The sequence below is a fragment of the Cupressus sempervirens genome, chromosome 3, assembly GCF_028749045.1.
Source record: "Cupressus sempervirens isolate cs-2001-9-10 chromosome 3, ASM2874904v1, whole genome shotgun sequence".
NCBI lineage: Eukaryota > Viridiplantae > Streptophyta > Pinopsida > Cupressales > Cupressaceae > Cupressus > Cupressus sempervirens.
Genome location: NC_143120.1, coordinates 571,137,528 through 571,209,616, shown reverse-complemented (window position 1 = coordinate 571,209,616; position 72,089 = coordinate 571,137,528). Strand labels below are relative to the sequence as shown.

The following is a 72,089-nucleotide window of genomic DNA, read 5'->3' as shown; positions in this document are numbered from 1 at the left end:
ATTAATAGGGACTCATGAGACACTTGTCCATGGAGTCCTCCCTAAAGCTAGAGTCATCTTAAGAAGTTTTGATGAGATGTCTACCAAGTGTCTTCCCTCCCCCTATCTTTTCTCTCACATCTCAACTAAACCCTTGATTTCCTCCATTCCTCTAACCAACTCAATCTCATCTGCCCATCTATCCTAAATTATCTCTCCACCATTAGGTGTTTCCACTTAGGCTAGGGTCTTCTTAGAGTCTATAGAAGGAACCTCTATCTCTCACATCAACACCTATAATTGGAGTTAACATCTATAATTATGTTTTTGAACTTAGAATTTTCAAGAGTCATTAGAATTGACAAGTAATTCGCCATCAACTTCATAGTTTGTTCATCCAACATCCATTAGAATCTTAATTCGTTCACCTATCTCCCATCATTTACATTTAACATCTTAGTATCACTGGATAGATCTTGTATTAAAGTTCACAATCTCTAAAGCCTTGAAGCATCTTGAAGAAGGGAGATGATTACAATATGAGGGCTTGTGAAATCAACAAAATCAAGACTAGGAGGACAATAGAGGCATGCTACAACTAGTAAGGAAATGTAAAATTCCATTTTAATTTGTAATCCTTCATTGCGTATGCATTTAATAACTTAGAATGATTGTTTAGGCATTGCCAATAATTTATGCATACATTTTTAGCACCCACCGTGGGGCCCAAACCCCAAAATTTGATGTTTCTTTAAAGTTTTTATGTGTGTAGGTGATGCACATGTCATTTCAGTGCATTCATCCTTTAGATTTGTGCATTCTTCCATTCCCACTATGCTTCCATCTATATCTATGCATCCATTCAATATTTTTGCACTTTGTTACTTTCTAGTATGCATCTATTTCTCCTGTGCATCTATTCACTAGAAGCTCACATATGATCACAAGTAACTAACATTCATCCTTTTTGTGCTTCCATTTAATATTGCTGCACTTTAATTTCTTTCTATTTCACATGTTTCCTTTATGCACTTTTGTTTACTATTACTGTGCATCTGTAATGTAGAACTACACATTCATTTCACTAGTTAGAAATTAATTTTTTCTAGTTGGACTTTAGATATATAACATTTTAATGAGTTGTTATTCATTCTGGTAGTTTTCTATTTTATTTTTTGCAGGACATTGTGTCGAAGGCCCCTCAAAAATATATTTGATTGTCCCTTTGTTTGTAGGTTTCTATAAGGGGTTGTTAAATAAAAATAATAACCTTCATGTGGGCTTAAAATATAACATACTTTTCATTTTCATGTGTCTTCTTTCAATTAGATCATCATGTCAATTATGTCTTGTTGAATAGCCACATTCTATGTTTTCCCCAATTTTGGTATGAATAAGTATCCTCTCCCCTTACTATTAATCGATCTTGGGTGTAAGAGAAAATTTGTACCAATATTTAGAGGGCTTGCCTCTCGAGATTTTCTTTAGCAAATCCAGTGAGAGAGAACAACCCAAGTGGTAATGGGCTAATGCCAAGCTCTTCCAATCCACTATAAATAAAAATCAATTGGGACAAAAGTTTCATGGAGTGGTTGTAATATTGTTATTTCGGGATGAAAAAAGTGGTCAAAATCATAATGTTCCAAATGGATGCACTTACTAAATACTTTGTTGTAGATTACAAAAAACCTTCTATTTGCTGGTGCTAACGGTCCCTAAACACATCCCACACCTCTCGCTGATTTTTTGTGGGGTAATGGTTCCTTGAGATTTCATTACCCTTATAATTTGTAGCTTGGTGTGCTTGAGAAGTGAGTGCACTACAAGGGGGAGCTTGTGCCTCCAAGCTATCATTTTATCCACACTAAGTTAGCATAGCTGCACCTTGTCCAAGTGGGAATTCAATGGATATTGTCCTAGCCAACCTAGGATTATGGTGTGTTAGTGCATTGCATTTTAGAAACACTTATAGGGGATCATTCATACTATTTTATGTGTGTGCATTTTTTCTCTCCAAAAATCAAAGAAAACAACAAAAAAACTAGAAAACCTTCAAAATTAGAACAAAATTCTTCAAATTCCATTAGAGTTTCACTTTTGTCCTATACTTGCACAATTATCATTTATTATTGCGCTCACATTTTGTATATCTACACTTTTGACTGTGGTGTTGTGCTTCTATTTATCATTTTTGCACATTCGTTCACTATATCTACAAATTTTTAATTCTCAGCAACCCACATCTATCATTGTTATTTGTACATTTGTTCAATATGTCTACACATCTATTACTGCACATCTGTTACTACACATCTATGACAGAGAGCTTCAAAAACCATTTTGAAGGAAAACTAATTTTTTTTTGGGTACCCATTTGATTTTTCCTTCCAATTCTTTCAATAATTAAAACTTTTAGATAGAGAGAATACTAGTTTGAACATCATTGTATTTTATGTCCTTCTAGTCTACCATATCAAAATCCTAAAAAAACATCCATCATCCAACTTCTAGTGTTGAACAATACTATCTTAGTGAGTTTTCTTCTTAGGATTTATCATCCTTCATCTAGAAGCTTACTTAGATTGACATTTTGAATCCTCTTTGTCAACATGATAGTGAGTATCTATCTCCTATATACTTGGAGTTCCATTGTCTACATCCAAATTGTCAACACTTGAGCAAATCCTTCAATCAACATCAACACTTTGACATTTTATGGTAGTTGAAACTAGAGCTCAAAATATGAAATCCATATAGAACCAACATGGAATAAACAAACACATATGAGAATTCTTGTCCCAAAGAAACTGTTAGGTCCTTTGGATACTCAATGGATGATGAACCAACTAGAGCTTAGATTAAGGAAGCCATGAAATATCCTAGGTTTCAAAAGACAATGGAAAAGATATTAGACCTAGATAAATAATGATACTTCATGGTGCTTGCGAGACAAGCTACCAAATTTCCTAGTGATTTTGATCTCAATCAACTTAGGACCACCTTTAGTAATCAAGGACCTCCTAGAAAAAGGTTAACCCCACAAGATATTTTTCAACAAGGTTCAACCTCAATAGGTCCTTTACCATCAAGTGATCCTTTACAACAATATGATGTACCTTTACAAGGACCTATTAATCAATAAAGTCCATCTCCTCAAGGTCTTTTATTAGGTTCAACAGCCCAAGGGTTAATCCAATAAGATACTACTCAAAAATATTTACCCTTACAAGGACTTCGTCGACAAGGTTATACCCAACAAATGTCTCCTCAACAAGATGCAACCCAAAAAGGTCCTAGTCCACCAATGGTAACCTTACAAGGACCTCCTCAATAATTTTATATCCAAAAAATATCTCCTCAACAATGTGTAACCCAACAAGATCCTAGTCCACCAATGGTAAGCTTACAAGGACCTCCTCAACAAGGTTATACCCAACAAATGCCTTCTTAACAAGTGTAACCCAACAAGGTCTTAGTCCACCGATTGTAACCTTAGAAGGACCTCCTTAAGAAGGTTATACCCAACAAACATCTCCCCAATAAAGTATAACCCAAGAGGGTCCTAGTCCACCAATGATAACATTACAAGGACCTCCTCAATAAGGTGTAACCCAACAAGGTCCTAGTTCACAACACATAACCTTACAAGGTCCTTCCCAACAAAAAATCTCAACATATCAAGGATCTTATCAACCAAGGATGATCCCATAGGGTATTACACAACAAGGTCATCCCCAATGTGGTTCTTCTCAACGTTATGTTCAAAAAATACTTGCACAATATGTTTAATCTGGTCCTTTTCAACAATAAAATCCAACATTCCAAGAACCTCATCAAAAAGGTTACAATCTTCCTAGTATGAACACCTATAGTCCAAATCATCAAGGAATCATTACTTAAGGAAATACCCTATATGGACATACATTATCTTTAGACCATTTGGTACAACAGATTCAAATGCTTCAACATTAAATCCAAGAAATTCAAACCGGATCTTTGACCAAGAGATATACCTTAGAAGATATATGTCCATACCCTTTTGATAAAATTTTGACCATGATTTCATTTACTTCTCATTTTGAGGTTACTAATTTGACAAATAAAAAGGGAATACAAGTCCACAAGACCATGTTAGAGAATTATGTGTTGCCTACATTGAAGTAGCTCATGATGAGACTATTTACATGAAGTTTGGGAGGCCAAGCTATGCAATAGTTCTATAAGTTACTACATGGTATCAAGTATTTTAATGATCTAGTTGATATGTTTGTAATGCATTATTCCTACAACATTAGACATGAAGTGACAATGGTAGACCTTTGCAATACAAAACCAAAGAATGGGGAATCATTCCTTACCTTCTTGCAAAGATGACATCATCTTTTGTCAAAATATCCAAGAATCATTCCTGAGCATGAAAAGATGGATATCCTCATACAAAATCTTACACCAAACATGAGCTATAGAGTACAGTTACAATGTCCATCAAACTTCAAAAAGCTCATTGAAAATGGTGTAAAAATTGAAGACAATATGGTCCAAAAAGGAGAATTAAAACTTTACACAAAAGACAATGCTAGCTCTTCTAACCTCAACAACAAAAATTCCAATACCAACAATGAAAAATCTAAGTATTGGAATAAAAAAAATACATTGTGAGTGATGGAGTAGTTGACAATTGAAATATCAAGACATCACAATCTGTACTAAATATGGGAAACAAATATACTACTCCTCAAACAAATAAAAATACTCAAGATGTCCCAAAAAATCAACGAAATAATCAATCTTTCATGAGAACATCTTTCATACCCAAGAAAAGAAAGGTTAATCTTATAAGTGAATCTCTTGAATCAACTTAGAGGAAGTTAATCACTCAAAAACTTATAAAACTTCCTAAAGTAAAAGATTCTGAACCTAAAGTAAAACCATCATGGTGGAATGATGATGGCTATTATGAATTCCATACAAGCAAGGGACATAAAATTAATGACTATCAAAGGTTAAAGAATGTGATACAAGATTTAGTTGAAAGTGGCAAAGTAAATGTTGATGGACATACCTCAAATGAGAGACATATTGCATTCAAACACCCACTCCAAGATCATGATAAAGGAAATGCCTCCAATAATAAAAATGATAGTCAAGCCAGTCAAAATACAACATCCTACATGTACATTAATAATATATATGAATTCGATCCTTCTTAGTATTATGCGAAGGTCATTACCTTTCACGAGAAGGATGACTCAAAACAAACTAATGCTACCACTAGAAATCATGTTAAGGTCACACTACAAGGTATCTCATCCAAAACATCCATGTCTCAAATAAAAGTTGTCTATGTACTAAATTCTACACCCGAGATGTCAAAAAAAATAACCTTTTGGAGTAATTGAATAAAAACCAGCCTAGATATCCATATTAGAACTTTTGCAGTAGTCAACATAACACATAGAAATTCTTGAAAAAACTCTATTAGAGACCATAGTATCTACAAATCTAGATAAAAATCAATTCCAAGATATGGTGGGACATTTGAATACTCCACATTTCATATCCTTTACTGAAAATGATGATATTTCTATTCACCAACCTCATAATTCCCCACTCCACATTGAAGTCCTTGTACAAAATCATAAAAACAAAAGAGTCCTTATAGATGGAGGAGCTGGCTTGAATATTTGTACTCTAAAACTAGTCCTTGTACTGGGATTTCCTAAAAATGCAGTAGACCCTAGAAAGAAAATCACAATTAAAGCTTATGATGAATAGGAAATAGAATCTAAAGGATAATTTGTGTTACTTATCAGAGTTGGTCATGTGGTCAAAGATGTACCTTGTCAAGTCTTGGATATGAAACTAGCCTACAATATTCTTTTAGGACGTCCTTGGATTCACTCTATGCAAGTAGTACCTTCAACATCTCATCAGTGTCTAAAATTCCCTCATGATAGACAAGAGATAATAATCAAAGAATATCCCAATCCTTTTTAGTACAATACCTTAAAGTCATCAACAAACTATCTAATACCATACAATCAAGTTATATTTATATCTCTTAGTTGGGATCCGAAAAATATAGCATATATTTCCAAGTCATTAGATGTAAAAGTTGATGTGAAAGAGTAGAGTATAGGATAATATACCTTGGGGAAAAATTTTTGTATCACAAAATTACCTCTATCTCCTAGATCATATGGAAGATCCTTGATAACAAAACAACAATTGGAACCATCCCCCACTACTATTTTGGACACTTTTGTGAGTCGGGGTACCTTAACAGATGAAGCAAATGACAAAAATGTTAAGCAATTTCTCTATAAAGAAAAGAAATAAGAGACCATGGAGCATGAATATATATTTCCTAAACATTATAGGAAAGGATATGCTATCTTAGAAAAAATGGGACACAAAGGAAGTGGACCTATTGGCTTGCAAAGAGAAGGTGTCTTACAAACCATTTTGAGAAATCCAAATTACTAGAGAGATACCATAGGATTGGGATATAGACTAGATCAAATATATGAAACAAAAGGGAAGCAAAAGGTCACCCTAGAATTTCTAAATCAAATCAAATATAGACAAGAAGATACTAATTTTGATGAAGACAATCCCAATGTTTATGAATGGGATGAGCTACCTACCCTCATTGAAGATAAGAAAATTGACATTGTTAAGACTTATAGTAACACATACCATGAGGGAGAAAGTTCATAGTCAAACTCATTAGACTTAATTTCATATTATGCTAATCATGATGATCATGAAGAGAGAGAGATTTATTAGGAACAAGACATTTCAGATGAGAGTATGGAAATAGACCTTGTTGATTAATTCATAAACCTTGAGAAATTTTCTGTTAATACCATTACCACCTTTTAACATGACCCAAGTGATCCCTTGCCACTATTACATCCATAAATTATTGATTGGGCTTCACCTCCTATTCCCAAACTTGATTTTTTCCATAATGATGATGCAATCATAGATTACCTTGAGATCAAAGATCATATACCATGGGGAGATCATAAGAAAGAGTTCCCTATTGAACTCAATTGACATGGCTTATTTTGTTGAGAATGCCAATCCTTTTAGTCGTAAAAATATGAAAATAATCAATAGATCTAATGGTGAAAACCAATCTGTGGCAGTATTGGATCCCAAAATAGTAAAAAGAAAAGATGTATCTAAGGGTGAAAACCTCTCTTAGGCACCTAAAAATGAAAGGATTGACACTCTTCTTGATTATCTATATCGAGAGCAGTTAGCAATACTCATTGAACCGATAGTGCCTATCAACATTGGAACATAATAATCTCAACACATCCTAAAAGTAGTTGCATCTTTGTCAAGATCAAAAAGAGATGAGTTTCTATTGTTTTTTAGATCTAAATAAATAAATTTTGCATGGTCATATGCTGATGTGTCAGGTTTAGATCCAAATCTTATCATTCACCATTTATCTATATCTCTAGGAGTTAAACTAATAAAAAAAATCAAAAAGATGCATCCACACATGGCACTCCTAGTCAAAGACAAGCTAAAGAAACTATTGGATGGTGGATTTATCAAAGTAATCAATTATGCACAGTGGATATCAAACATTGTTCCTGTTTCAAAAGGAGACAATTCTATCAGGGTATGCACAGACTTCAAAAATCTCAACAAAGCTTGTCTAAAAGACAATTTTTCTTTACCACACATTGAAACTATTGTAGATCTTGCAATTGGATAGAAATGTTATCTTTAATGGATGAATTTTTTGGTTACAACTTGTAGACACTTAAAATTGCTCCAAACAGTATATTAATTTATTTAATATTTCCCTTGACACTATAAGTGTTTATTTATCAATTAATTATATTTGTCATATTCTTCTACTTATTTAATTAAATAGGTTCACATCCCTAATGTATTTAAATTTAATTTGAATACTTCCCCCTAATGTGTTAAATTTATTTAATACATAGTGCTCCTTAAATCCATTTAAAAATAAATTCCAATTTATTTAATTTCCCTCCACTTTATTAAATTATATAATCCTATGATTAAATTAAATCCTATTTGATTTAATCCTAATCTCACCTAAAACCTAGCCTACCACCCATCACTCTCATCCTTCTAAGCCTACCCACTAGTTAATTCCACTTTATTATCCTAAATACCCTCGTAAACACTGTTTAGCCCCTAAGTGGTTGCTCACACATGCGTGAGCAACTCAAAGCCCAAGAAAGCCCCCCTTTGATTAATTCCTCCAAAAAGCCTCTTACACTCTTATACACCTATCCCCCTTTCCTTTTTCCAAGGTTGCTCACACATGTGTGGGCACACCTTGAGCCATCTCAATCACAAAAAAGGCTTATGTTGACCTTTGCATGACTTGTCCCCTTAGCCCATGGGTCTCCCTTGTGGAACCTATATGGATGCCACATAGATGCCACCTCCTCAAGGTCTCCATCAAGCCTATAAATAGAGCCCTTTTCTCAAACATTTTAATCTCCTCCATATGCATTGTTATCATGCTAGTTTATTCTTAGAGCCTCTTAGAGATTTTCATGCATTATTGCTAACTCTTTGGTAGTTGTCTTAGATTTCATTTCTGGCATTGATAATTTAGTTTATTTTCTTGCATGCATCTCATTTCCACATTCACATCCATGGAATCCTTTTGAGGTTGGCTTACTCATAGCCATTTCTTGAAGGTATTCCACATACATTTTAGTATAGTTTCATATTTGCATTCTTGCATTCATTCGATCAGTTTGAAGAGATTCATCCATAGTTGTATTTGAGGAGAGCACATACACATCCCTCATCATAGAGCACACCAACAAGGCTTCTTGTGGGTGCCCTTGTTGAGCTTCTCTGAAGTTGCATGAGGACTTTTATCTTTTGGTTGCATTACTTTTTAAAACTCAAGTAGAATTAGTTGTATTTTGATTTACTTGAATTTTTGATATACATGTACAACTAACATTTTCTTGTTTACACATGCTTTTGATAGGTTAGGTTTTCTTGTATACATAACCAAATCAAAATTTTACTAGAAGATCAAGAGAAAATTGCCTTCACATACCCTCAGGGTACTTATTGCTGGAATACCATGCCTTTTGGTCTAAAAAATGTAGGTGCTACATACCAGATGGCTATGACTACATTTTTTCATGACATGATGCAGACCATAATGGAAGACTATGTTGATGATATTTTAGGCAAATAAAAAACTAGGAAAGCTCATTTACAAGTGTTGGATAGGATATTCATCAGATTGGAAAAATACAATGTCAGACTAAATCCCAAGAAATGTGCTTTTGGCATTACATTTGGAAAAATATTGGGATACATAGTTTCTACAAAAGGAATAGAAGTCAACCTTGATAAAGTTAAGATAGTCATGGAGATGCCACCACCAAAAAATATAAGTCAATTGATATCATCAAAAGGAAGATTTCAATCCATTAGAAGATTTGTCTCACAATTGGATGATATAAGTCATCTTTCATGCATCTACTACATTAGAATATACCATTTCACTAGGAGTCCATGTGTGAAGAAGCTTTTGACAAGATAAAACAATAGTTGAAAAATCCACCAACTTTGATGTCACATATTCATGGAAAATCACTCTTGTTTTATATATATATATATATATATATATATATATATATATATATATATATATATATATATATTAGTGACTGGGAACTCTTTGGGAGCCTTATTGGCACAAAAATACTATGAAGGAAAAGAAAAGGTTATTTACTATATTAGTCACACTTTAGTGGGATATGATCTTTAACTATTCATCAATTAAGTAAGTATGCCTGGAAGTAGTCTTTGCTTCACAAAAATTCTGACACTATATGTTATCTCAAAAAGTCACACTAATTACAAAGATTGATCCCTTGAAGTATTTTCTTAGTAAATTAGCATTAACATGCAAAATAGAAAAGTGGGTTATTGTCCTAAGTAAATTTGATATTGAGTATATGGATCACAAAGCCATAAAGGGACAAGTTATTGTAGATCAACTAGTAGACACCCTACTATTAAATGAACATCCAATACATGTTGAGCTTCTAGATGTAGAAATCATGCAATTATCAATGCAATCTTGGAAATTATATTTTGATGGTTCATTTACCCAAAATGGTTCAGAAGAAGGAGTATTCTTTGTTACACCACAAGGATGCACAATACCCAAGTCTTACAAAATTTTATTACCTTGTACGAATAACATGGTTGAATATGAAGCATTGCTCATAGGACTCAAAATGGTAGTACAATGTAAAACCAAAAAATTGAATGTTTATGGAGACTCCCAATTGATCATTAATCAAGTTAACGATGAATATAAAAACAAAGATGACAAGTTGTTACCATATAAGAATATGGAAGATGACTTCAAATAGTATTTTACAATGATCACATTTGAGCAGATTTCCTTACAAGACAACAAAGTTGCAGATGCCATGGAAATGATTGCTTCTTTTCTCGATATGGAAAAAACACAAGCTCATTTTGATTTCTTAGTAGAAAACTTATCTTATCCTTCTTATGATGATCGCAACTCTTTAATTGTATGTCATCTGGTGAGTCAAGATTCCCCAATTTATGGAAAAATCTATGCCTATCTAAAAGACAATATCCCACCACTTGAATTATCCCAAAACTAAAAGAGAAACTTCCTTCACCAAACATATTTTTACACCCTTGTTAATGACATCCTATATTGACAAGGTCTTGACAGTAGTCTCTCATGTTGTCTTGAACATGATGAGTCTCAAACTTCTTTATGAGAAGTACACGAGGGTATCTATGGGTCACACTTGAGTGGTATTTCTTTAGCTTAAAAACTTATGCAAACGGGTTATTATTGCCCTATAATGGAGTATTATTCCTTTCAATATTCCAAGAAATAAAAAAATGTTTCAGATACATAGTAATCTAATTCATGCATTGGTTCAGGAGCTTCATCCATGTACAACAATATGTCCATTCAGTCAGGGGGGACTCGATCTTGTTGGGGAAATTCATCTATCTTCTTCTAATGGCCATAGATTCATCATAACAACAACATAATATTTTACCAAATAGGTCAAGGTCATTCCACTCATAACCACCACCAAGAAACAAGTCTCCATGTTCATCCTCAACTATATCATTTGTCGATATGGTATTCCAACATCCATAATCACAGATCGTGGTAAACAATTCCAAAATAAGGATATCAAAGAACTATGTGAGAAGTTTCATATCATGAATTATACTTTCTCCATTTATTTTCCACAAGAAAATGGTCAACATGAGGCATCTTATAAAACCATTTTTAATATCCTTTAAAAGACTGTCAATTACACTAGTCATAATTGACATGTTAAACTCAATCCAACACTATGGGCTTATCACACATCCATTTGCACACCTACTAGAGCCACTCCATATTCCATTGTCTTAAAAAATGAAGCTATACTTCCCCTCAATGTTGAGTTACCATCTCTCAGAGTGACATTAAAGGATCTTATTCTAGATGAAGGCTATAGAGTATCATGCTTACAAGTATTGGAATTGTTAGATGAAATGAGACAAAAAGGTTTTGACGATTTGAAAGCTTATCAACAGAGGATGTCCTGTCAGTATGATAAAAAATTGAAATATAGAGAATTTCAAGTGGGTGACCTAGTCATAAGAGAAAATCCAAACAATCAAGCTAATAGAGAAAAGAAAGGAAAATTTGAAGCAAATTGGCTAGGTCCTTTTGTGATTACTATTGTATTCAGATTTGGGGAATATCAGTTATCAACCTCTAAGGGTTAGTTGTTGGATGAAACTATAAACAATACACACCTTAATAAATTCTATGTCTAAAATATTAGTGCAAGAGATAAGAAATACAAATAAAAAATCGAAGAATTTCAAAAATCCAAAAAAATAAAAAAAATAAAAAAATCCGAAGCAAATGGTGAAAACTAGGGAACAAGCATCATTTGTGATAAACCGACTCTTCTATATGTTAGGATTCCTCTAAATTCTCCATCACATAGTCTATATGTATCACTCCATCTCTCCAAAACCATCATGTGTCCTATACATATCCATAATAAACTGGCTATCTACGTAGTCTACCTTGTATATATTCATAATAAAGTTATATCATAGATTATTCTAGTTGGATCTTCACCTGTATCTCCTATCTATCTTTATCCATCAATAATAAGTCATTCCAATACCTAATTGGGGGCATGTCCTTGATCTAGTTTTGGAAGTGGACCTTTGAGAAGCCATGTCGCAGAAGAGGAGAAAAAAGGATTCTATTTTAACAATCTTCAGAGAAACAAAAAATACCCAAGAGATACTTATCTGTGGATTGAAACCATTGACTCATAACTCGCAATGCTCAATCTAATTGTTACCTACATCAAAAATCCAACTTATCCAAAAATATAAAAAACCATATCAAAACCGTAATATGATCTTTGGCAAGATATATGTATATATGGTGACAATTTTTGATTGATTAGTAGAGTACATGCATTCATCAATTTGATTTCATTATTATTATGCTTGTATGCTATTCCAAGATGTCTCACTAGTAAGATTTAATCACTCCCATTTACCATTGTGACTAGAATAGTCAGGATGGAACATGATATTTTTCTTTGTTTTATATTTGTGGGGTGTTTCCTATTGCACTGATTGAACTTTTATTTTGGGGTATCTGTGTCTAACATCCTTCATGTATCTAATGAGAATTGCATGCTGAGAACTTTTCTTGTCACACTATTGTATATTTTTTCCTCAAATATTTGTTCATAAGATGAATTGGAAAACATTTTTTGTATGCTTATCACGCAAGTGAAACTCAGGTCCTCTTGGTTCAATTATACCTAGATACTTGTCAAGTTTGCAATATTAAAATCCATGTAAGGAATTCTCTAGTCATCCTAGTTTAATTATACCAAGATGCTTGTGTTTCCTTACAACAATAAAGAACACAATGATGATAAAAATTCATGTTACCTTCAGAATGAAGATGTTACAAAGAAATGGAGAATGTGAACTTTAGTGTTGCATTTTACTTGTCCATCCATATTCATTTCATTTTAAGTATGTGAGGTTCCTTTTATAGATTAAGATTCAATTCTTATAGGTCTTTTATTTCTTTCATTAGGTCTTTTAGGGCAAGACTTTGTTATTATCCAGATTGAGGCTATTGGACATTAATCAAAATATTTGCATTTCATATAGAATTCCATCATTAGAAGATTCATTCACTTTTTACATCTTGTGTGTATCCATTTATCATTTTAGGTTAAGTCATCATTATCATTCATTTTTACTCATTTTCCATTTTCCATTTTCCATTTATCATTTAGGCATCCATATATAGTAAAAAAAAATGTATTCATAAACCATATAGCATATAACATAGACATTTATACACATTGCATAACATGAATTGCATATACCACATTTTCATCTAATCATAATAAGGCATCTAGAACATAATAAAATAATAATGCATCACATCACAAAACATCATGCAGAATGTATATAAATGCAAATAACATCATGTCAAATCATGTCATATCATATCCCACATAATCATGTGTCAGTACCCATCATTAATAAGCATCATAGAAAATCCATATAGTAAAAAAACAATAAGTGTCCAATGTCCATAATCCTATGTCTATGTATGAAAAAAAATCATATACAATGTCCAATAGCTGATGATATACCATGATAATAACAAAATGTCTCAAAATACATAGTCTATCAAAACAAAAAATGTATGTCCAAAGTGTTTACAAACAATCTTACTGGCACTACCGCTAGACTCTGTATGCCGATCTTAGTGTCCAAATATAGATGGTTCTACACCCTCTACTCCACTAGTCGATCTACCTATCTTTGCCTGTCCTCTGACCTATGGCCTAGGAGGTTTTGATTCCACATCACCACTCTCTCTGGGTGCTATGCTAGGTGTTCTTCCATAATAAGAGCTCTCTCTAAGCCTCCCTATCCATTGATCCTTTAGGACACTTTTCTCATAGGCCTCCCTCCATTAGGTGATCTCCCTACCTACTCTCAACATAAGTCTCATGATCTTTATGTTTGAACCCAATGTCTGAGCTCTCTCCATCTATTCCAATAAGACCTCTTCTTCCCCTAGTATCTTTAGTGCTCTATCTTGCTTCCTGAGCATGACTACCAATTGTCCCTTTAATCACTCTATCTAATGCTTTAACTATGGAACTCTAGCCACCTACCTCTCCACAAACATACACTCTTTAGAAACTCACTCTAATTCCTCCTCATAGTACCCTAACATATGGTTCATCATTCTCCCATCTCTGTATCCTGAGGTAGAATTTGTATGAAATCATCCTATATCAACCTCTCTACCTCCTCTCCCTCTCCTACTACCCTAAGTACCTATGCAAAAATTGATCTCAACACTATAGCTCGAGGAGTTGATCTCAATCCTTTGATCATACCACCAACCCATGTCTAAGCTCTCCTTTTCCCTCTATCATCACCACCATCACCATCACCATCATTAGCCCTTACATCTCTGTCCCTACCACCTCTTCTACCATGTCTCCTCCTTTCTCCTCTCCTATTAGCTTTGACTATGGGAGGTAGCTCATCTTTTTGCAAATATCTATGGAAATGATGACTCTATAGACACCTCTCATACTCTCTTGTACATCTAGGATCCACTATATCTCTCTATAGTCTACATACCTAGAAGGGCATGAGTCAAATCTCTTATAATGAAACCTCATAGGAAGTCATTATACCCCAATCCCTCTACTCTTGATGAGTGCAAGAAAACTTTGCAATGCCCTTGGGCATTCATTGTAGCTACCCAAATAGTCACATCCCCTAGCCTATCAACTATCTCTCTAGTATGTGAGAAGTCCTCCCAATCAACCATTAGGTCTCAAAGAAGTACCCTAGCTCTCAATCATCATCCCAGTCCTCACAATCTAGGTATGGTTTCTATATCATTAAGTCTAGTGTATCCAATGCATAACTCCAATAATTCAACTGTCTTAGCTTAGGCTAGGACTGAATCATATAATATAGATGAACATATGCTTGTCCAAAACCTCTAGATCTCATATGAACCAATCACAAAATAGATATGTGCTCCCACACCCATACATACAATAGAGTCACACCTAATGATAATGATGCACCACTCTTTTACACCACCTAATGTAGATAATGGTATAAGTGTGCTAACAAATACATTCCCCAAGAAAATTGGGTCCCATCCTTTATCATCCTCTATAGTGTTTGTCCCCATCCCTTGGGGGAATCCTCTCTCTATCTTATCCAGATATATGTAACCTGATATCATCCCAACTAATACTGCTAGAAATAGATCATATGCCTCTACCATAAAATCCTAGTTTATCTCATCATCATCTAGGTTCTCATCTTTGAATACATCACTACACTTCTCTAACCCACTATATTGATCATACTAATAGGAAGTCTTAGTATCTTGTAGACATCCTCCAAAGTAAAACTCATCTCCCCTATCAGTAGATGGAAGGAACTCATCTTAGAGTGTCATCTCTCTACTAATGCTATCAATAACCCAAGGTTAACCCTGATCATGGGCCAACACAAAGCGTGATGCAGTACACATGCAATAATGAGAATACTCTCACTCTTAGTCAATAAAGGTCTTAATGACTGTATATCTAAGAATCTCTCCCTCGACATCAATATATCTAACAAGTCCTCCTACACACATCAAACAAAGTATGAAACCAACTATCCTAAACAACTATCATCTAGTATTGTGATTTACCTATTTTGTCTTACAACTAATTTTATCACATGTTTATCAACAAATCTATAATTTCTCTAAGTCTAATTGGGTTTCTAGGTAATGTTGCTATGATGACACCTAAATTAATCTTAACAATTATCCTCATTGAAAAGAACGATCATCACTCTACCCTATCAAATATCTAAATGCATCACTTCCTATCACAATTTCATCAATCCAAGTAGAAGCATGGTTTTGAATCACAAATGCACATAACCTACCATATTTATGCAATTTTAACAATTGCATAGATATATGCCACCAAAAAAGCTCATCACCTAATCTAAGCACATTTTGAACAAATGTGTACCATCCCTAAATATTTGTGCATCAACCCCAAACAAAAATGCATTTTCCACAATTGCTCAACAACAATATCTATATGCGCCTAAAAATTTTACCAATGCACAAATTTGTCAAAAATGAGATTTTATTCTATGTATGTGCCTAATTATCCTATAAATGTGTGAAAACATCAACACTTGTGCAATCATGTAGTATACCTACACATTTGTGCATCTATTCGTGCGATTCAAAAATTTCAAAATTTTTCTAAGGTATCCTATCAAAAAATAAAAAATCTATCAAAACCTACCCAGTCTCCCAAAGATTTAATGCTACAACTATCAATTCACTAAGAAGGATCGATCATTTACCAAATCTTTGTAATTGGCTAGCCGCTGGTACCTCTAGGCTCGATTGAAATGGTGCTTTGCAATTAGAAATGACATCGCCATTATCCTAAGCTCTCCTCTAATCTCCAAATGCCAAGTGCACAAATGATGACTCATCCACCTTGTCTTTTTCCTATTTATATCCATGGGGCCCTTTTCTTGGGAGTGTTACTATACAACATCACTTTAACCATTTTCTATTACCTTAGCCATTTCTTCTTTTCACTTATCAAAAGATTTCTCAAACTAACTAACAACTCCATCATAAAAATCTGATCAATCTTTTGAGGGGACATCCCATATAGTCTATGTTGTTCCAAATCTTGGGGCAAGTGCAACAGGGACAAGCACTAGTTATCTTCGAAACAATGTGTTGTGCACACATTATTCCAAAGAGGGGAAACATGTATACACTTAAAAATTGACAAGTCAATTAAATAAATATTTTAATATTTAATTCATAAAATTTCATCTTTTAACTTTAATAAATTATTTAATTTATTAAGTTAATTCATTTTCTATTAATTAATTAAATATTTTAATATTTAATTAATATTATTCTTCTATTATTATTAATAAATTATTGAATTTATTAAACTAATTCACCTAAGTCAGTTACATTATACCAAGTCTTCTAAATAATCCGATTAAATGATTTATTTAAATTTCTTAACTATCCACTCACTTAAATTACTAAGTATTTTAGTCCATGTCATGCGTCACCTCATAGTTGTACCAATTATTAATTTTATTAATTATTAAAAGTCCTATCTATCCTCACCCATGTGCCCTATTTTATGGGGCTAAAGGAGGATATGCGACCTTGATTAACTCAACCTTTGGGACACATGTCTCAGGGTGACCAAGTCCTCTTCCACTTCCTCTACTAACTTAGAGTCAGTCAATCCACCTCATGCACTCAACAAGGACTCACAAGACACTTGTCCATGTAGTCCTCCCTAAAGCTAGAGACCTCTCAAGAAGTCTTAATTAGATGTCTACCAAGTGTCTTCCCTTCCCCTAACTTTTCTCTCACATCTCAACTAAACCCTTGGTATCCTCCATTTCTCCAACCAAGTCAATCTCATTTGTCCATGTGTCCTAAATTGTCTCTCCATTGTTAGATATTGCCACCTAGGATAGGATCTTCTCAAAGTCTATAAAAGGAACCTCTATCTCCTCATACCAACACCTAGAATTAGAGTTAACATCTAGAATTACACTTGAACTAAGAATTTTCAAGAGTCATTAGAATTCAAAAGAAATTTGCCATCAACTTCACAATTTTTTCATCCAACATCCATTAGAATCTTAATTGTTTCATCTATCTCTCATCATTTACATTTAGCATCCTAGTATCATTGGATAGATCTTTAATTAAAGTTCATAATATCGAAAACCTTGAAGCATCTTGAAGAAGGGAGCTGATCATGATCTGAGGGCTCACGAAATCAAGAAACTCAAGAATAGGACGACAATGGAGGCATGTTACAATTGGTAAGGAAAGGTAAAAATCCCATTTTAATTTATAATCCTTCATTGTTTATGTATTTATTAGCTTAGATTGATTGTTTAGGCATTGTCACTAATTTCTACATATAATAGTTTTAATATATCTTGAAATTTTCTTATTTGAACTCAAAACATTTATCTCTATTGCTATTGGTGGACATATGCTACAGTCACAAGGTTTTCTTTTATCTCTTGTCCATTTTCTAAACTTTATCTCTCCATATTTATTATTATGAACTTTGACACAAATAGTTATTGTGACCTTTGACATTATCTATATTTGTGGGCCTATGTGGATAACAATATTGTCAAATCATAGTTGCATGAATATCTAAAGGGATATTTTATATTATAATTTATGGTCTATATGAATTATATTTTACTTAACATATTTAAGTGAATGTTCTTAAAGTTATATTATTTTATTGAATTTATTTTCTCAAATATTTTAAACTTTAAATTATACATATAATTCTTATTTCAATGTATGGAGATTACTAGTGAATTAAGAATAAAAAGTATTTTCAAATCTTTAGATTCTTTTAATTTCTTCTAGGAAATCTAAATCTTAGTTGGGTTCTTTTAATTTCTTTTGATTTCTTTTAATTTTTTATTTTCTTTAGCAATACTTAGGACTTTGACTACAACCTAATCATACATAAGCAAGAACTTCGATGCTATGCATCCTTCTTATTATTAGATTAGTATTGTGTTAAGGAATCAACAATATATTCTACTTTAGAGTAATTTTAAATGGGTAAATTCTAGATTTCAAATTATTTAAATAGTAATGCTCTTTTATTATGAATTTAAAATAGAAACTTCCTAGAAAAATTATAAATTTTTATTTATATATTTGATATTATTTATTCCTTATAAAGATATGTAATTTAGTCAGTAATCATTTAAATAACATTTAAAAATAATTATAAAATAAATTATTTAATGTTTCTTATTTTTTAGCATTTCACGTTTAATTCAAATTTTATTATGTTGCTCTAAAATTATGTGTAAGTTTTGTATTGAGTTTTTAGAGTATTGGTTATTTTTGTCTGTTATTTTAAATTTTAATTTTAATTGAGCTTATTTGAAACATATTTTAATGTGCTAGGATGGTTTATTGTTGTATTATATGTTGGTTTTTGAGCATTGATCAAATTGTGAAGTGAGTATGTCTCAAGAGTAATTTTAGTGTTGTTATTGGGTGAGTTGCATATTTTGGTGATGTGTTGGAAATTTACCTTTTTTTTCTATATAGGTAGGGAAGTTCAATTTGATGAGACATTAATTCTCAACAAATTATCTTCAAGATGATTCCCAGTTGAATACCGTTGACTTGTGTATGATAATTTAAGAATGATTTCTCATTGCATTATTTATTCTATGATTAGTTTGGTAATTGACATATGTGCTTTATCATGTTAATAGAGAGAGAGAGAGAGAGAGAGAGAGAGAGAGAGAGAGAGAGAGAGAGAGAGAGAGAGAGAGAGAGAGAGAGAGAGAGAGAGAGAGAGAGAGAGAGAGAGAGAGAGAGAGAGAGAGAGAGAGAGAGTACATTAATAATTGCAAGGTACAATCTAGGGTTCTAAGTGGTCAAAATTTATCATAAGGAATCATAATGGATCCTAAGTAGTTACAGGAAACATTAGGACCCATTAGGACCCCTTACAACATATTAGTCATTGTAGGACACACTAGTAGTTTTCATATGTATAATATGTTGAAATGTTTACTAAGGGGTTTTAATGGGTTTTGAGTTCTCATGGGAACCCTTATGGCCCATTGCCGCTAACCCATTTATACCCATTAAGACACACTAGGACCCCTTAGAACATATTTAATACTTGTAGGACACACTTTAGTGTTCTAATGTACCCTAATCAATCCTAATTTGTCCTAAGGGATTTTAGTGGGTCTTAAGTGGTACCAGGATCTCTTAGGACTCATTACAACCTCCTATAACCCATTAGGATACATCATTATCTCTTAGAGCATATTAATCATTGTAAGACACAATTTAGGGTTCTAATGGGTCATTATGTGTCCTAAGAGATCATTAAGATACAATATGGCCCATTAGGACAAAATCCACTATGACATATTACAACCCATTAGGACACATTAAGATCCATTATGGAACATTATAACCCTTTGCAACTACTTAGAACACATTAAAAATTACAAAACACACTAATATATCCTTACATTTGATAAGGGAACATAATTGGTCCTAAGTGGTTCAAGAATATATTACAACCCCTTAGGATGCACTACAACTGACTAGAGAACCCATCATACTCCTTACAACATGTTGTGGGGTATAGTACACACTAATGGCTTTAATGTGTCTTAAGGGGTTCTAATGTGTTCTAAGTGGTCCTATGACCCCTTAGAACCTATATTGAATGCCATCAAGACAACTAATTATCACCCATTAGAACTTATTAACAATTACAAGACACACTAATGTATCCTAAGGGGTTTAATGATTCCTAAGGGTTTTTAATGGGTCCTTATGTGTTCTATTATATTTTACATGGTCCTAATGTGTCATAAGGGGCCACAATGTGTCCTTAGTTATCTCAGGATCCCCTTAGGACCTCTTAGGACTTATCAGGTTCCCTTAGAACAAATTAACCATTGTAGGACATACTGACGAGATGTAAATGGTTCTCATGTATCATGAGGGATTATAATGGATCATAAATGGTTCTAGGATCCATTATGAACCACTATGACTAAGATGTGTCAAGATCTGAGGAGGGAGATTATGATGATTGGGATGATGACAGAGTAGATGGAACTACCATGCATGATGTAGTATTAGGAGATGAATTGGAGTTGATAATTGAACTTGATTCTTTAAGGGAAAGTATGAAGATATTAAGAGTTCATTTTGGTCTCCTCCATTATAGGTTCAAGTCTACATAAGTGAGGGTGGGGAGTAGAGGTGGATGCATAGGGTGGTAGAGTTAGGATGGTTATTAGTGATAAACTAGAAGATGGGGGTCTTTTAAATTTTATTTATGGGTACATGGTATGAATTTATAGTTTGCACTACATTAGTTATTTCATGATGGGTAGGAGATTAGATATTATGGGGTTTATATCAAGGTGAGTGTCCTCCAAATCAATGAGCACCTAGTTACACAACTTCTCATAAATCATAGGGTCATGCTCATAATCAATAGAGAAGTGGAGGAGTTATGAAACCATTGAGGTCACCTTGTGTAGGACATTGGATATATTTTGGGGAAATATGTTTGGAATCATCCACAGGTATACTGACCAAGCCTATTGGTTCAAAAGGTGGGGGGAACATTGGTTGATATATTTTCATCTCATAGATACTTAATATATTTTGAGCCTGTAAGCTCCATTTCAATATAATTTAATGATTTTTAACTCTAAAATATGCCTTTTGAGATATATAAATACATATATATGTATCTATATATACATGTACATATATATAGTATGTATCTATACATTTCTACATATATATATATATGTATGGATGTATATATACATATTATATATATGTAGAAATGTATATATATAATATAAATATATACTGCATATATACATACACACACACATGTGTGTGTGTGTGTATGTGCACATGTGTATAGACATGTGTGTGTGTACATGCAGTGTTATATTATTGTTTATGCTTTGTATATATTATGATCATATTATGGTGGACTATTCTATGATGTATAGATATATGTATGTATGTGTGTTACTATCTACTAGTAGCCTTGCTGGTCCTTTTGTGAACCAATAGTGGCCTATCATCCTTGCTTGTGTCATTTTTTTTATACCTTTTGTCATACCATCGATGACTCATTACTTGATGACTTGGATCAAATGTTATCCATATCTAACCACATGTGCCAACATGGGTGTGCCTGAATGTATGTCAATGTGCCTCGTGACTAGTAACAATAGACTTTCTTCTCCTTCCTTTGACCGGTTGACATACATTATTTCCAATCAAATACTTCTGACCATCAATGATAACACTTAATACTTCTTTCATTCTTCACGCCAAAGATGCATGTGGGATCAACATTCATATCTATATTCTTCATCTAATAATTGGTCATATCACATTTTTCATGATCATTGATAACAACATAGAATAAAATCTTCAATTACTTCATTAGTACTCTATATAATAATATATTTCATTATTTTTTCACATTCTAAATTTTTAATGAAAATTCTAGACTTTGTGACTACCCTTTTAAATTAATGATGGATATACCATTTCTATAGGCTTTTATCCCATATATAAATTTTTTTTTTATTTAAATTAGTATATAAACATAAATATATAGTTATCTTAATATGTGTCCAAACTGAAAATGTTTCTAGTTGTACAAAATGAGTCAGTTTCTGACATTGAAGAATTTCTTCATCGAAGGATAGGGGAAGAATCTACGGTATTCTTTTTTAAACTGTCATTTTCATTGCTTTTAGAAACAAACATTTTGGCATGTACATATTTTAATTTGAGAGTGGGAAGAGAGAAATAGGGGTGGACATGGAATCACTTGGAGAAGAAATAGCAACAAATTTCTCATTCTTTCCATTTGAAGCATTTCCCCTACCCACCACGATAAGCTAGTGAACCTAATTTGATGAGTAATGGATGCACTCCATAATTGACTCATGTGGACAAGGGTGGGGCAAATTTTTCCATCCTATACACTCCCATCACATATAAGATTTTGCAGCCCAGGTTGTGAATTCTCTTTGAATTCATTTTTATACCTTTTCTATCCTTGAATATATCTCGACTCTCATTTGACATTTTGAATGCTCCTTGAGGTGTATGCATGCAATTGGTGCTTGCACTTGATAAAACATTTATTTCCTCTTTTTTCAATAGAAACCACTTCTAGATCATATGTTTCATTATGGACAACTTAAACATCACACACAAAGACTTGATTTCTAAATTAAAAGTGTTAAATAGTCAAAATTAACTTACTTTTAACAAGTCATTTTATTGTGACTATATTCTATTTTAAAAAAAGTGGTCTAGTGAAAATATTAATTCCCTACCTATATATAGGCAAGGACTAATAAATGATAGTTGAGGACAATTATAATATGTCTTCTTTTCAGAGATTACAAATTTTTGTCTTGCATGTGATATAAGACTATGTGAAGTTTTATATAATGTGTCATTGAAATATTTTCTTCTTCAATGGTGAAATATAAGTTCATGTTTCATGTTGCACACTTTTTGTTGTTTAAGCTTAAATCAATTACCTTTACTATACCCATATATTATTATTAGTTCCTACCCATGACAGGAAACTAATGCATCTGTTTGGGTGCATAATTTGTTATTTGACTAGTTAGCAATAAATAGGAATCAAGAATTAAATTTTAATGTTTATTATTAACAATTTAAAATAAAAATTTTCCCTTTTTCTATTGGTTCAAGCAAGTTGAAAAATATTTTTTAATTACAAAAATACAAAATTTCTTACATCGAACCATGGGAAAAAAATTGAGAATAAATTAAGAATCTAGAAGTTTCTTATCTACTTATCAACAAGTTTATCTATGGAAGTTTCTTATCCACTTATCAACAAGTTTATTTGTATTTTATCTACACCGACATGACCAAACAAAAGTCTATCTCAAATTCTTTTTAACAATTGCTTTAGTAGATTTAGATTCTTGTTAGCATTTGCTTCCAATTTTTAAATTCTAGCTTTTAGCTTTAGAAATATTCTTTTTTATTATTGTTCTTGTTAATATTTTCTTCCAATATTTTAATTTCATATTTTAACTACACTAATTCCAATTTTTTAATTCAGGGTATGTGCAGGATCATGGTGTGCCAAAAAGTGGGGATGTGAAAAATATGTACTTTTGAAATGTCTAATGCACTTTGACCTTTTTCCCACCCATCCTGATAGCAAACCAAAAATACAATACGTTGCCTTATCGGGTACCCAATTTGAGAATGGGTATCCGATTTGAGAACAAGTATTCGATTTAATAATGGGTACCTGATCTATGTGCCCAAATCATAACACCAAATTTAAATCTAAAGGGAGCGGGGACCAATTTTTGGGATAAATATTGATTTTTATTTACCAAACTCAAAGGGGGGGGGACCAATTTTTAAGTTATACTATCCTAGTATAATATAGTTATGACGTAAATATTTTATTTTGGGGGGGGGGGGACAATTATTGTATATAGTTACTAAAATTTATTATATAGTATTAAATAATTATAATTATAATTTACTATATAATTATTTTATATATGGATAGTACTTATTATATATTATTATATTATTATATATCATATATATTATAATTATATTATATATATATATATATATATATATATATATATATATATATATTAGTAACCTAAGTTAATAAACTATATGATGATGTATGTTCCTAGGGGTCTCCCTAGGGACATACATGCATTCCAATGAGTCCAAAGGGGTCATGGGATTCTTGTGATCCCTTTCGACTCATTATACGACACCATATGTTCATAGGGGTCATAGGATGCCTAGAGACATACATGTTTTGTTTCAATGGGTAGAAATGGGTTATAGAGTATTCTATGACCCCTTTCAACCTATTACATGACAACATATATTCCTAGGGGTCCTATGACCCCTATAGACATACATGTTGTGTTCCAATGCGTTGAAATAGGTCGTAGAGTATCTTACGACCCTTTTGACCCATTACATGACAACATGCATTCCTAGAGGTCTTATGACCCCTAGGAACATATGTTGTCATATAATGGGCCAAAAGGGGCCATAGGGTATCTGATGACCCATTTTGACCCAGTCAAACACAACATGTATGGCCTTCAGGCCCCTAGGAACATATATTATCATGTAATGGGTTGAAAGGGGTCATAGAATTTCAACCCATTGAAACATGACACATATGATGATAAGGGTCTTAGGACCCCTAGGAACATATGTTCTCATGTAATGGGTCAAAAGGGGTCATAAGATAACCTATGACCCCTTTCTACCCATTGGAATATAAGAGGTGTATCCCTAGGGTCCTAGGAACATACATTTTCATGTAATGGGTCCAAATGGGTCATACGATACCCTATGAGCCCTTTCTACCCATTGAAACACGACATGTATATCCCTAGAGGCCCTAGGACCCTTAGGAAAATAAGTTGTATGATTTAAATAGGTCATAGGTTATCCTATGAGCCTTTTCAACCCATTTGAACACAATATGTTTGTCCCTAGGAGTCCTATGACCCACAAGAACATATTTTTTCATGTAATGGGTCATATGATATCCTTTAACCATTTTTGACCCATTGGAACACACCATGTATGTCCCTAGCGGTCATAGGAACCCTATGAACATATTTCATCATGTAATGGGTTGAAATGTGTCATGGCATTCCCTATGATCCATTTCTACCAATTTGAACACATGTATGTCCCTAGGGGTCTTAAGACCCCTAAGAACATATGTTGTCAAATAATGGGTTGAAAGGGGTCATAGAGAACCTTATGACCTCTTTCAACCCATTCAAACACATGATGTATGTCCTTAGGGGTCCTAGGATTTCTAGGGACATACATGATGTGTCGTAATGGGTCAAAAGGGGTCATAGGATACTCTATGACCCTTTTGACCCATTAAATGATAACATATGTTCATAGGGGTCCTAAGACCCCTAGGAAAATATATCACATGTTAGAAATGACTTGAAAGGGGTCATAGAATACCCCATGACCCCTGCAAACACATTATATGATAACATATGTTCTAAGACCCCTAGGGACATAAATCATGTGTTTAAATAGCTCGAAAGGGGTCATAAGGTAACCTATGACCCCTTTTGATGCATTAAATGACAACATACATTCATAAGGGTCCTAGTACCCCTAAGAACATATATCGTGTATTCAAATGAGTTAAAAGGGGTTATAGAGCACCCTATGACTTCTTTCAACACATTTCAAGATAACATGTCTTTATGGGTCCTAGGACCCCTAGGGACCTATTTTATTTGTTCAAATGAGTTGAAAAGGGTCATAGGATAAAGTATGATGCCTTTCGATGCATTTTATGACAACATATATACTTAAGAGTCCTAGGACTCCTAGGGACCTATTTCATTTGTTCAAATGGGTCAAAAGGGGTCATAGGTTATGGATGCATTTTATTACTACATATGTCCCAAGGGGTCCTAGGTCCCCTAGGGACATATTAAATTTGTTCAAATGGGTCGAAAGGGGTCATAAGATAGCTTATGACCTCTTTCAACACATTTAATGACAACATATGTCCCTAGGGGTCCTCGGACCTCTAGAGGTCTAATTAATTTCTTTGAATGGGAGGAAAGGGTCCATAAGATAACCTATAATAGCTTTTGACACATTTTACGACAACATGTCTCTAGGGGTCCTAGGATCCCTAGGAACCTATTTTATTTGTTTAAATGAGTTGAAAGGGGTCATAGGAGCCCTTTTGACATGTTACATGACAACATATGTCCCTAGGACCCCTAGGGACATTTTATAATCATTTATATGGGTTGAAAGGGGTCATAGGATAACTTTTGACCCCTTTCGACATATTTCATGACAACATATGTCCCTAGGGGTCTTGAGACTACTAGGAACCTATTTCATTTGTTCAAATGGGTTGAAAGGGGTCATAGGTTGTCCTATGACCCCTTTTGACACATTTCATTACAACATATGTCTTGAGGGGACCTAGGATTGCTAGGGACATATCGACCCATAGGGACCTATTTTAAGATAACATATGAACCCATAGGGACCTATGGGATCTAGGACCTATCAGGACCTATTTCATGATAACCTATGGACCCATAGGGATTGGGGACCTAATTTATTTGTTTCAATGGGTTGAAAGTGGTTATAGGACCCCTTTCGACACATTTCAAGATAACCTAGGACCTTAAAGCCTCTAAGGACATATTATAATTGTTCATATGGGTCGAAAGGGGTCATAGGATAACCTATGATCATTTTTTATGCATTTTATGACAACATATGTCACTAAAGGTCCTACGACCACTAGGAACCTATTTAATTTGTTCGAATGGGTCAAAAGGGGTCATAGGTTATCTTATATTCCCTTCTGATATTTTTCATGATAACATATGTCCCTAAGAATCCTAAGACCCCTTAGGACCTAATTCATTTGTTCGAATGGGTTGAAAGGGGTGATAGGATGACCTATGACCCATTTCGACACATTTCATCATAATATATGTCTATAGGGGTTTTACGACCCCTAGAGGCCTATTTTATTTGTTTAAATGTGTTGAAAAGGGTCATAGCATAACCTATGGCTCCTTTCAACACATTTCATGATAATCTAGGACCTTAGGATCCCTAGGGACATATTATAATTATTCATATGGGTTGAAAGGGGTCATATGATAACCTATGACCCATTTTGACACATTTCATGACAACATATGTCCCTAGGGGTCTTAGGACCCCTAAGAACCTATTTCATTTGTTCAAATGGGTCAAAAGAGGTCATAGGGTATCCTATGACCCCTTCTAATGTTTTTCATGACAACATATGTCCCTAGGAGTCCTACGACCCCTCATGACCTAATTCATTTGTTCAAAAGGGTAGAAAGGGGTGATAGGATAACCTATCACCCCTTTGGACACATTTCATGAAAAAATATGTCCCTAGGGGCCCTAAGACCCCTAGAGACCTATTTTATTTGTTCCAATGGATCAAAAGGGGCCATAAGTTCAACACATTTCATGATAACATATAACCCTAGGGGTCCTAAGACCCATAGAGACATATTATAATTATTCGTATGAGTTGAAAGGGGTAATAGATTACTCTAGGACACCTTTTGACCCATTAAATGAGAACATATGTTCCTAGGGGTCCTAGGACCCCTAGAAACATATATCACGTGTTCAAATAAGTTGAAAGGGTCATAGAGTAATCTAGCCCCCCTTTTGACCCATTGTATGAAAACATATGTTCCTAGGGGTATTAGGGCCCCTAGGGACATACATGATGTGTTTGAATGAATCAAAAGGGGTCATAGGGTACACTGTGACCCCTCTCGACCTATTTTATGACAAGATATGTTCTTAGGGGTCCTAGGATCCCTAAGGACATGCATCATGTGTTTGAATGGGTCAAATAGGGTCATAGGGTGCCCTATGACCCTTTTTGGCCCATTAAATGAGAACATATGTTCCTAAGGGTCCTAGGGGAACATATATCATGTATTTGAATGAGTCAAAAGGGGTCAAAGAGTACCTTATAACCCATTTTGACTTATTTTATGACACATGTTCCTTGTGCTCTTAGAACCCCCAGGGACATGTATCATGCATTTGAATAGGTTGAATTGGGTTATATGGTTCTGTATGACCCCTTTTGACTCATTAAATGATCCTAGGACTGTTATGAACATATATCACATGTTCAAATGAGTTGAAAAGGGTCATAGAGTACCCTAGGACCCCTTTCAACCCATTATATGACAACACATGTTCTTAGGGGTACTAGGAACCCTAGGCACATACATCATGCATTTGAATGTATCTAAAAGAGTCATATGGTATGCTTTGACCCCTCTGAACCCATTATATGAAAACATATCTTACATCATGTATTTGAATGGGTCGAATGGGGTCATAGGGTGCTCTAATATGTCTTTTAACCCATTAAATGAGAGCATATGTTCTAGGACCCCTAGGAAGATTTTTCATGTGTTTGAATGAGTCAAAAGGGGTTATAGAGTACCCTGTAACCCATTTCAAGCCATTATATGATAACATTTTCTCCTAGGGCTCCTAGGAACCCCTAAGGATATATATTATATATTTGAATGGGTCAAAAGGGTTCATATGGTACCCTATGAACCCTTTTGACCCATTACATGATAACATATGTTCCTAGGAGTTTTAAGATGTTGAGGAACATATATCATGTGTTTGAATGAGTCAAAAGTGGTCTGAGAGTACCCTATGACCCTATTCAACCCATTATATGACAAAATATGTTCATAGGTGTACTAAGACCCCTAAGGACATACATCATGTGTTTGAATGGATTCAAAGGGGTCATAAGGTACCCTATGATCCCTTTCGACCCATTATATGACAACGTATATTTCTATGGGTACTACAACCCCTAGGGATATACATCATGTGTTTGAATGGATCAAAATGGGTCATAGGGTACATTGTGACCCCTCTCGACCCATTATATGATTATGTGACATCATGTGTTTGAATGGATCAAATGCAGTTATAGGGTGTCATATGACCCCTTTTGGCCCATTGAATGATATCACATATTCGTAGGAACATTATCATGTGTTGAAATGAGTCAAAAGGAGTCATATAATACCCTATAACCCCTTTCGATTCATTAAGTATCAACATATATTCCTAGGGGTACTAGGGCCCCTAGTGACATATATTATGTGTTTGAATTGGTCTAATGGGTTCATAGGGTGCCCTATGACCCCTTTTGACCTATTAAATGAGAACATATGTTCCTAAGGGTCTTAGGACCCCTTTGAGCATATATCATGTGTTCGAATGAGTTGAAAGGGGTCATAAAGTACCCTACAATGCCCATTGACACATTATATGACAACATATGTCCCTAGAGGTCCTAATACTTCTAGGGGCATATATTATGTGTTTGAATGGATCAAATGGGGTCATAATGTTCCCTATGACCCCGTTTGACCCATTAAGCAATAAAATACATTCCTAGAGGTCCTAGGAACATATATCATGTGTTCGAGTGAGTCAAAAGGGCTAATAGAGTACCCTATGAACCCTAAGCACACTTAATGTCATTGAATGGATCAAAAGAGATCATAGGGTATTTTATGACCCCTTTTGTGCCATTAGATCACATCATTTATGTGGTTAGGGGTCCTAGGATCCATAAGCATACATATTGTGATTGAATGGATCAAAGAGTGTCAAAAGGTACCCTATGACCCCTTTTGATCCTTTGGAACAATTATATTTATGATTAAGGGTCTTAAAGCCTTTAAAGAAATATGCTAAGGATCCTAAAAAGGGGTCATACTATTATTAAAAAATAATTTTAATTTTTTTGGGAAAATCAAGTATCTGATTTGGGAACGGGTACCCAATTAGGCTTGGCTTGGTTTTGCTTCAAATGCAAACCCTTCATGGTCAACACCAAAAACATCCCAAAAATATGCTTTTGGCAATGTTATTGTTTGTTTTTGACTTCGATCATGTAGCTGACAATTTGTTTCATCCAAATTTGATTGAAAAATAGCTATAAATTTCAAACCATATAATATTTTTAAATCCAAAAGATGTGTTACATTCTATGCTTGGACTACTATAAGGAAAATAAAGAAAAAATTAATTTTGAATTTTTTTGAATTAGTTAAGGTGGTTAGACATGGGAGTTTTTTTATTTTGAAAATGATATAGTAAAAAAATCATAATTAATTATTTATTTGGAATAAAAATACCCAAAAATATGTGTCACATATGGGCATGAGTTTACTTCTTATATATAGAATATTATTAGAAAATATTATAATTTGATTTTGATTAAGGTGGTCAGACATACACCTACTTCTTATTTTTGTCCTAAAACTTTTGTACTACTGCATTAAAATCCAAAATTTGACCAAAGATTTTTTTTTCCTTCACATAAGACCTACTAGTTTAGAAACTACATTCAATTTCATATAGATTCTTTTCTTACAAATTTTTGATATAAAGTACATAACTACTTTAAAATTACATGTTAGGTTGACATAACCCCAAATTTTTGGTTTTTCACTACCACTTAAGGGCATAGTTTGGTTGACTACGATCCTGCACATACCCTTCTAGATTTTAGTTACATAAACCTTTTTTTTCCCTTTTTAATTTTTTTTCTTGTTAAAATTTTATTCTAATATTTTAGTTTTAGATTTTAACTGCATAAATCTTCCTCTTTTTTACTATTATGTTATTGTTTTCTTATTGTTCTACTGGTGAACATAGTGTTCACAAATTAAGCTTGTTCTAAATTTTTTTAGAATAATAACAACACGTTGCTACTTCTCCTTAACTCTATCTTTAGAATTGCATAATTTTTGTATTCCTCAAAAAATATAAGTTGTCATTCAAGTGTAGTTTTCATCTTCCATATTATTTGTTGGAAACTACAATTGGAGTAATTGTTATGTTGTCATTGATGTCAAACCTATTGATAAGACAAAGTGTCAAACCTACTAAAGAGATATTTTACTAAAAATGTAGGGTTCCATATCATTTGATTGATGAAGAGGATCTAAAAAGAAGGGATCATGAGATGACATAGTGAAAGGTTGATTTGAGATGTGTTAAGTATCATAGAAATACAATGGGCACTTGATAAGTTAGTCCTTGACAAGATAATGCATTGTTTAATCAATACATGAAGTGAAGAAGCTAGTTGGATGAAGATTTGAGTTGAAACAAGCCATAAGGATAAGCTTAGTCGAGTACAAGAATTTCATGGTGAATAAAGGAGATGAAGTAGTAGATTAAGGAACTTAAGTAGAAGTTGAGACAAATAGTTCAAGTTGAGTGTTAGTTATTACTAAGAAAATGTATGAAGAAGTGTCAATAGCAATCGAGCATAGTAATGAACAAGCAAGCATTTTGATACTGAGTAAGATAGTATAGTGTGTCTTGATCTGCATAGTATCGACTAAGTAGAAGAACACAATGATTTTTGAGTGACAACAGAAGTTATAGTTTGAGAAAGATTTGACTTTGAGGTTGACACAGTTGGAATTTTGAATTAGTCAAAGTACATAGAAGATAAAGATTGATGAGTTAGTGTATTTAATGCATGAGTTTGTTAAGTGATCAAAGGTAGGGATTTGATCATAAATTTCTAGAAGAAGGAGGAGAACAAAAAGTGGAAGTTTTCCCATGTCCACACCTATTAAGGTCCATGTCGTGGGAGATCTTCACCATTGTTGGAGGTTCGTGTTGTTGGAGATCTCCACAAATGGGCCTAGTACTGACTAAGTGCTCCCATGTACACACCTGAAGCATGAAGACTCCTGCTGACATGCTTATTGCCTCTCTATAGGTGATCTCATGCATCTCATGAAATATGTGTGCTTACATACACTAACCCCGTCAAAATTGTGCTTGTTGATCCAATATCTTATGCAACATCCTCCCCCAACCACACTCCAATCTGTCCTGCCCTTAGTATGGCATCAAAAAAAACCCGATGAATGCTTCTAACACCACCACCAGTCTACACCTTTGACCATATTGGTGTATAAGATCAGCCCATGGGATGGCCTTCCCCAAAATGATGTCATCCTGAAAGATGTCTCTCAATGCTAGTGTCCTGGGCCTTGGTTGTATGTCATAATCTACTTGAGGGCTATGGAAGGGGATTCATAGAATCTTGCATATGTAATCTAGTGTAATATTTATCTCTCCCAAAGGAAGGTGGAATGTATTTTTCTCCAAATTGAAATGCTCCACCAATGTCGTTAGTAAACTGTGATTCACCCAAATGTTGGGTACCTCACAAAGATGTGATAATCCCAATACATAAAATGAGCCACCTTAACAACATGTAACTATCTCACTAGCCCTCCAATGGTCAGGTAATGCTACCAAAAATAGATATCTGGAAATTCAACCTACAAATAATCAAATAAAAATCACACAATTAGTACTCGATCAATTCAAATTCTATCTAAAACACTGAAAACATAATGACAAACTATCTATAAACATGCTACAACTCCCTATAAAGACGCTTGCAACATTTTAAAAAAAAAGAAATTTTGACTCCATGACCAAGAAAACTAGCCTCCATTTTCTATGTGAGAAAACAAAAGGACCAAAACTAACGCTAAGTCCCACACAAGACTCTTGTAGTTGTGATGCAAGAAAACCCTATCATGTGAGATCTCACACCATGTGATGCAAGAAAACACCCTATTCTTGGGCTACAAATGAGAAATCCAGGTCCATCTGACGTGAGATATAGTTCCCCGTGACATGATACTTTGCCTTCCTAGCAAAGTCTAACATGGGTTTTCTCCATGACCCATACGAGAAAATAGGCTCACACATAAGGAATAGATTGGCTAAATACAAAAAATGCTTAAAAATGTGCAAAATTTGACTAAAATACATAAAATTTGAATTGACGACATAGATTTTTGACCAATTTCTACTTATTTTTAGTTTTTTTGTTGTTGATGACATTGGGAGTGCTCGAATCTATACAAATGAACGAGGGCCACCATGGTGACCCAAAGCTCCCACTCACAAAAGACAAAATTACAAATGAATTGAAAATGACCTTTTGGGGCCTTATATAAGGTTTGACCTAATTTTGAAAAGTGCTCTGATTGATGTGAAAATCACCCCTGGCTAGTTTCACCATGCTGAACTCATTTTCAGAATCAAAATCAAAATCAAAATCTAACACTCATAACAACTCAAAATCACATTTTAAATTTTTGGGAATGACACAATCAAACAATTGTGCAATCCATCTTTCTAAGGCAATATTCATCTCAAAATCTCCTCATATCAATATTTTCTTAAAATTCTCAACTTTTTCATCAATAGTCAACTCTAGTCAACCAAGGTCAACCTTGGTCAAATTTGGTCAAATGGACCTCAAACTCACATTGAATCGACTCAAAATCTTCTACAATCTCTTCTGATCTATTCTACATTCTTCTGAATCTCCTATCACATTAGTATCTTCAACTCTATTGCTCTTCAACACTGATATGATGTGTCATCTTTCAATTTCTCTCTCGAGGGGGTAGGATGATCACATCACCACATCAATCAAGTCTTGCTTCAAATTTGATCTAAACTCAATGTCCTTATCGTTAGGGGAATCTCACCAATAGGGGCATCTTTGTTCTCTCTATATGGCATCATATGCTATCTATCTCATTTATCAATCAACTGAACAAACTCATGACAATCTATATCATATCTTGATGGACAGGTATCTAGGTGTTCTACCTAGACTCTTGAGGGTTAAGCCTCATTCTAAGGATAATCCTATGACTCGTAATAGGTCTCGTCATCTCTTTTATGGATTGATATCTAGGTGTTCTATCTAGACTTTGGAGGATTAAGCTTCATTCTAGAGATAATCTTAAGCTCTTTTTCAGTCACCTTTTAATGGATAGGTATCTGGATGTTCTATCCAGACTCTTGAGGGTTAAACCTCACTCTGGGGACAATCCAATAAATTATGATTGATCTCAAGTCATCATTTCAATCGAGAAGTATATGGATATTCTATCTAGACTCCTAAGGATTGAGCCTCATTTTGGGGATGATCCTATGAATCATGAAAATATTTTTTCTCTTAGACCAGTATCTAAGTGTTCTATCTAGACTCCAAATGGTTAATATTTATTCTGGAGATAACCCTACAAATATCATCAATTGGTCTATGTATCATTAATCTCAAAGCCAGACTTAGTTCTTGTTCTATGCTTCATACTTTAGACTATTCTTTGAATCAATGCACTACTCGCACATCAATTCAAAGAGGGGAAAATGTAATACCCCAAAATTGGTACCTTGCCATTCTAAACCAATTTCGGTGCATTTGTCACAAAATCAATTTATTGATCAATAATGTCCTATTTTACTAGATATTTTTGACCAACTATTTCTACTTGACCTTAGTATCAAATTGCAAAGAAACCCTAAAATTGCAATGATCACAAATATAATTTAATTCCTAAACATTGACTTAATTTGGCTAAATAAACCCTCTAATTGAATTAATTTAATTATAAGTCCTAATACTTTAATTAAATAAATTCACCCCTTTTAGCTAATACACGACATAAGAAATTAAATATATTTTATTTAATTAAATACCCTCATCTCAATTATTAAATTTAATAATTCAATTAATTGGAATATTCAATTATGAGGTCATATTTAATTTATTAAATCAAATATTATCTTCAAATATTTTCTCAAGTTCTAAAATGGAAATTATAAGTTAACTTTGAATGAAAAAAGGAAAAAAAGTAGTTAACTCCTTATTCTCTTCAAAAGCAATCAATTAACTCCTTCAATTATGGAAACTTTGCACTTGAACTCAACTCTCCTCTAATCTGAACCATTCATTTGCTTTAATTTCTACCATCAATTGGTTTTGGGATTTTATAAAATGAACCTTCTACCTCTCATTTGGGGAGGATGCAAGTGATGAGTATCAAAACTCTATCGATTTGAGAGCTCACAATTTGTGCATTTGAAGCTTTCTTGCATTTACTTATTTTATTGCTTCATTCTAGATTAATATGCATATATTTAATCTAGTTTGTTCTTCCTTTCAATATATTAAATTTGCATAATCATATATATAATTTCATTCATCTTGGATAGAAAAATCATTAAAAATGGCATAATTGCATTTACATTCTAGCTTAATCATGCAATCATATAGATTAAATCCTTCATTCTGGTTGGTCTGGTTACCAAACTCTCAATTCTGAGAGTGCAAAGTAAAATCCTATTTGCATAGAAGGCAATAGATCGCCTTGTGCAGACCTTCAGGATGAATAACCTCATGTTCATTCCTGGGTGCACTTGAAAAATAATGATCATGTTGAAATGTGTGGTTGAATTAGAGGCCCATATTTAACAGATACAAATATTACTTCAAAATTTATTTTAGATTTTTGAATTATTAAGACTTGATTGTTTGTTTACCTCTTTATAGACATATAGATGTTGGAAATGAAGATAGTAATTGAGAGGGGAGGGGTGAATCAGTTACCACAAAATAATTCCCTGTCCCTAGATGTCAAATCAAACTTTTCAATGATGCAATCATCTAGATTAAATCCTTCATTCTGGTTGGTCTGGTTACCAAACTCTCAATTCTAAGAGTGCAAAGTAAAATCCCGTTTGCATAGAAGGCAATAGATCGCCTTGTGCAAACATTCAAGATGAATAACCTCATGTTCATTCCTGGGTGCACTTGAAAAATAATGATCATTTTGAAATGTGTGGTTGAATTAGAGGACCATATTTAACACATACAAATATTGCTTCAAAATTTATTTTAGATTTTTGAATTATTAAGACTTGATTGTTTGTTTACCTCTTTATATACATATAGATGTTGGAAATGAAGATAGTAATTGAGAGGGGAAGGGTGAATCAGTTACCAAAAAATAATTCCCTGTCCCTATATGTCAAATCAAACTTTTCAATGATAATGCAATACTCTGTCCATCTCAGTTAAAACTAATTTATCATCTATTTTAACCTTTAGTAACTCAGTTGTAGAAACATAAAGTATAAGGCAAATAAAATTAACACATATGACACCAAGATTTAATGTGGAAACCCAATTTGGGAAAACCACTATGCAACTAGTTATAATAATTTTCACTATTCTGAAGTGAGCCCTGTTAGGAGCCAACCCTGTTAAAGGTTACAAAACATACTGTTAAGTATGACCTTGTTAGAAGATTTAGATCACCTTGTTAGTAGTGGTCTGATTAGAGGTCTTCAAACACTTCAATCTTGAAATATTACCTTGTTAAAGGATTTACAAAATGACTGTTAAGTCAACTATGTTAAGAGATTTCTTCACCACTACAATGGTTAGAAGGTAACAACAATTTGACCTAATTTATGAAGCAACTATCTTTGCAAATTTAGATCTTTGTTTTCGCTTGACATTTGGATCCTTACTAATTAGAATATTATATGCATCTTATCTTCTAAACTTTCTTGCTTTGCCTCTTCTTTTGATCACATATCCATCTTATGTATTCCACTTACTCATTCTATCCTCACTACTTGACCTTTCTTATATATCACTCACTTTGATAAGTTGGCTTGAATACCCTTTGAAATAATCATTAAACGTTCAAATAGTCGGCCTCAATTAGTCCAATAATAGACATGAGTATTCTATTATCACTCAGTCAACACTGAGATTGAACACTCAGTTAACATTGGAAGTCTTTTGATGCCCAACTACTCAGTTAACACTGTAATCTGGATATCTTTCAATAATCAATTGCTTAGTTAACACTAAATGTTCTTCATTACCTAACTGCTTAGTTAAAATTGAATATTCTTGGTTAATATTGCAAGTCCTTCATTGCTCGGTTAATACTGACATTTGGGTAACATCAATGACAATATACAATTTGAAGAATTGTTTCCAACAAACTCCCTCTTTTGCATTGATGGAAAAATAACATGTCAACATTCAATGATAAGAGTATGAGCAATTAGATAATATCCTTAGTTTCATTCTAATTCTCATCCATACCAACTCACTTTGAGATTCTACCTGGATTTGTCTCAGTTGCTTCCAAAATAATTCTCCCTCTTACATATGTCATCAATTTGTTGTGTACTTTTCTCATTTTCTCTCTCTTTTCTATACATTCCATCATTTGAATATTTTCCTTCTGAGATACAAATATCTCCCTCTTTGACATCAAATGCCAAAGTATACAAACTTTAAAGTTATTATGTACCTAATGTACTAATTCATATGCAATATGCTTTGCATTCCACAGTTGAAATATGTCAATTTGCATCAGCTTGATATATCTTCAATGGAACTTGGTTGATGCATTACTATATTTTTCTTTAATTATTGAGTATCAAATAGGGGAATAACCCCTAGTTTACCTCTTAGATACATAAATTCATCCTTAGGTAAAGCCTTAGTAAATATGTCTGCTATCTGCTCCTTGGTGTTCACATATTCCAATCTCACCTCTTTTCCTTGAACCAATTCTCTTAGGCAATGATAATTTATTGCAATGTGTTTTTTCTTTGTGTGCATCACAAGGTTTTTGAATGTATTGATTGCACTTGTGTTATCATATAGATAACCATTGGTTCCTTGATTTCCTCCTTCATTCTTTATAGTAATTGCTTGATCCATATTATGTTAGATCAATTTACCATTGCAACACCATACTTTGCTTTTGTTGTTGATTGAGAAATACAATTATACTTCTTGCTTGTCCAAGATACTAATCTCCTTCCAAGAAAGAATGCTCCTCCACTAGTGCTTTTCTGTCATCAATGCTTCCTTCCCAATCTGCATCAGTAAAGGTTCTTAACTCGAGATTTCCTCTTTTCTTATACCATAAATTATATTCTTTAGTTCCTTTTAGGTACCTCAGAATCATTTTTAATATCATCATGTGATTTTCTTTAGGATTTTCATAAAATCTTTCAACTATGCCAACTACCAATGCAATATCAAGTCTGGTGTACCACATGTACTGAATTTTTCCAATCATTGATCTATAGGTAGTCTGATTTACATTATTTTGAATCATCATTCTTTGAAATTTTATGTCTAGTAGACATAGTTGTTCCAACTAGTTCAGAACCTTCCATTCCAAATTCTTTCAATGTTTCCTTGATGTACTTTGACTAAGTGATGAATATGCCATCCTTCATTTAATAAACTTGTAGACCAACAAAGAATTTTATCTCTCCAAATATGGACATTTCAAATTCTTTCCTCATTTCTTCAGCAAATGATTTGCATAACATCTCATGTCCTCCAAATTTGATAACATCTACAAATATTTCTGCAATCAATATCTTATCTTGTGGTCCTTTCTTTATATACAAATTACTATTATCATTTATCCTTTCAAAACCAATTCTTACCAGATATCCATGAAACCTTTCATACCATGCTCTAGGAGCTTACTTTAGCCCATATAGAGCTTTATGAAGTTTGCATACCATGTCTCTTTTTCTTGGATCAATGAAACCTTCTGGTTGTTCAATGTAAAATTCTTCTTCCAAGACTCCTTTTGAGAAAGTTGATTTTACATCCATTTGATATCCTTTGAATTCCTTTTGTGCAGCATGTGCTAGAAGTATTATGACTCCTTCAAGTCTTGCAATAGGGGAAAAAGTTTCTCCATAGTCAATACCTTCTTCTTGTGCACAACCTTTGCATACTATCCTTTCATTGTTCCTTATTACTTCTCCTTTCTCATTTAACTTATTTCTGAATATCTATTTTGTACCAATCACATTCTTATCCTTGGGTCTAGGTACAAGAGACCAAGTTTTATTCTTTTCTATTTTCTCAATTTATTCATTCATTGTCTCTATCCAACCTTCATTTTCTAAAGCATCTTTTACAGATCTAGGTTCAAATTCCCTAAGCAAATATGTACCTTTTAATTTTTTCCTTGTTAGAATGCCATTTGACTCTCCTCCAATTATTAGTTCAGGTGCATGATGTCTTCTAACATATTTTGCAAGTCTTGGATCTTTCTTTCTTGATTCCAAACTTGGTTCACTTCGCTTTCCATGATCGTCTGCCTTTTCCTTAGGCTCCTTTGGCTAGTCTTTCTATGATTCACATGCCTCTATCTATGACTTGGGTGTCTTTGTCTATGACTCGGGTGCCTCTTTCTGTGACTTGGGTGCCTCTTTCTATGACTAGGATTGTACTGCTAGTGATTTGCTAGGTTCACTTTGATGTTGCTTGGCTTCAACTAATTGTGGCAAAGTCACAAGTTCCTCCTCATAGTAAAAAAACTTTCTGTAGTCTTCAAGCTCCTTGCTGCTATGTTATTCACTTCTTTGTGCAAACTCATCAATCTTCACATGTGCACTTTCTATGACTTTGTGAGTAGCAAGATTCAAATATTTGTATTCCTTACTTTATTTGGAGTAACCTAAGAATATACCTTCATTACTTTTTGTATCAAGTTTTCCTTTTCTTACATCTTTCAAAATATAGTATTTTCTTCCAATTACTCTAAGATAAAAAAAAACATTAGGCTTGTACCCATATGATAATTCGTAAGGTGTTTTGTTTGTACCTTTCTTTAGTTCAAGAACTCAATTAAGTGTATGAACTCTTGTGCTAGTTGCTTCTCTCTAGGATTTTGGTGCAACATTCTTCTCAGTCATTAGTGTTCTTACACATTCCATGATGAAGATATTCCTTCTTTCTATTATACCATGTTTCTCTGGTGTTCTAGGTTCTGATACCTAACTTTTGCTTCATCTTTCATTGTAGAACTCATTGAATTCATTTGAGATGAATTCACCTCCTCTAATTGATCTCAGGCATTTCAAAAAATTTCCCATTTCTTTCTCAACTCTAGCCAAATACCATTTGAACTTTTGAAAAGCATCAGATTTATCTTTTAAGAATATTACAATCATCATCCTAGAATATTCATCAACAAATGGAATGAAATATATGTCTCCACAGTAGCTTTCTATAACTATTGGTCCACAAAGATCTATATAAACTAGTTCCAAAACTTCTTTAGAATTGAAGGACTTACTTTTGAAACTTTTTTTACTCATCTCTCCAATTTGAAATTTTTTGCACATGCCCATCTCAAGTTTCTTCAGAAATTGTATGCCTCTTACTCTTTTTTTATTGCTTATGGTAATTAGATTATCAAAGTTAACATGACACATCATTTTATGCCATAGCCAACTTTCCTCTATTTGGGCTAATAAACATGTACTTTAAGTGCTCGATCTAGGTAAAACAAGTTACCTTTTATCTGATTTTCAGTCCCAACCAAGTTTCCTTTCAAATCCAATAGTTTAGCTTTGCTATTCATGAATTCTACCATGTATCCTATATTGTTCAATTGTGCCACACTAAGTAGAATATATCTCAATCCTTCAACCTAGTAGGCATTTTCACATTTGATTCCTTTAGTTAATTCTATGATTCTTTTTCCTTTTACATAACATGGTTCATTGTTTCAAAATCTAAAACTTCCACCATCATAGTCTTCTAAAAATGTTCAAACTTAATTTTGTCACCACTCATGTGATGAGAATAACCACTATCTGTGATCCATGTATTAATCATTTTTGTTAACATGAGAAATAAATGTCATCTTTTCATTTTCCTCATTATTAGGATCATCCTTAACAACAATATAAACTACTTATCTTCATTATCATCACTTTCAGAATCTTTAACAGTGTAACGATATTTCTTAACTTTGTGTTTGTAGTCCATGTATTTCTTGAAATATTTCTTTCCTTTGAACCTATTATTTATTTCTTGTCTTTATCTTCTTTGTTTGGAGATCTTGCAACAATATGACCAACTTCTTCACATGAGAACAAATCAATGGGATTTCACCCTTAAATTCTCCTTTCCTTTTTGATACTCTTTTTGCTAGCAGGGCTTCAATGACTTCAAGGTCTTCATTTGATTCATATTCTTCTTCACTATCAACCTATTTTATTTTTGAGTTTCCTTCTTTTTTGACAAGAATTAGTTTGGCTTTGAATGCAGATTCAAAGTTGCTAGGATTAGGAGTATAGTTGTCAAAGTTATCTAATTCAAAAGCAATCAATCTTCCCACAAGTGCATCCAAGGTTATATTATTTTTAGGTTTGCATCTCATCTCTTGAATTGCTGAAACTCTAATAGCATAAATAAGAAGAAGAGTTCTTAGTACCTTGCTTGCCACTATCTCACAAGTTATGTCTCCTCTTGTAGCTTTGATCACACTAACACTTTCTTTGATTGTTTCATTGTATTGGACAATTTTGTCACCTTATTTCATTTTCATTCAATCAAACTTGCCTCTTAAACTTTCTTCCTTGGCTCTTTGCACATTTCTATCATCTCAATAGACTTTCTCCAGTTTTTCCCACATTTTAAATGCAGTAGGAAAATCTTTAACCTCATCAAATTTAGAATAGTTGAGAGAGGAATCTATATCAATCATCATTATATTGTGATCATTTGCCTCTTTCATTTTTTCCATAATTATAGGTTTATGTGGTGGCACATATTTGTTTTCCAAGAACATACCAATATCACTAATGCTTGGTATGCGCAGCTTCATCAATTCATGCCATGTTATAAAGTTGTCTTTGTTAAGCTTGGGAATCTCCCTTCTATATGATATCTTGATCTTTAGCTTAGGTCTTTGAAACTTTTCGTGCAAGCACCAAATTCTCTAATACCAATTGTTGAAAATGAAGATAGTAACTAAGAGAGGAGGGGTGAATCAGTTACCATAAAAATAATTCCCTATCCCTAGATGTCAAATCAAACTTTTCACTGATAATGCAATACTCGGTGCAACTCGGTTAAAACTAATTTATCATCTGTTTTAACCTTTAGTAACTTAGTTGCAAATATATAAAGCATAAAGAAAATAACATGAACACAAATGATACCAAGATTTAATGTGGAAACCCAATTTTGAAAAACTAGCATGCAACTAGATACAATAATTTCACTCTTCTAAAGTGAACCTTGTTAGGAGCCAACCTTATTAAAGGTTACAAAATATATTAAGTATGACCTTGTTAGAGGATTTAGATCACCTTGTTAGGAGCGGTTTGGTTAGAGGTTTTCAAACACTTCAATCTTAAAATGTTACCTTGTTAAAGGATTTAAAAAATGACTGTTAAGTCAACTCTATTAAGAGATTTCTTCACTACTACAATGGTTAGAAGGTAATGATAATTTGACCTAATTTATGAAGCAACTATCTTTACAGATTCATATCATTGTTCTAGCTTGACCTCTGGATCCTTACTGATCAGAATATTTTTTGCAACTTATCTTCCACACTTTCCTTCTTTGTTTTTTTTCCGATCACATATCCATCTTATGTATTCCACTTACTCATTTTATCCTCACTACTTGACCTTTCTTATATATCATAGGCTTTGATAAGTCAGCTTGAATACCCTTTCAAATAATCATTAAACATTCAAATAGTCAACCTTAATTAGTTAAATAATAGACAAGAGTATTCTGTTGTCACTCGGTCAATACTAAAATTAAACGCTCGGTTAACATTGGAAGTCCTTTGATACTCAACCACTCGGTTAACATTGCAAGCTATATATCGTTCATTAATTGATTGCTTAGTTAACAATGAATGTTCTTCACTACCCGACTACTCAATTAATACTCACATTTGTGTAACATCAATGACAACATACGATTTGAAGAATTATTTCTAACAACATGTGTGTGTGTGTGTGTGTGTGTGTGTGTGTGTGTGTGTGTTAAAACCTGTTTTAAATTCTCAAATTAATTAAAAGGTTTAATTAAGATGCAATATGAAAAGCCAATCTACTTCCTTTCCCTTAATATACCAAGTGCTATAATAGTTTTAAACATTGTCATTTTCATATAATAGAAAATAAATAAAATTTATAATATTAGATTACATTATAGAATAGTCACCCTTAAACATCAGACACTAATAGAAAATTTGAACTTAGAAAAATAAATCAACTTTGACTATATAACACTTTTAGCCCAGGAATCAAGCCTTAGTAGATGATGTTTAAGCCGTTCCTTATGAAACAAACCACGATCCTAAAATATTCATTCACTTATTACACATAGAATTTAAAACATTAATACTCTTTATTAATTTTATTATATACATTTAACAAACTACACAATCTATTTTATAATATTTTACTTCGATTGATAAATGGCTACCAAATTTATGTGGATTATATATTGGAGGCTTGATATACAAAATATTAGGTTTAATATATGTAGAGCTATGGTTCAATAGAGGTTCTAGTCATATAGGTGACTCGAATGATGAGCACTCAATATTAAGAGTTCATGTACTTCATCTTCTTCCCACTATGATCCCTGGCACTGAGTGGGGTGGTATTTAAACCATCTTGACCAGAAAAGATAGTGGAAGAAATTGAGGAAGCTCAAAGCTGAGAGCAACCAGTAGAAGAGATCAAGGTGGTCTTCATTGAGATCATCGTGAGAGAGCCATCCTTGTTCATTCCTTGTCCTTGTTACAGCATTAACCAGAGACACAAGAGCGCTGCTGAGAAAGAACCCAAAAGAGTAGGAACAATATGTGAGAGCAGTGAGAAAGGACTGCATTCCTGCCACCGACTGGCTATAAAAGAACTCCAACAACCCCACTGCAGTAAACATCTCAGAGAAACCAAATATGATGAACTGTGGTGCAATCCACAATACGGAGAGTTTTTGTGGCGGTTCAACTGCTTTTCTCTTGCTTTCCACGGCAGCGGCAGTGAGCATCGAGAGTGTGGAGAGGAAGAGTCCGATGCCGATTCTCTGCAGCTGAGAAATGCCACCCTCGTTTCCCGTGAGGCGCCGGAGGAATGGCACGCACACCGTGTCATAGAGAGGCACCGCAGCCAGCATTATTATGTAGGGAATGGCTTGAACGGAGGCTGCTGGCACTTGGAATACTCCTCTTCCCACTCTTCTTTCCATGCTGCTCGCCTGCTCCACGGAGAATGTTTGCATCTGGGCGAGTATGCAGTTGGTTACTATGGTGCACCCAAATATGGGCATCACTCGTATCAGAAGCTTCACTTGCTCTTCTTCTGTGCTGCTCTCCCTTTCCACCATTATTGCACCCTGCTCCGGTAACCTGCAAACAGTCATTATAGTATCTCTACATGAATAATGAAGAGACTGAAAGGTTCAAGGGGTTTTAACTCGCTATCCTCCCTACAAATCTTTATAGTTGACCAATTTTCAAAATATCAAAAACATCATGGATTTTTCTAAAAATCTCAGTATTTGATCTTCATGACCTGAATAGTTTGTAGTCCAAAATAACAAAAAAAATGGAAAATAAATCACTGCATTTTCTTAAATCAGGAAAAAAAAAAAGTTTGACTTTGTTGTCTTTAGTGCATTTTGTTGGAGATTAGCTAGGCTGTACACTTTCAAATCATTTAAATATCACAAACTAAGCTTCATTCCAAGACTAAAAGTGTTAAATAGTCAAAGTTGACTTATTTTTTCGAAGCTTAATTTTCTCCTTAGGGTGTGATGTTTAAGAATGGTTGTGATGTTTAAGGATGGCCCTAAACTTCACATAGTAACATATTAATAATATATTCCTCCATAAAGGTATTAAATAGTTGTAGTTGACTTATCTTTCTAAGCTTAAGTTTTCTTTTGTGTGATGTTAACAGATGGTACCTTTAATTGTTTAGGCGGTTCATATGAAATTATACTAATAGATAGGTTTTTCAGTGAAGTTATTGTGGTTTCAAATGGACAACGCTTATTCAAGAAACATAAGGATTGACATTTTATCAAATAAAATGATTTAAATTCTAGGTAAAGTCTATTTGAAAGTCATCAAGATGCACATTTGACCAAATAGAGTGCATTCAAATGTGCCATGACATCTAAAAGACATCAGGCATCATTAAACATCTTTGACCAACACCATAATGTCTTATAGATAGATGTTGCTTATCTAAAATCACATTAGATTCACTATTAAACCCAACCATTATAATGATTTCAAGTAACCTATGTACACAATTAATAAAATGAGAAATTTGGTGGACCTAAACAACACATTCTAAACTTTGACTTGTTTAAGTGGTTCATTGATACATATTTGTCTATTTTAACATGAGAATGCAGCTCTGACCATTTTTATTGATTACCAAAAACTCAAAATACAAAATCTTATTTTCAATCAATTAACAAATGCCATCAAAAGTGCATATCATATTTGGGTTCATGTCATCCATGTGAATTCACACTATCTTTTGTAATAGGAACCATCTATTAATATGACATCAAATGAACCATATAAACAATCCAAATTTAGAGTGATTTTAAAGTTGAAATGAAGGAGATTAGTTTTGAGATAATTAGATAGCACCTTAATTGATCTGGGTTGGTAAGTGTTTCTCTCTCATGTCCTCTTCTAGATGTGTTTTCATTCAATTCTAATGACATCTTTTGGTTAGATGCGCACTCCAATTTCTTCTTACGAGCACCAAACACTAACACCTGCTCATGTGTACAAACTAATAATCAATTACTATAGATATCTTAAATACACATATCTATGAAATGACAAGAGATGTTAATTTGAAACTATTGTATTCAATGAAAAGTTCTTTTATTTTACATTATAATATATTTTTTACTATATGCATTGACACACAAATTTTGATCTATATTAAACAAAGTTTTATAGATGAGAAGATGGGGGGGTTGACAAAGAGGACATAATATTGGCATTTATATTATAGAGTCCTTAAAAATCAACAATAAATCTACATATGAATCAAACAAAAAAAAAAAATTAAATTTAAGTAATTTAATTAATGATTATCAATGCCCATATGATATTAAATTATAAAATATTATACACAATCAACACATCTTGGAAACATATAGAAACAATCAAAAAATAAAATACCCCATTCTATACAAGTTATTGAATATTTTTAGTTAATCTTTCACTATCAATTAAAGCTCCTATAAGTCAACCATGCATTACACAACACACATGCACATGATTTAATAAAAACATTGATACTTATTTAGATGAATTATTGTGATACATGATATACTTGTATTTACCCTAAAGATTGATAACATGATAGATGTGGAGCATGAGACCATCAAGATGCCTAGGATATCCATATAACATATTAGCATAAAGATTGACAATAGTAATGGTACAATTTGAAAATATTAGAATATAAGCTTTTTAACTTATCTAAAATATTATATCTTTTTATTCAACCAACTTGGTACAAAAGATTGAATGATGAATATTGAAGACAATCATCAATATTTGGAATCTTGATATTTTGAATGTATTTAGTTGTAAGTTCAACACTTAAGTAGTCAATCCTTTGACTACATATTGTCACAATGTTTGAATTATACACAGTCTAACTCCACTTCTGAAAATTACTCATAGAAGTGAATGAAACAATTATAGGGACATCCTAGTTTATCACATGCCACACAATTTAGACAAAGAAATGAAAGAATGAGATAGTTAGTCATGCAATATATAGTATAGGGATGATCAATCATTGTTGAGACTGTCGAGGGATACCTTAGATGTCTTTCAATTATCTCAAAGATGGATGCCCATTCTACATGTCTTTTTGTTGTCTTACCATCTTCAAATTTTTATTACATTTTACTATATTTATATCTTGATTATATATTTAAATTTTATCTTCAATCAATCTATGTCTACCAAATTTATAATTATAATTAACAAATAAAATAAATTATTAAAGTATTTTGTTCGACATAATATGTAAAAAGCATATTTATGAATAAAAATAATATTTTTAATATAGAAATAGATGTCAAATTTAAGATGAAAATAAGAATGTTCACACCATTACCCCCATCCATTAAAATTTGACATTAGAAAAAGGTGGAAAGCAAAGTATGGTCAAACATTGTGTGTAAATGTAATTGAGCAATGTGCAAAATGAAATGTGTACCTGAAGAATGTGGGTGAAAATGCTTCCTTGGGGAGGCCTATTTAAGTAGAATGGAGTTGCAGATGTAAGAATGAGCAAGGCAAAGAACATAACTCCAGCAGATACTCCAAAGCCCAGATCCATTCCATATTGACTTTGGATCCAAACCAACAAGGTCAAAGCAATCACCTCTCCCACACAAAAGCTCAAGTATGCCATATTGAAATACTTTGCCCTTCTCCGGCCATTTGCAAACTGGTCTCCCCCATATGCAATAATGTTAGGCTTCAGACACCCACTTCCCACAGCTATCATATAAAGTCCCACAAACAGCACCACTGCTTCTACGCCTTTTGCTTCTTCACAAACACCTCTTACATCGCACACTTCTGGTTTCAGACTCGGAAGATGAGCTTGTAATGCAATTACAATGTATCCCTACATCAAAGTAAATGTTACATCAAGTTTTTGCTATCCATAGTTTTTCAATATCATTTTTTATTTGATTGCCTTAGTGTTTTTCTGGGTTAATGTTTGGCATTATATTCTATAATCTATTATCCATATAATATAAAGTTAGAAAGATGGATGATGGAGAGATCTACAACTCTGACAACAAGTCATCCACATTTTTGAGGTGCTCTATGATAAGACAAGAATATCACATGACACGGCTGATCTTATCATTTCTGTGAACAGAAAAGATTTCAAGAGGCATACAAGTAATTCAATGAGGCCGAAGATTGCGATAGTGAGGAAGCTCCCAAGGTAGGAATCTGACAGAAATCCTCCCAAGATGGATAGCAAAAAAGTTGTAGCGACGAAATTGGTGACAATGTTGGCAGATTTAGAGAGGGAATAATGCATGTCATTCAGTACGTAGGTAATGAGGTTGTTTCCCACTGCTGCAATTGCCGTCGTCTCCAAAACCTGCACACCTGTCTTGCCAATAAAAGTTTTGAGTCATCATACATGTTTGTAAAAGAAAATATGAGAATGTTCTATAGGCTTCGCAAATATCCACTAACATAGATGGATGCACATTATCAAGATTATTGGTCCAAATAATTGTAAAATCCATATTTTCCTTTTCTTCTTTTTTGAGTTGGAACACTAAATATAACTCTAAAAGTGAGATCATTCCCATTTCCGTTTTCATTTTTCATATTTGTAAAGAAAATCAGAGAACAAATAGCTTGTGAACTAGTAAGTGGAAAGGAATCAATGTGATAGCAAAAATCATTATCCAGTACAGATGAAAAAAATTGGGTAATTCGAGCCAGCACCATTAAGCTTTTCCTATTTTTTTGAAAAGCAACAATCTACTGTTAGAAATAAATAATACTAAGAGGGGTGTGAATTTGTATTTTACAAACTTTTGTCCACAATTGAATATTATTAATTACTTTACAACATGCATATGAAAGTAAATCAATAATGTTGAACAATAATTAAATTCATACACAAAGAGAACTCATAACACCTTATTTGTTAACTAGGGAAACCTGGTGGGGATGGCACCCACATAATGATCCACTAAACAAAAGAATCATGTTTATGATATTGATCCTGTTAAGAGTCTATGAATTACATATAGTGTCTCGATCCTTACTAAAAGAATAGGCCCTGTTAAAATTCTCAAACCTATTAGGAGTTGGTATTGTAAATACATATGTATGCAAGAAGAGCCCGCTGTCCAAACATGCAATTATACAATTCAGTACCTTAAACAAAATAGGATAGATACAATAACCTCTTATTAGTAATTATTGTACTTCACAAATCTCTGATCTTACATTAGAATTCGCATCATTGATCTCTCATACAAATTTTCATATCACATACTTAGTTCGCATATACATATAATATACTTCCAATTTGTATGCCTTTACATCTACATACTTCGCAAGTAGTGACTATTTACTTATACCCTTTTCTTTTACAAAAACTCTTGTGCAAATGGTTTGATGCTTTCACGCATTATGTTTTTTTAGGGTAAACATTTAGGATTTCATCCCTACATAATTAAGTAATTATTTTGTGACCAAAATAATTCTATAACTCTTATTCATTTGTTTCTATTGTGCTCTATTATGTTGTTTTTACTATTTTTACTGGTGTTTGACTTGTAGCTTTGTTTGTACTGTCTATACTGATATGTGCACTTAGGTACATTATTATTGTTAAGAATTTTGTCTCAACCTTGCAAGTTTTTTTTCGAAAAACTCTAGAAAAATTTAACTAGAAAACTCTAGAATTTTTTAAAGAAAATTTTAGAATTTATTTGTGGTAGTTTTCCACATGTTTATGAGTTAGAAAAAAGTGTATGAGTTGTTAAAAATGTATCTAGTCTCTAAAACAATGTAGAAGGACTATTTTTAGAGTGTAAACAACTTATTATATGACTTTTATGGGGGTCTAAATTAGAGGACAAAATTATGGACGAAAATGGTATTCTTGAAATTATAAATTACAAGTGGGTAACATGTGGCATAGTTGTTTTGCCCATGGTTTTGGCTCATAGTTTTGTAAAACCACAAATGGTTTCCAAGTGGCAAATCACTATAAAATGAGGGCTTGGGGAGGTGTTTGAATCATCGAGTTCAGTTTGCAAGGCTAGTGTTAAAATAAGTTTCTTTGATTCTGAGTCTGAGTTCAAGTTGTACTGGTGCGCTCTTGTAAGAACTTGCATTGCAAGTGTATTGTAATCTTTTTGATTTGAGAATACATTGTGCAGGTTTTGGAGGGTGGGGTTTTTCTCCCGAAAGGGTTTCCCTATGGTAATCATTGTGAACATGTGTTCATTGTTATTTTTATTATGTTATTATGCATTTCTTGAGATCTTTGCAATAGTTGAATTTGCATAATCGTCCCCTCAAAGATTAGTGTAGGAAGCGATTTCGCACACCTTAGCTTTCTTACAAGTGGTATCAAAGCCTAACCAATTTTAGTTCTATTTGTTGGGTATAGGGTTTTTTGAGCTAATCAAGGTTTGAGTGGGAGCTTTTATAGAGGTTGTTATTTCTATATTGTAGGATTGCAAAGATGTCAAGCACATCAGGGAGGATTGATGTAGAGAAGTTTTTTGGTACAAACTTTGAAATGTGGAAGCTGAAGATAGAAGATCTATTGATTGATCAAGATCTATGGGATGCATTCAATGAAAAGAAGTTGAGGCCCACAAATCCAACTTCAGCCACAGAGTATGATGTGAGAGACAAAAAAGTTAAAAGTCTCATCAGATTGTGTCTTATAGACTCTATACTAATTAATGTCTATGAAGAATTCACCGCAAAGAAGCTTTGGAAGAAGTTAAGTGAGATCTATCAAGCAAAATCACTTGTGAACAAGATTTTCTTGAGGAAGAAGTTGTATTCCTTGACAATAGAAGAAGGTGGATAGATTTCTGAGTATCTTGAAAATTTTAATATGTTGGTGACTCAGTTGACCTTGGTTGCGGTGTGGATGGATGAAGAAAAAAAGTGTCAAATATTGCTATGTTCATTGCCAGACTCATGGGACAGCCTTTTCATGACCATAGGGAGCACTTCAGTTGTCTTCAAGATGGAAGACATTATTGTTTCTCTAATTTCTGAAGAGATGAGAAGGAAGGTCTCTCTGAATGCAAAAGAGGCTTTGAGTGTTCAAGGAAGACCAAATGAAAGAGGCAAGAACGAGAAGCAGCATGGCCATTCTAAGTCCAAGAATAAGGGGAGATCAAAATCTTGTGGTAAGTCCAAGGTGATCTGTTGAAATTGTAGCAAACCTAGACACTTCCCAAAGGACTACAAAGAGGAAAAGAAAAAGAAGAAGAAGCAAGATTTTGATTTTGAGTCCAAGAAGAAAGATGGAGATGTTTTAATCGTAGCCTTGGCCACTCATGCAAGTGACAATGCATGGTTGATAGACTCAGTGCATCTTTTCACACAACTTCTAATAGAAATTGGTTTAGTAAATATAAAAAATTTGATGGTGGTAAGGTGAATTTGGGTGATAACTCAATTCTTGATATTGTTGGTCGTGGAAGTATTTGTGTGAAATTTTCTGATGGTAGAATAGGAAGATTTGATGGTATCTTGCATATCCCTGGACTAGCGAAGAATTTTTTATCTATTAGTAAACTAATAGATGCGGGTGTGCATGTACAAGTTTCTAAAGCGAGTGTGAAAATGGTGAGAGGTGCTATGGTAATAGCGAGAGGAAGCAGATTGGGTACATTGTACCAGCTTGATGCATGCACGGTTGAGTACAATAGTACTTTTGATAAGATTGTGAAGAGGACTATTTTTTTGGAGAAGGAGAGGGTTTCTCTTTCAACAAATGGTCATGGTTTTTGGGTACCCAAGGGTGCTCTATCTATTGAATCAAAGTTACCTATAGAGAAGACTATGTTATGGCATCGGAGATTCATCCACATAGGTGAGAAAGGTCTACGAACCATAGCATAATAAAAACCTCATTGATGGGTTGAATGACTGCAATCTTGATTTTGATTTTTGTGAGCATTGTATCTATGGTAAACAAAACCATGTTCAGTTTTACTCAAGTTCTCATAAGTCCTCATGTATTTTGGATCTAATCTATTCAAATGTATTTGGTCAAGTTGATGTTCCTTCTATTGGTAAATCAGTTTATTATGTTTCTTTCATTGATGATTTTAGTAGAAGAACATGGGTTTATTTTCTTAGAAGTAAAGATAAAGTTTTCAGTCATTTCAAAGAATTTAAAGCAATGGTTGAGTTGTAGACTAGAAAGAGATAAAGTGTTTGAGAACTTATAATGGTGGTGATAAGTTGTAGCCACTACCTCCTACCTCATAAATAGGTCTCCTACATCAACTATTGTTGATAAGACACCAATAGGAGCATGGTCGGGCCACAAGCCTTCACTTAAACATCTGAGAGTTTTTGGTTGTGAGGCATATGCTCATGTGCCAAAGGAGAAGCAGACAAAATTGGACAACAAAGTTGTCAATTGTATCTTCATCGGATATCTAGTTATGGTGTGCAAGGATACAAGCTTTGAAATTCTATTACAAAAAAGGTATTTTACTCCAGAAGTGTTATTTTTAGAGAAACCAGGCCTTCTTCTATTATAGTGTAGCTGGAACAGATAAAAGAAAAGAAATATGTGATTCAACTTCTTGCTACACCTAAGAAAGTTGAATCGAGGCCATTAGAAAGAAAAGTTGTTGAAGAAAGCTTTATGAGTTCTGAATCATCAGAGAAAGAGGGAGAACATGATCGTGAACCTGAACCTAATCTTGTTCGAAGGTCTAGTAGATAGAGGAAAGCACTAGAAAGGTATGGATATTCTCCTAATGACTGGAGTTGTATATTTTCTTTGAATGCTAATATAATCTATAGAAGAGGCTCTTGGTATGAATGATTCAGAGTCCTGGAAGATAACCAAAGAAGAAGAGATGAAAGCTCTTAAGAGGAATGACAAATGGGACCTTGTACCATTGCCTGAAGGACAAAAGATTGTTGATTTTAAATGGGTGTTCAAAAGGAAGATGGGTTTAGATGGAAGCATTGAGAAGTATAAAGCACGTTTGGTTGCAAAAAGTTACTCCCAGGTTGCAAGAATTGATTATGGTGAAATTTTTTCTCTTATAGCAAAAATGGCATCCATTCGATTTTTACTTTCTATTACAACAACTTATGATCTTGAAGTTGAGAAAATGGATGTGAAGACAACTTTCCTTCATGGAGATTTGGAGGAAAAAAATTTATATGACACATCTAGAGCACTTTGTGGTGAAAGACCTAAAAGTCATTTGGTCTATAAATTGAAGAATTCCTTGTATGGGTTAAAACAAAGTCCTAGGATATGGTACTAGAAGTTTGATAGATATGCATTGTGTTTCAGATTTGTATGATCTAAATCTAATCACTGTATATACTACAAGTATGATGGTGATTATTTATTGGTTACTACCTTATATGTTGATGGCATGTTGTTTATTGGAAAAGGAAAAGGTCTAATTATAGAATTAAAATCTTAGCTCTCAGCAAAGTTTGAAATGAAATATCTTGGTGCACAAGGTACATTCTAGGAATGGAGATTATAAGAGATAGACAAAATAGAAAGCTTTGGCTAGGCTAGAGTAAGTATGTTGGTAATATTCTAAGAAGATTCAATACGCAAGATCCCACACCATTGAGTGTTCTTGTCACTATGGGAACAAAGATTTCTAGCTCACAGTGTCCTTCATCCCCATTGGAGATGGAAGAGATGAGTCGAGTACCATATCAAAGTTTTTTTGGAAGTTTTATGTATGCTATGGTTTGTACAAGACCAGACACAACTCAAGCAGTGGGAGTACTTTCTCGTTATATGTCTAATCTAGGAAGAGCACATTGGGATGTAGTAAAAAGAGTTTTCAAAAACTTGTAAGGTACCTCAAAGTAATCTATATGTTTTCATGGAACAAGATATGAGCATTCCTTGGATGTTCAAGGCTATGTGGATTCGGACTAGGCTAGCAATGTTGATAGAAGAAGATCGACAAGTGCATATGTGTTTACATTATTCGATGGTGCAATCAGTTGGATGAGAAAATGACAAGTTGTGGTCACTTTTTCCACTACAGAGGCAGAGTATATGGTAGCTACTCATGCCTACAAGGAAGCCATCTAGCTTAAAAGACTATGTTCAGATATAGAGTTCAAACAAGGTGCAGTGACAATTTATAGTGACAGTTAGAGTGCAATCTGCCTAGTGAAGAACCCAACATTTCATGGGCTAGGACCAAGCACATTGATGTACAATATCATTTTGTGAGAGATATGGTTGAAGACGACAAGGTGAAGTTGGAAAAGGTGGAGACTTTGGTGAATGTTGTTGATGCATTAACTAAGCCCATGAGCATAGAGAAGTTCAAATGTTGTTCGAGGTCTATGGGCCTCTTGGCCCCTAGCAATTAAGTCCATGACACTATGGATCCCCTAATTCTTGCAAGGTGTTCAAAAAGTGGGAGAATTTTGAGAATTGTGTATCAACCTTGCAATCTTTTTTTGGAAAACTCTAGAAAATTTAGCTGGAAAACTCTAGAATTTTTTTAGAAAATTCTTGAATTTGTTTTTGGTAGTTTTCCACATGTTTATGAGTTGGAAAAAGGTGTATGAGTTGTTAAAAATGTGTCTAGTCTCTAGAACAATGTAGAAGGGCTATTTTTAGAGTGTTAACAACTCATTGTATGACTTTTATGGGGGTCTAAACTAGAGGACAAAATTATGGAAAAAAATGGTATTCTTGAAGTTACAAATTACAAGTGGGTAACATGTGGCATGGTTGTTTTGCTCTTGGTTTTGGCCCATGGTTTTGTAAAACCACAAATGGTTTCCAAGTGGCAAATCACTATAAAAGGAGGGCTTGGGGAGGTGTTTGAATCATCAAGTTCATTTTGCAAGAATGGTGCTAGAAGGAGTCTCTCTGAGTTTGAGTCTGAGTTCGAGTTGTGGTGATGCACTCCTGTAAAAACTTGCATTGCAAGTGTATTGTAATCTTCTTGATTTGAGAATACATTGTGCAGTTTTTGGAGGGTGGGGTTTTTCTTCCAGAAGTCCCACAGTAATCATTGTGTTATGCATTCATTGTTATTTTTATTATTTTATTATGCTTTTCTTGAGATCTTTGCAATAGTTAGTTAAATTTGTATAATCGTCCCCTCAAAGATTAGTGTAGGAAGCGATTTCGCACACCTTAGCTTCCTTGCAATTATGACACTTTGTTCTACATGTGCTTAATTGTACATGTGCTTTCTACCACTATAGACTTCACAATCCTGAATTTGCCTCCGAACTAATATCAAACTATCTAACACTTAGACAATTTTCTATTTGTAATCATGGATTCTTGAGCTATAAGTTATGTCTTCTATTTGAGAATTATATGTTTCCATAAATAAAAACCCTTAGCCTTACTAACTTATCCATATTGCCAACATCTACTACATCAACAAAATCATGAAGTCATGTTTATGACCTCAGAGAGTGATTCCAAAACAATGCTAGATGCAATTATAGTGCTTAGATTTGAGGGGGGAAATGTACATGGCATTGGGATATTTTTCTTTCTTTTTTCTTTTTTCTTTATTAACATTGAAAAAGCTTTACTAATTTGGTTTTAGTTTTTTTTTTTTAGTATTGTAAATTGTTTATTTTATTTAAATGTAATTTTGTTTATATTTATGTATTCTTTTGCATACATATTTTATCAAAATTATAAATAATTGTAAAGTTCATTTCCACTTTGACTATTTAACACTTTTGGTCTAGGAACTAAGTTTGTGTGTGATGCTTAAGCCCTTCCACATAGTAAAGTGATGTGAAAATTGAAATCTACTTTAGAACACAGAAACGAACATGGCTTTTTTTAGGGATACATTATTTTTGAGTTTATATAGAAGATACCTACATTAATTTTGCATTTATATAGAATCCCATTCGTTTCTAGTACTGGTTTCCTTGGTGTTCTTTTTGATTTTTTTAATTTTTGGATTGGTTTCTAGATGTCATTCTTATATATATTTATTTATCAATTTTTTAGTTTTTTTTTTCAAAAGATTATTTATATAAATTATAACATACAATACAATTCAACAAAAGTGAATTTTGCAATGTTTGTGTTCAAATGCACTTAAGGATAATGATAACTAATGATATTTTGATAAAGTGTACACATATCTAAGTAAAATATTTCATCTACTAGAAAATTACTTTATGTTGAATAGCCAACCCTAAATGACTGATTATATATTCTTATGTTAATTATTAGTCATTCAACCATTTATTAACTCTTTATTGCATTCTTATAGTGGTGCAGTCTTTTGTTCTCCATCTTTTGATCTCGTATTTATTGCTCATGTAGAACCTACCACTTGAATATTGTGCCTTATAGTGTGATCCCTGTTAGAGTAAATAATTAATTATTAATTATTTATTCTATTGCTTAAGTTTACTTAGGTCATGCATTTATTTAATATTTTATATTTAATGCATGTTGTGGTTAGTTGTTGACAACACGGGAGTTTGTTCCCTTCTAGTTGTCACACTTATCTTCCAGCTTGTTCTACAAGCTTCCATGAGCTCTTTATATTCGGGCTCTCTCTCATTGTATTTGCACAACATCATAACAACATCACATTATTGTAAATACATTTCTTCTTGTGTTTGCATTCATGGTGTTTCTCATGTCCGTTTAGGGTTTTTGCCTGTGCTCCATGCTCTTCCCTTCTATGGCTTCTCTTTGACAGGTTTCGCATGCAGCTGATCTTGGCGTCTTCGGAGTTGGCTTTCCTCAACTTCAACATGGTATCAGAGCCTTCCTGCTGCAGCTTCGTTGAAGAAATTTTGAAGCTGTGATTTGAAGTCACAAACCCTAGTTTGTTTGTGCAATTTTTCTTCAAATCAGGGGATCAGCAATTTTTTGGAGCACTTTCAGCCCAAACGGACATCACCATTGGATCCGGAAGGCCGTTTGCAGTCAGGATTCATATAAAATTTGTCATTTTTTGTCACAGGGCAATTTTGGCAAATTTTTGAGGCCTCCAGGGTCGCTGCCGTATGGATCGTACGGACGCAGAGCGTAAATTTTTTTTAAAAAGGTGTTTCCGGGCGCACCGCCACCGCGCCACCGCGGGGCCGCCACCGCGCCGCCCGCAGCGGTCGCAGCAGGCAGCGCCGCCCGCGCTCCGCCCGGCCTCCTCTTGGCCTCCTCCCGTCCGCCGCCCTCCGCCGGCGGCTCCTCTGCCTCCGCCGCCCCTGCGGCCACCTCCGCCAGTTCTCCGCCTGCCGCTCCGACAGCTCCGCCTGACAACTCTGCGCCACATCTACAGCCGAGCCAGCCACTGCGGGGGTGACACGTGGCATGGGCGCCACGTGGCACCTTGCCATGTGGACCCGCCACGTCACCCCTGCCACGTCAATACTGCCACGTGGCACTCTTTTTTTGCTGCGACGGCCACCAAACCGTCAAATTTAATAGGCTGACTTGCTGACATCAGCACTGCATCAGCCCTTGCATGCACCTCTCCCAATTGCTTTTGGACCTACCTTTGGTTTTTTGGCCATAACTCTTGCATACGGAGGTATTTTTCCGATCCGAAAGAAGCGCCGGAAAGCTGGTTCCGAGACGAAGATTTTGGTGCAGGTATTTTTAGGTTTTGATGTTTTTTTTTGCTCATTTTTTTTGTTGAAGTCCGAAGTCCTGTTTTTGACTCCGGCATGCATATCTTTTACATCCCATGTCAGTTTTTTGAAAACTTTATATTTCTGGAAAGCTGATTTTGTGTTCTTTTCAGAAAAGTAGTATTTTTTCTTTGTTTTTGGCCTCTTCTCTTTCTATCATAGTTTTGGCATTTTTGCTCTATGGTGGATATTTTGAGTATTTTAGGCCCGAGGATCGTTTTCCTGGCATGGTTTGCTTTCTTTTTGGCTGTACTTTCTTTTGGTTCAGCTCTTTTTCAGTTCTGATCATTGTAGCTATCTTTTTGAAGCACTTTTTATTCTCGCACTGAGATAAACTGTCACTTTTGTATTTCGGGAGTCATGAACGTTGTTTTGAGTTAGTTGTGCATGCACTATTTCATAAAGCACCATGGGGGGGATTATTTGTTTGCTGTTTTAGGCATTCTCCTTTTGTCAAGTGAGTGTCCCTTCCACGACATTAGCCCCATGCAGAGTCAGTTAGACCGTGTCTTTATTGGTGTCTGTACTTCTTTTCCTCTTTCCACGTTCTTGGTTCGTTTGCAGGAGATTTTGGCTCACCTTCTCAGTTGCCTGTCATCACACCCCGTCTGCATTAAGGGGGGGTTATGCTGTGTTCTAATGCATCCATGGTTTGATGGTTCGATAGTGTGAACTATGTATTCAGTGGTTGATCCTATATACAAGGCGATTGCAGTGGCTGGCTACCTATGCATTTCGGTGAGATGGATCATCTACCATATAGACATGCTCAGTTCATGCCTTCTTCTTCCATGGAGGTTTCTTCAGATCAGCAGTTTGGCAGATTTGCGGCTCTTCATGCTTCAGTGATGCTGCTTCTTCATGATCACTCATTGTTCCTGTTTTAGGGGACATTTTCCCTAGTTGGAGACTTCTTCAGCTCTTCACTGGGTTCTTACCTCTTTTTAGGGGAGGGTTTTTCCCATGTGGTTTTCTCTCTTTCCCTGCTTACAAAGGTTTCATCTTCTTGCATTGTACTTGGGTACCTAACATGGCCTCGTTGCCGGGACCCATTATGCATTTCATCTTTGTTTTGTGAGCTTAAGGCATTTCCCTAAGTTGCACTTAAGGGGGGGTGTTAGAGTAAATAATTAATTATTAATTATTTATTCTATTGCTTAAGTTTACTTAGGTCATGCATTTATTTAATATTTTATATTTAATGCATGTTGTGGTTAGTTGTTGACAACACGGGAGTTTGTTCCCTTCTAGTTGTCACACTTATCTTCCAGCTTGTTCTACAAGCTTCCATGAGCTCTTTATATTCAGGCTCTCTCTCATTGTATTTGCACAACATCATAACAACATCACATTATTGTAAATACATTTCTTCTTGTGTTTGCATTCATGGTGTTTCTCATGTCCGTTTAGGGTTTTTGCCCGTGCTCCATGCTCTTCCCTTCTATGGCTTCTCTTTGACAGGTTTCGCATGCAGGTGATCTTGGCGTCTTCGGAGTTGGCTTTCCTCAACTCCAACAATCACTACCACTAATATATCCACCTTGTCCATTCTTTCTCCCTCTACAATCATTCCTTCCTATTTTTCTTCAATCCCTTTAATTGCTATGACTTACCTCATTTTTTATCATACTCTAACACCTTGCACCTCATATGATATTCTTCACATTCATCTTATCCATCCATCAATCCAATGACAACATCCAATATTCCTCCCACTTCTCTTAATAGAACAATCTCTATATCTACAAACATTATTTATTCTTCCCATCCTATGTCTCATGCATGATTTCTCATAAAACCAATGTCAAATCCACTTTATAATGGACTTCCTTCATTAAAAACTCATTACATCACCTTTCATTACTTATAAGTCAAAAAAACTTCTTATGTCACATGTTCGTAACACCATTATCATAGATAATTTCACATTGGATATACACTATAAAAGACATGGCTAACCAATGGAATCATTTGCATCAAACATTACTTACTTTTGAAATTAATGTGTTTGATGTGATATGAGCTAAGTGTAGCATGAAGAAGGCAGTCATAATGTTTATCTATAATATTTCAATATAACAAATTTTTATTTTCCATATGATAATGAGATTTTATTTAAGTTACTTCTACAACCCTCGTACATCACGTTATTCAATAGACTTTATTTATTTTTTAAATGAATTAGTTTTCTCTTTCTTAAAGAATATTAGACCCAAAGAAAGCCACTCCTATATTCTATGTGATTATATATATATATAAGTAGGAGATAATTTCCACAACAAGTCAAATTATGATATTGCTATCAAGATTTAACTATGTAGTTTTGAGTCAAACTCATTGACCCATATTTCATGAGTAGTGATTCAACATGAATCCATCTCGCATGAGAATAAATGGGGTTGCAAGCTTTGGGTTTAACTATGGAGGAAACTCTGTAGTTAAGCGTGCTCAGGCTGGAGTAGTACTGGGATGGGTGACCTCCTGGGAAGTCCTAGTGCTTCACCCCTGTGAGCATCACCTAGATTCAATGAGTGCTAAGTGTTCCATTTATTCTCATGAGAGATGGATTCATGTTGAATCACTACTCATGAAATATGGGTCAATGAGTTTGACTCAAAATTACACAGTTAAATCTTGATAGAAATATCATATATATATATATATATATATATATATATATATATATATATATATATATATATATATATATATATATATATATATATATATATATATATAATTTTGAAAGCGATAACTAGAAAATGGAGTGATAAGTATCAGAATTGTAATAGTTGGAATAAATTATCTACAAAACCTCACATTGTACAAGTGTAACAAGGGGCTCTCTCTCAAGGCAACGACTATCCAACCCCATCATTCGACATGGCTAGATGTCGGATGTCGAATGCCATGGGCCATCATTAATAGCCATCCCCCTAAATTGTTGAGCCTCCTCCAACCGTAGTACTTATTGTTGCGGGCCATTTCATCCACTAAAGCTATAGTCTAGCATCACTCTTAAAAATATGTTGTTGGTTTCCACCTTATTGCATGTAGAGGCATTTTGCAAAATATATTTAAATGGAAAAGTATATTGCATATTTGTAAAAATGTAAGTCATTGTAATATTAATTTTTTTAGCTACTAAAATTTAAATTTAATCAAAACTTTAGTGTATATTATAATATTTGAACTTGTTAAACTTTATATAAATTTTTTAGAGCAATATTTGTTTAAAAATTTAAATTTATAACTAGATAGATTTATTTTATTATACTATATGTCTATGTTTCAAACATATAAAATAATAAATAAATGTACATATATAATATAATATAATAAATGTCTATTTATAAATTTAATTTTTTTAACAAAATATTTTTCATTTATAAAATTTATAAAACATTTCTCCATATAAATCAAAATTTATCCCTAACATTATCAACAATAACTCATGAATATCTATATAATTCAACAATTTTCATTTTATAAATTAAGAGATATAATTTAAAAAATACAAACATAAATTTTATTTTTAAATACAAAAATATTCTCTCAACAACCTATAAATCATATGAAAATTTAATAAATATTAGCATTACTAATATACTAATAATAATTGAATAGTATGACCTAACTTTATTTTTAGATAATGTAATGAATATGATTATTTTATATAGAAGTCTAAAGATATTAAAATAATTATATTTATCCAAAAAATGCTATCATTTTATAAATATAATTATTTTCAAATATTTTGAAACAATAAATTAGATGTTTAATCTTTTTAAATTATTATATAATAATACTTATAATATAAAATTAACTAAAAGCAGGCTGTAAGTAAGAATAATTAAAATAAAATAATGTAAACAAAACAAAACAAAAATGTTTTAAGTATTAAAATGCAATACAAAATAAATATGTATTATAAGATTAAATGAACAATAATTAAAAACTAGCTTAATATTTAAATATTACTCCAACCACAAAAATAAATTTTATCCAAAATTTAGAAGGGAGAGTAGTAAACCTGCAACGTGCAGGGTACGATGACTTGGGCGGGCACAAGGCAGAATGATGATTTCGGTGGGCATCTCACAGTTGAAATGAAAATGTTAATAAATTCTCATACTTGAAATGAGACTTGTGAGTATAAGTTGGTGCATGAGAAAAACATAACGATTTATATGGTAAATCTTGGAAAGATGAAAAAATAAATCTAAGGTCAACATTTCCGTTTCTTGAGATCGTCTCTAATTCTCATATTGCTTAAGAAAATAATTTGTAAACTTGAAACTGTTATGATCTCTTCGTCGAGAAGAGCTCTCTGACGGTGGGGATTTTGAAATTTTTTTTTTTAAAGACATTCTCCAAGTATTTAAAATATTAAATAAAATTAGAAATAGAATCTATCATCAACTTCACAAAGCATCGAAATCACCTCACATAACAGACTAATCATGATCAGAATAAGAAACATACCATTTATGAAAAGAGCAGCTCGCATTCCTCCACGCTTGGAATGAGCGGAAGCAGCAGCAGCGGCAGGTAACATCTTCTCAACTCTTCAGAATAGAACAAATGAAAGTGAGAGAGGGGTGGAGTTGAAATAGTAAAGATGATGAGGCGAATATTTGTACTAAATTCGGGGTGGCCATGGTCTGACAATCTTATTCCCCACCTTTGCTTCAAATTCACAAATAACTTGTCCTTGATGGAATATCATCCTGCCATACTTCCGTGACTCTACATTCTGCATCAGATTTTCTTCTTTCTCTCACTATCTTTGTTAAAATAACACGGTATCCAAAGCCTGTAAGTGCTGAGATTAATTGCTGTAGTCCATTATTCTTTTTCTTTTCCATTATGATTTGACTCTGTTTGCAGGGCAAAGCAAATTGTGGAGGGCAAGTGTCTCCTTTACTTTTTTGAGTATGGGTCTTTGATATCTTTACACTTGGAAGCTTCATGCCATTCTTGGTTGAAAGGGTTATGCTATTCTTAGACTTTTGAATGATTGGTTCTAAAATTTAGATGGACAATAATTGATTTCTAATAGTCTCTTTCATAATCATTTAATTTCAACATTAGATCAAAAGTCTATTGAAAAATATACAATATTTATTTAAAATTCTGATTTTTTATTTACTTATTATTTTAATTTTTAATGTTATATTCTTGTTTTAGATTATTAAGTTAAACTTGGATTAATCTGTCAATACATACTCTATTCTCACTTTACTCACACTAAACTAAAAAAATTTATAAAGATTTATTTTTTTTATTTTTTTTAATTAAATTTTTTAATTCAAGTTTACTAGTGTAAAAGTCTTTTCAATCAATTTTGCATGCACAAAGTTGAATCAAAACTGCGAAAGAGTGGATATATGAATCAAAATGATTTTTTTAGGATGCTTGATCATGGGATTAAGGTTAAGCTATATGAAATTGCTAACTTCCAAGTGAATAAATTCATCCTTACACTAGTTGATGCACAAAGAGCAACTTAGCTATCACCATAGGCAAGAAAAAGAGTAAATGGAATGGGCATGTTATTTTCAACATTAAATTTGCTCACCACTTTGACTTGCACAAGTTAATATGAGCATACATACGAACATGTCAAATGATTAAATAAAGACAAATGTTAAATATTTTCTACATTCAAAGTATGCAAATCATAGATGTCAACCATGCATACTCTTATCATCATGAATGTTTAATCAAGAACATATTAGAATTGAAGAGATTTTGCAAGATGAATAGCATTTATGAAACATGTCAAGATGTGTGTAACCAAAACTCAAAATTTTCTTTTACATAAATATAAAAGGAGTATAGTGAGATATTTTTCCTAATAATTTAAAGTAGTAAGTCTCAAATGAATTACAAAAAGTGCTCAAGACAGATAGACAAACATAAAAGAAAATCAATTGTGTAGAGCAATGCTTGACTCTACATATATAACATGATAATGTTTTCAATGAAGTAGAAATATACTGTATATAGATGGTAATGAATTTCTTTATCATATCATAACAAAACCATAACTTGTTGAACCACTCTAGATTCTAAGCTAGGAAGGAGGTGAATCAATATATAGTAAGACTTAACCATTCATTTGACATTCATTTAAATTAACATACGTGATAGAATAAATATATGAAAAAGAAAGATATACACAAGGACACCAATATTTTTACAACAAAAACTCAATATGGAAAAAACCATAGTAATAAATATCTCACTATACATGAAAATCAATTATAATGTTCTGGTCGCTTTGGCCAAACCAGATCACTTTTCTCCTTGTTTAGACTTTTGGACTAATGTGCACAACCTCAAGCCAAGATATAGTGGAATTGCAAAACATTGAGGATCAATTATTTAGTGCAAGATATGCAATATATTGGATTATAATAAATTTTACAATTGTGCAACCAATAGGGAGTACATCCTTTGCAATGTTCATTATAGTTCACTATTCTCAACATTTGAAACTAACTTAATTACTACCCCTTATCAAATGATGATCTTTGCACTTACACCAACTTACCATTCAAAAAATTATATAACTTATATGTTGGCAAGAGACACTACTTGCAATATTCCCCCCAAATGATAAAATCTAGTATTACATTATAATCGATGCCCCTATTTAACTAGGTATTTGATTAAAAATATATACAATGGGATGACTAAATGATTAGGAGTAAACTAATATGCATTAGTTAAATTGCACAGTAATACTAAATATTTATTATTATTATACATTAGATTAAAAATATTAGACTATAAATTGAATATGTGAACTATAGTTATTGATTAAAGATTGTGATAGAAGAAGTTCATGAAAATAATCCTTGAAGGAATTGCTAAAATCTAATATTAATCCCTAAACATGGGCCCCATACCTTTGGACACCCACACATCATGACTCTTTGCATCTAGACAATACACATATCCATTATCTGGCATTGAATACAGGGGGCAATGAGAAAAACAATAAGAAAAGTAATTATAAGGGAGAACCTTCATTCGTGGGGCCCATTAATGAACTAACATGTGGATGGGGGCATTAGCTATCCATCCACAAATTTCATGGCTCGATGCCTTCATGCCATACTTTCATGTATTATAGGCATCTTGTATTTTGTCATGTGTCAGTACATTAAGGTCAAATCAATTAACATAATCTTTGCCTCTTTTTGTATCATCGTTAACACATTGACTGTCATACACCTTATTAGAAAAATATAATAATATTGTTTCAAGTGGTGTGAAAATAATAGTTAATTATTAATGATAATATAATGTATAAATTAGTTTTCATATAATATATAAATTATTTGAATCATCAAAATTATATAATTTTTATTCATATAATTGTATAATTTGAAAGATTGTATATTTATAAATAAATTATAATTATGGGCCTCCACTCCTACCTCCAACTTTGGCAAATTAATTTGAATCCCTCGAGGGGATGGAGCCCCCCCTCCCTTCTGTCATATCTGATGCAGGCTTGTCCAAACCCTCTTTTGGTCCTCTCTGCTAAAACCCTGAATGCTTAGGAGGGGTCCAATTCTACTTGGGATCCCAACCCTGTTGAGTTGATTGATGTCCCTGATGATTTGGCTTGTATTGGTACCCTCCCTCTAAGGGGTCCCATGGAAGATGTGGGCCTCAAGTGTGTTGCTTCCCCGAAACCAAACTAGTTGAAGGCTATTGTTGGATTCAATATTCTTGTGGATTCTAGGGAGAAACCTAAGGTGATTTCAGGTGCAATAGGGCCAAATATTTCACTCTTGGATTTTGTGGTTGATTAGATTTCCTCTAAACTCTCCTTGAGCCTCATTGGAAAATTTGTCTTTTCGACCTAATGTGGACATGGTTAGGAAATAGTGCTCTCTAGATGGAGACTATCTAGATTGGTGATTGTCTCTACAATGGAAGGCTCCCTCTTCCTGTTTAGATTCATAGCCGAAGTAGATCAAAACACTAACCTAGCAAGCTCTTGGCGCTATTGTAAACATTTATTGATGCTCACTAGATGAAACCAACATTTTCCCCCAACCTTGACCTATTCAAGTTGGGACCTATTTGGGTCAGATAATTGGGGCTTCCTCTTGAATTCTGGGATGAGAGAGTGCTCAGGTGGATTAGAGACTCTTTTGGAAACTTCATCAAGGTTGACCTAACTACCAATTCCAAGACCAAACTGGGTTTTGTAAGATTTTGTCTGAATGTGGGGATGAATAAACCCTTGTCGACTATAGTGACTCTAAAATCAAAATGGTGTGTTGGTCACAACTGATTATATATGAGAATGATGCACCCTTCTGCCAAAACCACAATATGTTTGGCCAACTGGTTATAGACTAAAGGCATAGTGAGAAGCTTAAGGAAAAAGTCTCCTCACCTAGAGTTGTTGTGGTGGAATTCTCAAAGACTATAGAAACAAAGGATCAGGTCAACCTGGAGTCTCCAAAGAGCATGGAGATGGTGGCTGTTGGGACTAAAATTTGCATGTTTCATTTTTTTAGTCACATCTCAAAATTTGAGAAAATCAGGCCTATAAATGCTTTGTGAAGCCTTTGTACCCCGTTGTTGAGTTAATGCATAAATGGTGTTTAATGTTTCTAGCACCTTGCATTCATCGTGTCTAAGTGTTCCATGATGTTAAATTGATATTCTGAGTTGTTTCATGAAGTCTCATTTTGAGCAAATTGCCAAATCTGCATTTTCACCTAAGTGTCAAACAGGGACAAGAGGCTATGTTTGCATCTGAATATCTCGCACCTAGAAAGGTTTTGTGACTTTCCACTTTGAGAGTTTCTAGTGTCCATACTTGAGAACCTATGTTTCAAATTTTGAGTCCGTTTGACTAAGTTTTGAATCCCTCGAAGTTGGTCAGTTACTGTTTTCATGCTTTTCCAATTAATTCCTAATTCAAGGAAGCCCTGTTTGACTCGTAATAATTTTGACACAGTTGACTCAAATGTTGAAATTCCTATTGCGTTACATTGTAGACGTCAGAGACTTGCCATGTTTCAAGTTTCAGCTCTTGACAAATCCATTTGATCAGTTTTCAAACGCGATTCCAAACGCAATTTATAACTTTTTACTGGTGTCAGCATTTGTAGATTGATTGGAACCCCTGTTCAAGACGTCATATCTCATTATCTGTGATTGGTCAAGTTGAATGGATTATACCCCTGTATTGTCCTTTGAAAATACTATAAGTGTGTTAGTTTTTAAGCCTTGACGAATCCGTTTTCACACTTTTTTAGGGTCATTCCATTCGTAAAAAATGATTTTTCATTGATGTCTTATATCCTGCAAATCCAAGTAGCCAACTTTAGATATTTGCCAAATTCACCCAGTTATTCATCATGAGCCTAAATCATAGATCCACAACGTCCTCATGATAGAGAAACAATGCCTTAGTTTCCAGAATCTCAAGTGCTAGTTTGCCCAGTTTTCAAAGTCAATTCTAAATGCAATTCCCAGCTTTTGATAGGTTCATTTGCAGGTAAATTTAATGAGGCGACTTCAGAGGTCAATATCTGTTGACCTCAATTTCGTCATGCAACAAGATTTGAAAGGCCTATTGAATGTGTCGGAGAGAACAAAAGTTCTAAGTTTCAGAGCTCGACCAGGTGTTTATGACAATTTTTAAAGCCAGACAACAGGCCTCCTGACATGATTTTCACAGTGATGCAGAAATGGTTTAAAATAAGTTTTAATGATTGTTTTAGTGGTCAAGTTTGATTTCAGACAGTTTAAGATGATTGATGGATCAGGTTACAGAATCAGTTGTTCAAAAATGAAAATTTTTTAGTCAGACCCACTTTGGGGGCCGACTATTTCCATCAGACTGATAAAGACTGTGTGAGTTAAAGATTTTAAAGATGGAAAATGATAATGATTTTAATTGATTTATCTTTATGATTAGTCATATGCATTGGCATCATTCAAAGTTCAAATAAGTATGTTGGAGTGAACACTTTGTGAATTGTAAAAAGCTCCAAATAGCAACACTCTGCACCAATAAAGAAAGAAAAGAGCCTCACGTCTTAGCATGAAAGGCCAGCTCATAGAAATGGTAGAGGTATGAGGACGACATCAAAAGCCTATGCATTAGATGAGCATGGCAGTTCACGGCGGGCATCAGGAAAGATGTCCCTAGCTCCACGTCTAGGAAATTTTCTTACATCAGGGTAGAATGAAATTCATCTCAAGTAAGGAAAGACACAACATAAATCAAGACGTCTATAGCAGCACACAAGAATAACCCTGTAGCAGGACGCCGAGTGAAATGATAGCATGGAGACAAGGTTTTCCTCCATGGAAAATTGCGTAGATGCCTACATTTTGATGGCATAAGGAATTCACCAACAGCAAGAGCCTCACGCTATTGAAAAGGCAGACTTCAAGCTAAATCGCAGGAGCAACTTGCATGATAAAAAGGAGTAAATGTTTGAAAATAGCAGACCCCACACTGTTAAAAGATAGATTTTAAAACACAAACCAATGCCTTGCAAGCAAAGAACTTATGCCATTAGAATGAAGTCATTTTTTGATGTCGTCCTCCAACAAAGCTCCACACATTCAAAGGAAAGGTCCACGTTAATGAAGGGATCCTGAAGGTGGATCCATGGCATGAAAGGAAGTCACGCATGAGAAAGAAAAGCCCACGTTGAACTAGAAGATGAAGCCGCCAAACTAAGGAAGAGTTCCACGTGAGCAGCCACAAGAGAAGCCTGCGCCCAAATAAGGAGAAGACCCGCTGCATGAGAAGGCAGGGCGTCAAAGTTTTGAACCAGTCACATGCGTTAAGGAGGGATTACCATGAAAATGTTATATCCCACATAGGTCATGGGGAAGAAATTTCAATTTTTTAAATACAACACAGCACAATGTTTAAGATGAAGTTGAGATGGGGACTTTTATAAGCCGCTCCAGCATGTAAGGTAGGCCCGTGGTTGGCTAGCTAGCGAGTACATTGTAAAAAAATTTGAACGAATGCACGCAGAACAAGATAGTGACATTAGCAGGGATAGGTCATCAAAAAACCCAAGAATCTAGCTAGTCGCTACCTTGCTAGCCGGTAAATCTTGGCAACTCCGGCTAGCGAGATAGTGAGGTCGTCGAAAAACCCCAAAATTTGATGAGATTCAAAGCGTTATGTGGGTCCCGCGTGCAATACCAACAAAAAATCGGATGGTGACAAGTGGTAGCGACAGAGTGACTGGGTTATGATGTGGCGAGCAAATCTTAGGAGTGCACCAGATTGTGCCACGTGGCAGATCTAACTGTTCGCGTTACCTCGCTAACCGAAGTTGCTCACCGGTTAAGCATGGCGAAGTAGCGTGGAGATGACACATGGCAGATGATGCAGATCAGGTTCCAATCAAGAAGTGATGCATGGCATTGGTCAAACTTAAGGTTGACCATGGATTAAAAGGGTCAGGGAAATATTGTAGAATTAAAAATAATAATATTTTATTATTTTTGTTAAAGTGCACGTCAAGTTTTTTGAATTTTCAAAAGGGGATTTTCTTTCTAAAGTTTTGACTTTAGAAAATTTTAATTTTTTCAAAAATTAAAATTTCAAAGATGTGCAGACATGTTTTTTATAGCAGAGGAGTCATTTTCAAAATGACTTTCAGTGGGTTTATGAGATGCAAAATAGGTGATGTTATATATCGCCGAAATTGAGAGAAGACAAACTTTCCAATTCCAGAGTCGATTTTTGCACAGGTATCAGTCTGTTTGAGCTACAGGAGGATTTGTCTCAGATACTTGAATTGCAACTATTTTTAGACCAAGAAGTTTAGTTGTGATTTTTGGCAAGTTAATAGCTTGAATATGCATAAAAGACAAGGAGAATTCAATTGGGGGAATTTCTGAGTCAATTAGATGAAGTTTTATCAGCATTTCGATGCAAATCAAATATTTAGCAAATAAGGAATTTCATCATTCAGTTGGGGATATTTTTCAAAGCAGTTGCAATGTAATGATGAAACATAAAATCAAATCAGATGGAAGAAAGAGGTTAGAGAGAGTCTTTTCAGTTGCAAGAGATGAAATTCTAAGGGGACACATGTCGATTGTAGGTTCAATTCGGGAATTCATCTTCATCCTATATTATTCTTTCTTTCTTCCATTATAGGGGTTCCAATTTTTTGTTACTGAGAAACCATTTTTGGTAGAGAATTTGCAGTCATTCTGTGAGACCACTTTGTTGGATCCAGATCTGTGATTCCACCCACATTCTTCAGCAATTTCTCTTCTGTATGAACAACAAATTAAGTTTTATGCAGATAGTTCTATTCTGTTAGGTGATCTATGAGTTATTTTCTGTACGTCTTTCATGTATTTGATTTCAAGGAAAACAAATAAAGTGCAGCAAAGGGTTTCCAAATTCAATTTGAGTCTTGTCTCCTGTTTATGGATCTATAATCTTTCTAGTTTGTGATCAAGGATCATAGATTAGGTTGCATCTCATTTTGGAATGTATGTGGTTAAAATGTCTTGCATATGGATCAAAGAGCCATGTAATTGCTTGGTATTTATCATAGGGTTTTGTAGATTTCATGGTGGGATAATTTGAGTATGAGATTCAAATCTGAAGCAGATGTCTGTTCACAAGGTGAAGGATAGATCAGGGATCTGGATGTAGTAATGTGTCTCAAATTTCCAAAAGATGTATGATTATAATTCATTTAATTTCCCAATAGATAAGGCACTGATCAAAAATAGGATCACTAGATTTTATTGCTTATATTTGGGTCTTGCTGATATCAACATTATTAATCAAATGCTTTTCCCCTTTCATGTTGAAGAGCTGTAATAGAATGCCCTCACTCAGCTTATGAGATTCCTAGATCTGCATTTAGCTACTGTAGATTGATGTTATTTCATGGGTTATCAAGAGAAAAAAGGGTTTTATCTGCTTCATGTTATATTTGATGTATGCTTTGACAACTGGTACCATATAAAGAATCTACAGGTCTACCCACCTAGGTTTTACAGAGCCTGAAGTAGAAGAAGGGTCATGTCTTATAGTTGGCCTGGTGTTTGAATGGATGTGTTGATAATGGGAGTTAGCTGCCCCTAGATGCATCAGTTTCTCATTGGGATAATTGAAAATAGGTAATGTTTTTAAACACCAACAGTGGCTTCTCATTCTCCAAGTAAGAATGAGGGACCTATGGAGAATGATTAAGAAAGAACTAAGGAAAAGGGGATGGAAAGGGCCCCTAAGATGTGGGATACTAACCTAGAAGAGAGGGAGATTGTTGGCAGTACCTCTATGATAGAGGGTGATGTAGCTCCTAAACTCAAGGAAGGGGAGATTGTCGCATTGTAGATCAAGCCAGTCACACAACATGGGGGGTTGGGGGGGCATAGAATATTTTTTCAACCTCCTAAATGATGGTGGGAGACCCCTGTTGATAGAACCCTACAAAATCTCCCTAGAAAAGGGAATGACTCATCTTTTATGGATGGTACCCTAGTGGTTTCCTTCCCAAGTATTATTGAAGTACATTCCCCCATCCAAAATGGAGCTAATGGTTACAACCTGGACATTGATGTTGGATGGACCATCACCAAAAGGAAATTAAGGGGTGGAAACAAAGTTGATGTTGGGACAACTGTAAAAGTGGGGAGACCCCCAACTAAGAACCTTTGACAAAAGGAGACTGTCAGAGATATAACATATGGGAGATAGAAAACCTTGGATGAGCTCCAAACACAGAGAAGATGTTTAGATAATATCCTAAAATATGAGAGGGCTTAATAGCCCCAGGAAGTAGTATGAAGTTAAACAAAAGATCATGGATTTGAAAGTGGACATGATTCTTTTGCAGGAAGTAAGAATGACGGCATAAGTGTTCTCTAAAGTGGTAGACTATATATAGCCAGGAGAAAAATTCTCTTATAGTTTCACGATGAATGCTTTGGGAGGCATTGCAACTCTTTGGAATCTAGACAATGTCATGGGTAGAGAGATCCCCCTAAGCCCCCATTTCATGGTTGTGGGCTCCATCTCCAAAACTTTTAAGTTGAACATGTTTAATTTATATTCACCCAAAACCTAAAATGGGTAGCTTTTTGTCTTAGAAGATGCCACAGAATTTGATGAATCTATGACGCATAGAACATTTTGTGTATGGGAGACTTCAACACCCCCCTATATCCCTCAGAGAAAATGGGTGGCTAGGAGGAATTTTCTTTGAGAGTATATACAACCTGGCGAGCTTCCTAGGGTGGAATGATCTTATTAATATTGATCTTTAGGGAACCTCTTTCACTTGGTCAAATAACATATCAAGAGAAACAACCTAATTTAGGTTAGGCTTGATTGTGCTCTTATCTTGGTAGGTTGGAAAATTCTCACATACCTCCTTACGACGTACCTAAGGACCATCTCTGACCATTCTATGTTGTTATTCTCATAGAAGAAGAACCAAACAAGTAGACAAAGACCCTTTAGGTATGATAGAATGTGGCACTCACACTCAAATTTTAGAGAGTGTATTGCCCAA

The 72,089-nt window shown here is 33.9% G+C and overlaps 1 protein-coding gene across 1 annotated transcript; it reads right to left on the bottom strand.

The window, feature by feature from the left end:
- Positions 1-43,718: 43,718 nt before the first annotated feature.
- LOC149567710 (protein NRT1/ PTR FAMILY 4.4-like) lies at positions 43,719-62,086 on the bottom strand. Its single transcript, XM_089816663.1, has 5 exons — positions 62,014-62,086; positions 48,056-48,273; positions 47,357-47,773; positions 45,757-45,887; positions 43,719-44,496 (listed from the first exon to the last, which is right to left on the bottom strand). Exons 1-5 carry the CDS (start codon positions 62,084-62,086, stop codon positions 43,719-43,721), a joined length of 1,617 nt encoding a protein of 538 aa, XP_089672789.1.
- Positions 62,087-72,089: the final 10,003 nt, after the last annotated feature.

Coding starts and splice junctions, on each gene's coding strand:
- LOC149567710 (XM_089816663.1), bottom strand. CDS start 62,086: ATGTTACCTGCCGCTGCTGCTGCTTCCGCTCATTCCAAGCGTGGAGGA. Junction 45,888..47,356: donor TTTTCACCCACATTCTTCAG/GTACACATTTCA, acceptor ACACATGAGCAG/GTGTTAGTGTTTGGTGCTCG. Junction 44,497..45,756: donor ACCAACCCAGATCAATTAAG/GTGCTATCTAAT, acceptor GACTGTTTGCAG/GTTACCGGAGCAGGGTGCAA.